This window comes from Lepidochelys kempii, chromosome 2, assembly GCF_965140285.1.
Source record: "Lepidochelys kempii isolate rLepKem1 chromosome 2, rLepKem1.hap1, whole genome shotgun sequence".
NCBI lineage: Eukaryota > Metazoa > Chordata > Testudines > Cheloniidae > Lepidochelys > Lepidochelys kempii.
The window spans coordinates 56,814,288-56,886,376 of NC_136381.1; the positions used below are offsets into that span (position 1 = coordinate 56,814,288).

At 43.0% G+C, this 72,089-nt stretch overlaps 1 long non-coding RNA gene across 1 annotated transcript; it reads right to left on the reverse strand.

Annotated features, from left to right (window-relative positions):
- Positions 1–1,292: 1,292 nt before the first annotated feature.
- On the reverse strand, positions 1,293–51,094 carry LOC140906601 (uncharacterized). Its single transcript, XR_012157163.2, has 3 exons — positions 50,913–51,094; positions 5,656–5,795; positions 1,293–1,989 (listed from the first exon to the last, which is right to left on the reverse strand). It is a non-coding gene; the product is annotated as an uncharacterized LOC140906601 (long non-coding RNA).
- Between the last annotated feature and the right edge of the window lie 20,995 nt (positions 51,095–72,089).

A 72,089-nucleotide genomic window follows, 5' to 3' on the forward strand; every position in this document is an offset into this window, starting at 1 on the left:
AGCTGTATTTTACATGAAAGGCTATTTATAATTGGTTGTTATACTGTACACTACATTTCGGACAGCACATGAAGCCTGCCAATGTACTTAATAATGTCACTTTGTCTATTTAAAGTTTCTTGCTGTGAAAAAAAATGAACTCTTTATGTAGGAGTTTCTCTATTTATAAAAGTCTTGAACCCAAAAAATGTACAGTTTCCACAACTGTATTTGCTCTAATAAAAAGTTGGTTATTAAGAGTTGCAGGTGGGTTTTTCTGTTCATGCGAACAGTATACTGCAGATATTTTTCCTGGAAAAATGTCTTCTATCATCTGCCAAGAGAATGGGCAGAAGCCTGGCTCCTTGGAAGTCCAAGGGAATTTGGCCCTTGTTTTCAATAGAGTCAGGATTTTACCCAAGGAATGTATCACTTCAAAGTGAAAGAAAGTTAAAACTGGTGGATAGCTTCCTGCTATAGGTGTTCTTCCTTTCTCTTCACAAATAGGATTTTTATGTATTTCTACACAGACTAAACACAGCATATAAAACTCCATTAAAGCCAGCAGGGTTGTCTAATGAGTAGGTCACTACAGAGTTTTACTCCCTCTTAGTTGTTACCAATTGGTGCTGAGTTTTCAGGAGCTTCCCTTTAATAGAAATATATATTTTAGGAGCAGTTGCTCCAGTCTATGTTTTGAATTAACTCTACCTTTATAAAGCTGCAAGAATGTCTCTTGTCTACACAATAAGCCCTTCTCTAAAAAGTTTAACAATGAAAAAATAAGTTTCTGGGTATAATGAACAGAGATACATATTGTCAAACATTTTTGAAACTGATAGATCTCTAAACCACCTTTTATTCCCCTACCACTTTTTACCACACAATACTCTTCATATCTTCAAAACTGAGATTAAAGTGACATGAAGTATTTCTACAGTACTGTGAATGTGAAGTTCTAACAATTCATATGTAAATCCCCCCAGTAACAAGTGAAGGATTTAGGCAGCAACAGAGGAGAACGTGTTTGCTTGATCACATTTAAACTACAGTAGCTTTCCCTGCCTAATTCTCAAAATTCAAGACACCCTTTGAATCTGGGGATGAAGAGGAACTTTTTCTACAACTATGGGAACAGAATGACATTGTTACAGTGACATCTTTTCCAGCTATGCGCACTTTCTTATTTGTGTAATTACATTATATGAATTTATCTGATTACACAATATATTCAATGTCCACAATACAGAGATACTATCAAATGGACAGTTTTGAGTCACCAAAGATTGTCAAAGTCTCAGTTATCAGGTCTTCCTAGCACATAGACAAAGGAGCAGAGAATGATAAAGAACTCTATCTTCCCATCAGATAAAAAGAAACTAAAGAGACTTCCACTTTAGTGGTGGGACATCGAAAGAAAAAGTGGATTCAATGTGAACACTGGCCTGTGGGCTTACATTATCAAAACCATGCGCTCAGGTACATAGCATAAGCCATTTCCATAACAAGCCTAGAAATATTTATTTACACAAACATTGACATGTATGTAATGATACTACACAGTAGCTAAGAACTATAGTAAAGTAGGCTGTACAACAAATTATTCTGATAAGAGTAACAAGCCTGCAGGTATACACTCTGCTTTCAAGTCATATTAACATTCTTAGTTACTGTATATTAAGATATGGTTATGAAGGATATAAAAATGATTCTTCAGTAGCTCAGTGAGTCAGAGAAGATGGCACAGTACATTGTCCTCCTATCGAAGGTCAGCTACTAAACAAGGAGCAAATGAAAGGAGATTAACTAAGCCTTTAAGAAATAACATTTTCAAATCCTCTGGTTTAGTATTCACAGAAACAGTGAAGAGGTTGAAGAACAGAGAGTGTGAAACAGAATAAGGGATTGGTGTGCTAACCTACTGTAGTTGAAACATCTGCAGCATCTCTCTCAAATTCTGCAATGCACAAATCCTGGTGTTTTTCTGTGCAGAAAACTAGCAAGTGCCATCTGCAAACAATACAGACATATTAGTACTTTATGGGTACCTCTCGAGGAAGTGAATGGAAAGCAGGTCTATTCTCCCGAATACTAGACTTTTAATGGGGACAGCCCAAGGAACAGATGGGATTGGGGGAGGAATAAAAAACTTTACTTCTATCTGCCTTAAGGACTTCATACTGCTGCCCGTAGTACCTAAGCATCTTCAATGTAAAAATCAACAACCTAGTCCCTAGGGGAGTTCATAGAGTCTCTGCCACTTTTCCCTTTTTTTGGTTCTGACCATTTAGATTTCATTGATTTACTTTTTGTTTAGGTTCATGTGTTTCAGGCTAATGGGGGGAGGGTTGGGTGCAGGGGAAATTACTGTTGTGTTATTCTGATGGTGGAAAGGGCTTTTTGAAGAGGAAGGTGTTCCTAAAGAGGCTAATCTCCTATGAAAGCTTGCTCCGTGCTTGTTCATTTTTCTTTCCTTATGACTAATCTCTACTCTCTCAAATTGAACTGAGAGCCCAATAATTCTGTTCTCCGCACCCTCCCCCCATCATTCTCCAAGAAGTCAAATTCATCGCATGCTACTTAGCCATGCTGGGCCAAATTCACTGGTGACATGACAACATGGAACTTATGTTACTGCACTGGAAATGCATGTGTTTGTGTCCGTGGCCCAGTCTCCCATTTGGCTCATTTTCACACTCTAAGGCTGTTGCTCTGTATGACTGTATCCTAATTTTCAAACCTATACTTAATTCATTCAGTCCCCCAGTAAGGGGACTCAGCCCTCTGAGGGGTGATGGGGCACCACACCGCCTCGCTACACACACTCTGCTGGGTTGGCCAGTCGATGGCCCAGACCTTCAGACAGGGACTGTGCAAAATAGTTCTAGGTAAGCCCAGGCCCTGGGTCAGAGCAGGGCAGCAAACAAACAGTCAGAAGCTCAGGCCTGCAGGCAGGGGCTGAGCTAATAGTTCAGTAGCAAACCCCAGGCTCCTGGCTTTGAGCAACTAGGGAGAGTGGGTGGCAGGGGGTGACGCAGGCCCACCCATTCCACTGTGTCCCAGCCTGGGGCCCTAGCAGCAGCAAAAGACCCTCTGCTGCGTCAGTGTGGATCCTGGCTGCCACTCACTGACATGGGTTCTGGCAGTGCTGCAGCCAGACTAGGGTCAGCTGCCCCCAGGCTACTTCCTGACTCCCCCTCGTAGGGTACCTGGGTCAGGGTGGTGTCCTCAGAGGGCTCCAGCACCATGGATTCCTCCAGGTAGCTGGCGAGGGGTAGGCTTGGCATCTCCTCCATGCACCGGTCAGCATTGGCCGGTCCAGCCAGTCCTGGGGTGGGCCGTGGATTGCCGGGGTCACCCAGGCTGGAGCCAGGCCACAGGCGTCTGGCCTCTCCGGCGGCTGCGGACCAAGTGAGCTCTGGGATTGGGCTTTTATACTCCCTGTCCTGCGTCTTGACCTCTGGGGGACGGGCGCAGGATCCACTGGCTCCGCCCACTTTGGTGTCTGGGGAGGTTCCTCCCTCTGCGGGGTGGTGGGGAACCACACCGCCTTGCTACACTCCCATATATGATTAGTGATTTGAATAGCTACTGTAGTCTTTCTTTTGTGATAGTATACATGACTGAAACCTCTGTGTATAGAGGCTGCAAAAGGCAGATAACTATTCCCAGTGAAACCCTGTCACCTTTATGAAAAATCTGATATTTGAATTGTGAGATCCACTACAAATGTCCTTGATAAGATCATGAGGAAGAATGGACAGATTGCTACAGCTAACTCCAACAGGGAAGACTAAAGAGTCCTCTGGGGATTCTTGATTTACGTTGGTTTGTGTGCTGTGATTATTATTTTTGGACTTGAGAAATGAACACATGAGCTCCTGGGAAAAAAGTACCCTGTACTGCACATTCATTCTTGCTCATTAGAGTGGGCTTCCACAACTCTATCCTTCCTCCATCCCTTGCACCCGATTTACCAGACTACACTAGGAAAGGTAGAGAACCATATCGTGTTTACATTTTACATTTGTAGCTTGTGAGTTTAATATAAATTAAAAAGGAGCAACAAATAGAGGAAAAACAATTTACTGTTTTTAAGCTGCCTCTGGGAGACTGGCCTCTGATTTTGTTGTAATTTAAATCAAAGTTGGGGAAGGGGCGATGATGCTCTTTTTATGCAGAAGATAATTAGAGCTGAATTCCAGATTTATAAAATACACTGCATGGTATTTCCATGACCTGGTCTCCCCTCTGATACAAACCAGTAAATTCAGGAGAAGATATGTCCCCTTTTCTAATCATAGAATATCAGGGTTGGAAGGGACCTCAGGAGGTCATCTAGTCCAACCCCCTGCTCAAAGCAGGACCAATCCCCAACTAAATCATGTGCAAGCTGTATTAGTTTCACTGAAAAACACCATGTAAAGGGTATTTAAAACTGCAAAAATATAACTCGCTTTCACTGAGATTTCCTTTATCAACCTCTTCATGACCCTAAATTAGATAAATTATATAGGGGCCTAAGCCACGAAAGGCAGATTGGGAACAAGGTTTTCAAAACTAGGTGCCTCAGTCCTCAATTAGGCCCCTAAGTAGCCTGAGGTAATAGGTCCCACTGAAGCAATTTTGAAAATCAGAATCCTAACTTCAGACACCTGTTCTTGAAAATTTTTGCCCTGAATTTCAAACACTCCAAAGTTTGCAGGTGTTTGGCTCTGGATGCAGGGAGGGGGGTTAGTTTCAGCCATAATAGCAATAGGGTCCAAGTGCAAAGTTTTGACCCAGAGCTAGATTTAGATTCTAATTCAAAACATACACAGAACAAACCCTTCAGAGGATCTGGAGTCCTGAGACCATACACAGCAAACTATTTTTATTAAATTCAGTTCAGTAATCAAATTTGTTTGCAATAATCCTGGGATAATTACACCACTGTGCTCTGTAGTTGGGGCCCTTTATTTAACTTTGCTGCTATGGTATATTTGGGGGGCATTTTCCAGAGGATTAGAATAACTCTGAAAGTATCTGGTATTTTATTTACTATACCTAGCTCTTATAGAACATTTTATCCCAGAGCTCTCAGAGCACTTTACAAAGGGAGATCAGGATCATTGTCCCCATTTTACAGATTCTAAAACACAGGAAGGTGAAGTGACTTTTCCAAGTCCCCAATGTCTTACCAGTCACCAATGGTAGAGTCCCAATCCAGACCTCTATCCACTAGGAAAAGATGCTTATATAGTCACATTTAGCTGAGAAATTGTGTACCACACAACAGCCTGCATAAATTGTGTTGTGTACCACACAACAGCCTGCATAAATAGTGGTCAGTGCCTTCCGTTTTACTTGTGACCACAGTAACTGATTCTGCTTAGACTAGTGTTTGTGAAGCCTTGACAGTGCAGGGTCTACTGCTGTAGGAAGAGCAACATGAGATGAGTAGCAATACCATTTCACAGGGGCGAGACTTCAGTGCTCCTAGCGATTTAAGTCCTGTAAAAAGCAACACAATTGCTTTGATTTACATTTACAGTAGATGGTTTCAGTGCTTTGCTATCGTACTGAAGGGACAAATTCGCAACACCATTTCCACAGGCCTCCTCCGCATGCCCCCAGTTGTCTATGAGATCAAATATGGTGGTTATACATCTGAAGGGAGCAAAGCAGTTGGCTCACCACTAGCTCCTTCTTATGGCCATGCACGAAGTAGCAGCTCTCCTCCCGACGGTGGCTCTGGGCCTGTGGTGGTCTGTTTCTTCCTGTGACTTGGCTCTCCGGCCAGGTCACTTTAAAGTCTGTCCCCTTCCAGAGTTGGCCTTGAACAAAAAATAAGGGGAATTAATGCAAATAAACTGAGTTCACTGGAAACAGAGAATGATTCTAAGTGCATCAGCAGCTGGCCCTCCCTTTCGTCAGGGAGGGACTGTCGGGCACCGGTCAGCGGAGGAGCTTCTATCTTCATCCAGCCCCTCTCTTCAGGAGATGATCACTGAAGATCTATTCTTTTCTGTAGGCTGCAATCAACTAAGCTGGGGCTCTCCCTCTTACGCTCATCCCTCCAATCCTGACACCTGAGCCCACATTAGATAATTAACCCCATGTTGTCTAGTGGGGGGGAGTTGTATACCCCATCACACACCCTCCCCATTGAGATGGCAGCCAGAGAACTGGGCCAGCAGACTGTGCCCCCCCACACACACTTCCTAGGGATGGCAGGGGAAAAAAAATCACCATATGTTGAATTTGGGAGGTGTAGAGCTGGAGAGACAGATATCAGCGCATAAGCTGGGGGTTCATTTTTTTCGTGTCGTTTAACCACCTCAAGGGGGCATGATCAGTGACAAGGTTGAATGGATTTTTCTAAGAGGTGATATCAGAGAGAGAGAGAGAGTCCACAGTCCATTTCACAGCCAACCCTTCCTTTTCCAACACTGACTATGCCCCCCACACCCAGGAACCATTCACAGCTCAGGAAGAGTGCTAGATGGCATTGCCCCTAGTCCCACTTCTGAGGCATTGGTTTGCAAAATGACGTCTTTTGAGAAGTCAGACGTGAACAGGACAGGTTCTTTGCATAGGGAGGTCTTTCAATGTCTGAAAGGCCTTTTTGCAGGCATCAGACCAGTGAACTTTCTTGGGGCTAGCCTTAACTAGGCTCTTGGGGGGTAGGGAGGGCACTATCCCCAAAAACGCTGGCATGAATCCACAGCATTAAACCACAAGCCCCAGAAACCTTTTGATGTGTTTCTTCTTGGTTGGGGTAGGTCATATTTTGAGGGGATGGGCTTGGTTCACGAGGGACTGGACCTGGCCTTTCCCAAAGGATATCCCAGGTACGTGGTCTCTTCTCTTCCAGCCTTACACTTTGTAGGGTTTGCAGCTAGCCCAGTGTCTTATAGGGACCAAACTATGGCAATGACTTCTGCTAGGTGTTCCTCCCAACTTTGGCTGTAGATGCCTATATCTAAATCTGCTGCTATAGATGAGCCATGTGGTTGAAGACTAGATCTATGAGCTGTTGGAACATTGCTGGGTTACCACAGAGGTCAAAGTCATAGTCCTACAACGATACAGGCCAAAGGACAGGCAAAGGCTGTTTTCTCTGGTGATTCCAGTGTGAGTGGGATCTGCCAGTATACCTTGGTTAGAGCTAACACTGTGATATACTGGGCCGCACCCAGACAGTCTAATAATTCATCCACTTGGGGCAGGGGTACAAATATAATTGGACTTTTCCAGCCACCGCAGGATTCTTCAGTGACCCCTCATTCCAACATGACCTGGATTCTTTTGCTTCACAGCATCCCACATTTTCGATGGGAGCAGCCAGGGGTTTTCCGCAACAAGTTGCCCCAGCTCTTTGGGTATGGTGTTGCATGAGAGGTGTCCATCTGGACTGGAAGACAAATGTTGTTGGGAAGGCTTTCACTAGGCTTCTCACTTGGGCCCTCTGCTCCAGATGGCGGTTTCCCCTGATCTGTATATGATCTGGGTCCAGAGAAGGGAATACTTGGAGCCCCAACTTGGCTCAAGGAGATAAGGAGTAAAACATACACTCTCACACTCCTTCCATGGCGTCAGTTTAATATGGTAAATCTGAGCAACTTCCTCTCAGAAGGCTGCCGGATCTCATAGTTAACTGGCCCAACTTAGGGGACTACTTCAAATGGCTATGTAACAAATAGCTTGGACTCTAGAAGTACCACCCAATCACCTGACTTAAATATGCACATACGTGCTCCTTTGTTATAGGCTTGCTCCTGGGCCTGTTGGCCACTGAAGAGGTATCCTTTGGTGCAGGTCCCTAGGGTTTTAAGCCCCTCACAGAGCTTTGGTACATATTATACAACTGTCTCTGTCCTCGGAATTTTTTTTCTTCCCACTTCTCACAGACCATGTCAAGAATCCCTGGGGTTGTCTCCCATATAAAAGTTCAAAAAGAAATAATCCATTTGATATGGGGGTCTCAAATGGGGTCAGGACCCCTCAGGTTATTACATGGGGGGTCACGAGCAGTCAGCCTCCACCCCTAACCCCGCTTTGCCTCCAGCATTTATAATAGTGTTAAATATATTTAAAAGTATTTATAATTTATAAGGGGGGGGTCACACTCAGAGACTTGCTATGTGGGTCACCAGAAAAAAGTTTGAGCGCCACTGCACTAAATGATTGGGGAACCTCTCAAAAAGCAAATAAAAGCAAAGGGATGAGCTGATATCAGTGACAGGGTTCCTTAGCATTTATCCTTTTCAGGATCTGGTTGAATGATTGAACTAGACCATCCATTTACGGATGACAGACAGATGTATGTAGAGTTGTCATTTTTAGCAAATCACACACCTCTTTCAACAGCCAAGATGTAAAGTCGGTGCCTTGATCCATGAGGCTCTCCTGAGGTACCCAGACTCTGGCAAAGATTTCTAGCAGCTCTTTGCGTTGGTGGGAACACAGTGGGATTGCCTCAGGATATCAGGTGATGTAATCAACTATAAAAAAGGTGCAGCTGAGTATAAAAACATTAAAGGGTCCAACAAGTTTCATCCCTGTCCTTTCAAATGGGATGCCTACTACAGGAAGTGGGACTAGAGCAGTGGTGGGAAATCTGCGGCCTGTCAGGGTAATCCACTAGTGGGCCGCCAGACCAGTTGTTTACATTTGCACAGCCACCCACAGCTCCCAATGGCTGCAGTTCACCGTTCAGGGGCAATGGGAGCTGTGGGAAGCGGATTACCCTGATGGACCGCGTGCAGCCTGCAGGTTCCCCACCACTGGACTAGAGGGAATTATTTCACCCCTTTATGTCCTATGAGTTTGCATTTGGGACAGGAGCTGCAGAAGTCTTTAAGTTTTGATTAATCTGAGGCCAAGAAAAAATCAGTCCAGAATCCGGGTCAGGGTCTTCTCATCGGAGAGTTGGCCCGCAGAGGGGATAGAAAGAGCCAATCACATGTTCTCACACCTCTGAGGCCAGTGAACACGGAGTTCCAACCAAACAGATTCATTAGTTGGTCTTTCTCCAGTCGCTCCATGCGAAGCTCAAATCGGGTGTACTGCTCTGCTCACTCTGGGACTCCCAGAAGGTAGCAGGTCTTAGGCTCAAGATGTCATCCTCCCTCTGATCCTTGATGAAGTTGGTGCCTCTAGTTAGGATGCCCTCTCCTCTGGGGGAAAAAGGGGGCAAACAGTTTCATTGTTAGGTGGCCCTTCTGGGAGAGCTTCCTCTCAGCCAGACCCCCATCCTTCTCCATGGTCCAGCTCCTCACCTACACCTGTGTGTCCAACATCCCAGGGTTTTGAGACTCCCTTCTCCCAGGATCACCTCATTTAACCCCTCTGGGCCTGTCTGAAGTCCTCTCAGTACCTCTGAGAAATGCTCCTAATCCCACCCCAAGATAATGAAGTAGGTTAGTGTTGAGGCCAGCCCACCTACAAGGGAATTCCTATATCCCCAACAGTCAATTGCATGCATCCACTGGGATAGGATTTAACATCTCCATGAATATACTGTAGAAAGAGTCCCAAACCTAGAAGCACATTCAATATAGAGGCACTTGCGAGGCTAGTGGCCTGCGCACCCCCATGAAAAACAAACCCCACTGCTGTCCAAGTAGGCCTTGAACCCGAGCCTGATGTTCAAGGTGGCCCTTCCTTATGTGACTCATCTGCTTCCAACCCCTACCTTCCTGTGGAGGAGACTGCAGGGACGATTCTCCAGGCTGGGTCCTAAGATGCCAGAGTTTCCCACCAGAGGCCAGTCTAGGACCCTGCAATCTGCTGGGCCTTTTAGAGGCTGGCATTTCCAAAACCATGCCATAAGACCACCAATTCCTCTGAATAGGTTCTCCCTTAAGTCAAGGGGCCCCTTGGCCTCAAGCAGTCACTCATGTGATGCAGCCAAAGCCATGTCAATAGCCAGACAGGAGTTCGAGTAAATACAGCCGTATATTCTACTTAGGTGTATGAGTGCCCTGCACACCAGAGCTGGAGAATTTTGCCTAGCAGTAGGGCAGTGCTCATGCCTCGTGGCCATAGCCCCTCCCCTGGCTATATAAGAGAAATCTTCAGTAAGCTTAAACACAAAAAAGAAGCTTATAAGAAGTGAAAACTTGGACAGATGACTAGGGAGGAGTATAAAAAAAACTGCTCGAACATGCAGGGATGTAATCAGGAAGGCCAAAGCACAATTGGAGTTGCAGCTAGCAAGGGATGTGAAGGGTAACAAGAAGGGTTTCTATGGGTATGTTAGCAACAAGAAGGTGGTCTGGGAAAGTGTGGGACCCTTACTGTATGGGGGAAGCAACCTAGTGACAGATGATGTGGAAAAAGCTGAAGTATTCAATGCTTTTTTTGCCTTGGTCTTCAAAGACAAGGTCAGCCCCCAGACTGCTGCAATGGGCAGCGCAGTATGGGGAGGAGGTGAGCAACCCTCAGTGGTGAAAGAACAGGTTAAAGACTATTTAGAAAAGCTGGACATGCACAAGTCCATAGGGCTGGATGAGATGCACCCGAGGGTGCTGAGGGAGTTGGTTGTTGTGATTGCAGAACCATTGGCCATTATCTTTGAAAACTCATAGTGATCAGGGGAGATCCCGGATGATTGAAAAAAGGCAAATATAGTGCCCATCTTTAAAAAAAGGGAATAAGGAGAATCTGGGGAACTACAGACCAGTCAGCCTCACTTCAGTCTGGAAAAATCATGGTGCAGGTACTCAAGGAATCCATTTTGAAGCACTTGGAGGAGAGGAAGGTGATCAGGAACAGTCAACATGGATTCACCAAGGGCAGGTCATGTCTGACCAACCTGATTGCCTTCTGTGGTGAGATAACTGGCTCTGTGGATATGGGGAAAGTGGTGGACGTGATATATCTTGACTTTAGCAAAGCTTCTCCCACAGTATTCTTGCCAACAAGTTAAAGAAGTATGGTTTGGATGAATGGACTATAAAGTGGATAGAAGGCTGGCTAGATTGTCAGGCTCAGCGGGTAGTGATCAACGGCTCAATGTCTAGTTGGCAGCTGGTATCATGCAGAGTGCCCCAGGGATTGGTCCTGGGGCCAATTTTGTTTAACATCTTCATTAATGATCTGGATGATGGGATGGATTGCACCCTAAGCAAGCTCGCTGATGACACTAAGCTGGTGGGAGAGGTAGATACGCTGGAGGGTAGGGATAGGGTCAAGAGTGACCTAGACAAATTGGAGGATTGGGCCAAAAGAAATCTGGTTAGGTTCAACGAGGACAAATGCAGAGTCCTGCACTTAGGACAGAAGAATCCCATGCACCGCTACAGGCTGGGGACCGACTGGCTAAGCAGCAGTTCTGCAGAAAAGGACCTGGGGATTACAGTGGACGAGAAGCTGGATAGGAGTCAACAGTTTGCCCTTGTTGCCAAGAAGGCTAGTGGCATATTGGGCTGCATTTAGAATCATAGAATATCAAGGTTGGAAGGGACCTCAGGAGGTCATCTAGTCCAACCAACCCCCTGCTCAAAGCAGGACCAATCCCCAATTGGTAGAAGCATTGCCAGCAGATCAAGGGAAGTGATTATTTCCCTCTATTCAGCATGCGTGAGGCCACATCTGGAGTACTGCATCCGGTTTTGGGCCTCCCACTACAGAAAGGATGTGGACAAATTGGAGAGAGTCCAGGGGAGAGCAACAAAAATTATTAGGGGACTGAGACATATGATTTAGGAGGAGAGGCTGAGGGAACAAGGTTTATTTAGTCTGCGGAAGAGAAGAGTAAAGGAGGATTTGATAGCAGCCTCCAACTACCTGAAGCGGGGTTCCAAAGAGGATGGAGCTAGGCTGTTTTCAGTGGTGGCTGATGACATAACAAGAAGCAATGGTCTCAAGTGCAGTCAGGAAGGTCTAGGCTTGATATTAGGAAAAACTATTTCCATGGAGGGTGGTGAAGCACTGGAATGGGTTACCTAGGGAGATGGTGGAATCTCCATCCTTAAGAGGTTTTTAAGGCCCGACTTGACAAAGCCCTGGCTAGGATGATTTAGTTGGGGTTGGTCCTGCTTTGAGCTGGGGCTAGATGAGCTCCTGAGGTCCCTTCCAACCTAATCTTCTATGAGTCTATGATTCTATAAGGCAGTGCAATCCCGACCCGCCTCAGTTCCTTCTTACAGCCCTTGGCTGGAGTCAGAGCTCTGTGTGGTTTTAACCTCAACCTCTCACTATTTTAGTGTTTTTTCTAGTTGCATATAGTTAGTAGTACCCTTAGTGTTAGTTACATCAGTGTTAGTTGTATTTAGTTAAATATTCCCATGCCCCTTCCAGCTCCACCAGTCCAGGAAAGGGAGCCTTGGCACAGTTAACAGCCCCTTCTTCATCCCAGGACGATGTAGCAGTGCCTGGCTATTCCTCTGCTCTAAAGCCAGAGGATTTTAAGGCCTACCAGGACCTTTTGTGGTACATGGCTGCTTCCCTGGGCATTCAGGCGTAATTCATGCAGGAGAAAACCCATACGTTAGTGGATATCCTTCAGCCATCTGCTCCTGGGAGAGTAGACCTCCCTATCAGCGATGCACTCCTAGAGCCTGAAAAGGCCCTCTGGAGCATGCCAGCTTTGGTATTGCCTACTGCAAAGCACACAGAGAAATGCTACTTTGTCCCAATGCAGGGATTTGAGGGTTTGTACTTCTATCTGTCCCCAAACTCCCCAGTCATAGCCACAACAAACGATAGGGCCCAGAGAGCATATTTAAGTCCACTCCTTAGGGCAAAGACTCCGACAGGATGGATTTAATGGGCAGGAAGATTTATACCTCCTCATCCCTGCAAATGTGGATTGAAAACCAGCAGGCATCATTGTCTAAGTATGACTTTGTAAATTGGACGGCCATGTCTAAGTTTGCAGACCAGCTGCCTGAAACCTCCAGAGAGGAATTTCAGGCATTTGTCAACGAAGGCTGTGTAGTGGCCAAGACATTGTTGCAGTCTGTGCTGGATGCTGCAGACACTTCTGCCACAGTATGGTTTCTGCCGTGACCATGAGAAGGTGTGACGAAGTGGGAATGTTCTTAAGAAAGGCATGGGGGAAACTGAGGCACCCACACAGTATTTGGAGAAAACCTTAAGTATCTAGGTAGTGGGATGGGGTGTGTGATTGTTGCAGAGCCCTAGAGGGCCAGTGTGATGCTGTCTACACAGAAAATAGCCAACACCCTGTCTCCTGGCAACTGATGGCCTGGGCCCCTCCTCCTCTGCAAGGTGCCAAATGAAGGTGTTGGAGGACAAAGATCAGGTGGCCTCCTGGCCCTGGAAAGAGACAAAGGAGAGGAGGGGCTGGAGAGTTTCAGTTTTTGAGCTGGCTGGGGAAATGGAGGGAGGCTCAGATGGGCTCTGGCCTCCCTAAGCTCCCTGTCCCCCAGATGGACCTGACCGAGGGATCCTGTTGTCTGTACCTACAAGCTCTGATTTGGACTGTGTTCCTGTCATCTAATAAACCTTCTGTTCTACTGGCTGGCTGAGAGTCACGGTGAATTGCAGGAAGTGGGGGGTGCAGGGCCCTGTCTCCCCCAAACTTCGTGACAGAAGGGCGTCCTGGCTGCAGAATTTGGGCATTGCTCGAGATGTGCTGCAGGCCATAGAGAAGTGGTTCTCAAACTTTTTTTTCGCAGACCACTTGAAAATTACGGAGGGTCTTGGCAGACAACTTAATGATCTTTCCAAATGTTGTTTGTTCCGTTAGCTAACTATTGCAAAACACTTTGGATAAAAGCGCTATATAAAAAAAGTAATAATAATAAATGTTTTTTGTTCTACAAATAAAAGCACACAACTCATATTTTAATATCAGTAGTCTTACATTTCTAATGTGATGGATGTGCCCTCTCTCTCCCCGGCCACAGCAGCCACCTAGCTGGGGCTGGGAAGGAGTGGGAGAGTCTCTCCCTCACCACAGCAGCCACAGAGCTGAGGTTCAGAGGAAGGGCGGTCTCTCCTCAGCAGCTACAGCCCTGGAGCTGGGGAAAGTCACGTCTTTCTCTGGCCGCCGCAGCCCTACACATCCCAAATTCCCTCCTCCCTCTCTTCTTACCCCACTGCCCTCCCACCTACCCCTTAATTCCCCCCAAGGCCATCACCTCACCTTACATGTGTGTCTGCTCCAGGGTCCAGGCACCTAATTAGTGCAGCCACGCCTGCACGACTCCACTAAGTAGGTGGGTGGCCCTTCATTCTCTCATGTGCAGCCACCCAGGCGTGCACCTTAGAGGGAACTATCCGCAGACCACCTGAATGGAGCTCCTGGACCACTGGTGGTCCACAGGTCACAATTTTCCCTTTGACAGCAGGGGGTTGTTTTCAGACAAGACCCTGCACTCTTTTAAGGACTCTTGGGCCACTCAATATTCCTTGGGGGTGTATACACTAGCAATGTAGAGGCACCACTTTGGTGGCCAGCAGCAGCAAAATACTATCCACAATGCACCTTTGGGAAGCCTTTTCCTCCCTCGAGACAGCAGGATTACCCCAGAAAGGGGCATAGTTCCCTGAGAAGGCAGTTGGGTCTAGGGTTCAGCCAGTCATCACACCCATCCCCATCGCCCCTCACGTGTCCATTTTGACTTCTTGGTCCAGAGCATTAGTCCCGTTGTCACTTCCTTTACCTGACCTCTGTTCAGGGACTGGTTGGCTTGCTCATGCAATGTCTGGCACTCTGTTACAACTGACAGCTGCGTCCTAAGCACCATCAGGTTGGGCTATGCTATCCAATTCCTCTCCATCCCTCCCCAGGGAGGACCCCTCTCACAAGATACTGCTTCTTGAGCTGGTCTACTCTTTACTGGCCTTGGGAACAGTGAAGGAAGTTCTTCTAGAACACCGGGGTCAGGGCTTCTATTCCCAGTGCTTCCTGGTTCCCAAATCCAAGAGAGGAGTAATACTTATTCTTGACTTCTGCAACCTCAACAAATATATCAGATACATGAGGTTCCATATGGTCACCCCATCAACTAGCCTTGCCATGTTGTCTCAGAATGACTGCTCTGGATCTTCAGGACGCTTAATTCCATGAGGACATTCTCCCAAAGCACAGAAGATTTCTCCTGTTCATTGTGGCAAACTGCCATTTTTAGTATGTGGTCCTTCCCTTCAGTCTGTCTTTTGCCCCCAGGTTTTTACCAAATGTGTGATCATGCTGATGGCATACTTCCGGAGCTGGGGAATCCACGTCTTCCCATTTCTGGGCAAATGGCTACTTAGATGCAGGTCCAGGGAAAAAGTCCTCTCTCATGTACACATTACACTGCATTTACTCAACTCTGGGTCTCATCCTAAACACTGGAAAGTCAATGCTGGTCCCCACCCAGAAAAATTGAGTTCATTGTGGTCCTAATAGACTCTACAAATTCAAGATGTTTTCTGCTTACTGACCATTTCCAGACAATTTGCTGCCTTTGTCTCAGTCTGCAGTTTCAACCTTCCTCCATTGATTCTGGATTCCTTGCAGCGGTGGATGGTTGAGGGGAAGTATGTCAAGGCATTCCCTTTGCCCAGTCCTTAACCAGAACTGGTGTCATTGACACCTCCCTGATACATTGGGGAGTGCATCTGGGGTTGCTGAAGGTTCAGGGCCTGTGGTCAGAGCAGGCAGCTTCACTGCATATCAATGGTCTGGAGCTTGGGCCCATCTATAATGCCTGTCTCACTTTCATAGATTGCATCAAGTGTTCACATACTTACCAACAATACCACTGTGATGTATTACGTGAACAAGCAAGGGTGCTCTGCCAAGAGGTGATTAGGTTGTGGCAGTTCTGCATTAACAAGAGTATCACTTCTATAAGCTAATCACTTGCCTGGGGCCCAGAATCATCTCACGGACCATTTCAGCAATATTTTTTTCTCTGAAGCCCAGTGCTCTGAGAGTCATCTTTGCAGAGTGGGGCATCCCAACAATCAAACTGTTCTCTACAAGGAACAGGAAATGCCATTTGTTCTGCTCTCAAGGGGGGCTCCCTGACCAACGCCTTCCACCTCAGCTTGCAGTCAACTCTCCTGTACACTTTTCCTCTGACCTCTATCATTGCACAGGTCATCCTCATGCTGAAAGTGGATTGGGACAACCTCATTCTCATTGCCCTGGCATGGCCAAGGCACTGCTAGTTTTCTAACTTTCTTGCACTGTCAGTTCAGACCCCATATCCCTTCCCCCATTATGACTTTCTCATACAGAATCATGGTCGCACTTTACATCCTGCACTCAGCTCCCTGCATCTTATGGCATGGCTGCTCTATGGTTGAATTAGGAGGAAGAGCAATGTTTGGCAGCTGTTCAACAGGTCCTACTCAGTAGTAGAAAACCCTCTACCGGGATGGCCTATTCGGCAAAGTGGAAGCCTTTTTCAACGTGGTCATTGGCCCACGGAGTTCAGCCAACACTGGCTAGTATCCAAGACATCTTCAGTTGTCCGGTCTTATGCTTAGTTCATTGAGGATGCATCTAGTGGCAATCACAATCTTTTAACCATCCATTCATGGAAGATCAATGTTTTCCAATGGTATGGTGGCGAGATTCTTGAAAGGAATCCTTTGTCTTATTTTCTTATGTCTCCATCTTCCAGTGTGGGAACCAATTCCCTTGTGGGACCTTAACACAGTCTTAGCAGCTCTCATGGGACCTCCATTCAAGTCTTTGACATCCTGGCCTTTTCCTCTCCTATGTCAAAAAACTGCATTTCACAACAGCTGCAAGGAGAGCGAGAGAGTTGCAAGCTTTGATTGCAAGTGCTGCCCCTCTACGGCACTGCTAGGCAAAATTCTCCGGCTCCAGTGCCCTGGGCGCACACACAGCTAAGTGGAATACACCTCTGCATCACATCTCAAAGACCCACAGTTACAGAATTGGCTAGGTTCTTTGGTGTTTGAGCGCCCACTCCCTACCTCCAGCTGGGAGTATATGGGCAAAAGGCTCCACCACAATGAGCTCAGCCACCTTGACAAGTGTCCAACTTTAACCACCGCTAGCATAGGTCTCTTAAATTTCTTGGCCACCATGTGGGGCCTAGCCCCATTAGGTAAGGAGCCAACAAGGTGGCCCACTGGTAAGGTGGCCACTGGATTGCCATAGTCACTTACTCAAAGATTACCAGGAAAGACTCTGGGTCGCCTTCAGGGCCCATCTTTGTGAATTTCACTGGCATGGCACTGGGCCCAGGCCTACAGCTCCTGGAGGGGAACCCCAGGGAGTCCCTGTGGCTGCACTGGGGCCATTACCTGTTGGACCAGCATTTGTTGCTGTTCCTGCTGTTGTTCCCTAAAGTCCGAGACCATGTGTTGATGCTGGGCAGCCATTTGAGATTTGGTCAGCCATTTGAGAAGACCGTCTAGGTCCATATTGCCACCATCCTATCAACCCACATCCCTAGGTCTAGGGTGTTTGACCATCTAGGTCCGTCACTCCTCCCCCATCCTCTTCAGACATAGGAAGGATGACCATAGTCTCTGCCAGTTATAAAGCGGTTGTCTAGCCACTAGCGCATCTTGTGGCCATCTGTGGAATAGCAGCTCACTCTCTGGTCGAAAATCACTCCAGGCTTACAGAGGTCTGCCTCTTCCTGTGACTTGGCCCTCCAGCCAGCTGATTTTAAAGTCTCTCCCTTTCTGGGGTAATCAACAAACAAAAAACAAGGAGAATTAACATAAATATACTGAGTTCACAGGTGATAGAGGAGAATGGTTCCCTCAAGGTGAGTCAGCATTTGGCCCTCCCTGTCTTCAGACAGGGGCCATAGGGCAGAGGTCAGCTGGGGGAACTCCTACCTTCAGTCAGGCCTCTCCAGGAGTAAAGTGCAACTCTCCCTTCTGGTCATCCATCAACTGAGCTGGGACTCTCTCTCCAATCCTGACATTTCTCCCAGATGTGACAGGGCAGAGCCACCTAAGCCCACATTAGCTCATTAACCCCAAGGTCTAGTGTGGTGTTTGTATACCCCATCACAAGGGACATTGTTAGCAGGGGGAGAAGAGAAGTATTTGGAGGGAGAAAGAACAAAGGGAGAGGAATGAAGGAGATTTGGGGTGAGAAAGAAAAAAGTGAGGGATGTGGGGAAGGGAGAACGGTGATTTGAGGAGCTAAAAATATGGAGGAGGGAGGAGAATCTGGGATATGGAAGGGTAGGTAAAAGACTGGGGAAATGAGGGAGAGGAGAAGCATTTGAGGAGGAGGAGGAGGTAAGATATCAGAGTGATGGGTGCCTGTATATAAATATAAATAGATTGAAAAGACTGTAGGATTGGAAGGGAAAAGAGAAGAGAGACTTAGGACCTGGGAAAGAAAGAAAGTTTAGGAGGATTTGAGGGCAAGGCAGAAGTCAGGGGAGAAAAAGTTTGCTCGACAGAGGAATGAGTTTGGGGGAACTGAGGGGGAATGAAGGAGGGGGGCATGTTGAGGGAGAAGACGAAACACAACTGTTTGAGATTAAGAGGATTTGGGTGAAAAGAAGAATGACAACTGAAGAGGGAATAAAGTGTAGAGAACAGAATGATGAGAAGTGGGTCCTGAAAACACTGCTTCGAGGAGCCCCGCAGGAACACAGCCAGGGAGCTCAGATATGGCCAGGAAAACAGGAGGAGACCAAATCAAGATGAGCAGCACCAAAGTAAGTGCTGGGGCCTCACAGGGAAGGCGGGGGATAGAATGACCTTGTGTCCGTCTCCTCCAATTTGTGTGCCAAGAGCTACGTAAGTGAAAAAAATATGATTTCAAATGGTGCTAAACCACTTCAGCAGGATAAATGACTGAAAAACTTAATACATGTGTTTCATTTTTAAATGTACATGAAAACATCCAGCTCTGGAGCTTGGCAGAGGATGAACACACACCGAACAGGGAGCGTCTTTAGAGCCAGCTCATTGTTCTGCAAGTTTGTCTTAAACCTACCAAACTCCCAGGGCAAAATGTAATAGAACTGGGACTATTTGGGGATTATTAAGTAGCCTACACACACTGTGTAATCGCACTCAAATGTTTGAATTTGTGACTTGCGCACATAGATGCTGATCTCTGATCTCTTGTCCTAGGGTGAATTCCAACCCCTTTGAAGTCAATGGGAAACATTCCATTAGCTTCTGTACGGTCTGAGGTCACTCCTAATTATTCAAAAACAAAAAAATCCACTTTGCTGTACTTGGAACTGAAGTATTAATAAACCAGCTATTGCTATGACATGCCATTGTTCTGCTAACCAGAGTGACACACACACCAGGGTGCACATAAGCTGTCTTTTGGCCTTTATTTGTACAGTGCCTAGCACAATGGGATCCTGGCCCAGAGCTGGGGCTCCTACATGCTATAGTAAAACACATAAGATTTCTGACCACACGCTGAATCTGCTATTCGAGACTAGAATATTTCTAAACATAATTCCACCTGGAAGGGATCACTGTGTATTGGAACTTTATAGTGTTCCGCTCAAAACAAAACCTCTTAATGATTGCTAGATAAAGGAGAAAGAATATCTAGGGCTGTAACTCCAGCTAGAAGAACGGAGGTTGTTACTACAGCAAAGTGGAGTCTGGCTTAACTAAAAACATTTGTGCCCTTCCAAAACTACATGTACTTTACAGCTGTTGATTAACATTAGTGTTCTTATGCTGAAAATGTTAGAGCCCATGGGCCAACTCCTGGTAGTTTTGCATTTTTCCATGTTGTTTCCCCCTTATCTGGGGTGACGGAGAACAGATAAGTGTAATTCACATGTCACGCTGAGGGTCCCTGAGGGGAAATACAGCTTCATGGTACATCCCAGCTTCATGTCACGCTGAGGGTCCCTGAGGGGAAATACAGCTTCATGGTACATCCCAGATCACCATGGTACCACTGCCAACCCTCCTGCCCATACACATATGCCTATACAAAAGTGGGGGAGTAGCCAAGGAATGACTTTTCATGCAGGACAGTCCCCTTATAAAACGGTAAGAGATGCTGGAAATTGCTGTGGAAATTAATGCTGAGGCATTTTTTCCAAGGAACTTGTACGGGGCCAGAAGAGGTGGGGGGAAGAGATGAAGAATATCCTTCACATTCTTGCCCCTGACTGGCATTCATCTTCCAGCCCACCTCCACAAAGTTCTGTCTCGGAATCCACAATAGCATGGGGATGATGCCATGGAGGTAACAAAGCTCCTTTTTCCATGCAGCAGTGTGAGATCTGTGTGCATAGGGTCCCCCACCAGGGACAGAACTGGGGAGAGCCATTCAGGGCCCATTATATTACTAAGTTTTTACAGTTAGTAAGCTAGGCGTTGCTTACTTTTCTGTGTTCGGTCAGCATGTTGTTAAAAGCTACCCCATGAATTGAGTGCCACTGAAAACAGTCAATAATGCAAACACAGTGGTAATAGCTTATATTGACTGGTTGCATAAAACAGCTCTGAGGAAAAAAGATTTTAACCAACAGGGTTTTCCCTGCTATTAATAAGTTGTGATAAAACACATGAGAAGAAGAAAATAAAAACCAACCAGATAAGCATGCAGCCCTAAATTAAAGAACTTAAAACACAAAACTATAGATTTCCTCCTTTGTGAACAACTCCTGAGATTGCAAAAATGTTCTTTGCATTTATGGCTATTCCCTTTTGTACTAAATGTTACATACACATTGTTGTGAGTCACACAGATTATGTAACAGGTGAAAAAGCATTCTAGCATCTGCTTGCTACAAAAAGTATTGCTAACAGATTCTCTTTTTATCTATTTCTCCTTTTCTAATATCCTAGTTATTTTCACTATTTACTCGGGTGAAGATGACTCATAGCTGGAGAGCAGACTGTAATGTTTGAAAGGAATCTAATGGCCAGATCTGTTGGCGATCAGACTTTGTCATCTTCCAGCTATGACAAAAGAGGATTTATAAACAATCTTTTCCAGATCATATTTTAAAAATATGAAGTGTCATATTGCTGAAAGTTCTATTTCATTTTTTAGATCTATTTAATGTTGATAAATGCAAAGTGATGCACATTGGAAAGCATAATCCCAACTATACATATAAAATGATGGGGTCTAAATTAGCTGTTACCACTCAGGAAAGAGATCTCGGAGTCATTATGGATAGTTCTCTGAAAACATCCACTCAATGTGCAGCAGCAGTCAAAAAAGCAAACAGAATGCTGGGAATAATTAAGAAAGGGACAGATAATAGGACAGAAAATATCATGTTGCCTCTATATAAATCCATGGTACACCCACATCTTGAATACTGTGTGCAGATGTGGTCACCCCATCTCAAAAAAGATATATTGGAATTGGAAAAGGTTCAGAAAAGGGCAACAAAAATTATTAGGTTGTGTAGGCTTCCATATGAGGAGAGATTAATAAGACTGGGACTTTTCACCTTGGAAAAGAGTCGGCTAAGGGGAGATATGACTGAGGTCTATAAAACCATGACTGGTGTAGAGAAAGCAGATAAGGAAGTGTTGTTTACTACTTCTCATAACACAAGAATTAGGGGTCACCAAATGAAATGAATAGGCAGCAGGTTTAAAACAAATAAAGGGAAGTATTTCTTCACACAGTGCACAGTCAACCTGTGGAACTCTTTGCCGGAGGATGTTGTGAAGGCCAAGACCATAACAGGGTTCAAAAAAGAACTAGATAAATTCATGGAGGATAGATCCATCAATGGCTATTAGCCAGGATGGGCAGGAATGCTGTCCCTAACCTCTGTTTGCCAGAAGCTGGGAATGAACGACAGGGGATGGATCACTTGATGATTACCTGTTCTGTTCATTCCTGCTGGGGCACCTGGCACTGGCCACTGTCGGAAGACAGGATACTGGGCTAGATGGACCTTTGGTCTGACCCAGTAGGGCCATTCATATGTTCTTATTTCAGGAGCACTAGTCCAGGCTCTGTATAGTTGCACAAATATTAAAATATACAAGAGTAAATATCCACGTGTGCATGCACGTGTGGGTGTGGGTGTGTGTATATATGTATGTGTGTGTGTGTGTGTGTGTGTGTGTGGGGCAAATTACCGGCACTACTTTGATGGGTCTCGCGCTCTCTCTTCTTGGGGAGGGTTCAGGGCACCATTTCTTACCGCTGAACTGGAGTATTAACTGCCCCACTAGTGTCCTAGAGGAGGGGAGTGGAGAGGGAGGGACCCGGGCCCACCCTCTACTCCAGGTCCCAGCCCAGGGGCCCTAGGGATAGCAGTAAACCACTTGAACTAGCAGTTCCTTCCCCTGGGCTACTTTCCTCTCCTGCCCTTCAGTTTGTGGGGCTTCCTGCCCTCCCTCTGCACAAATCAGGTGTCCCTTTACCTAGGGTCTTGGTCTTCTTAGCCCACCACAGCACTTCTCCAAACTCTCCTCTGCTTCAACTCCTTCCCTTGTCTGATTGAATCGGGGGAGGAGGGTTTATCAGGTGACCAGCTTTAGGTGCTCTAATTGGCTTCAGGTGCTTTAATTAATCTTTTGCAAACTTTCTTCCCTCTACAGGGAATAAGGCTCCCTTCTGACACTCTCCTGCTGCCCTCTGGCCATACTGTATCACATATCCTTTCCTCCTGCCCCCGCTCAACACCATGGGACTACTTGGGATAAGAGGCAGTGCTGTCGTGATAGGCGATCAGCATTGCCATGTTGGCTTCCAGCCCTATGCTGTACCCGGAAATGGAAGGGCTGCAGGGATAAGAACCACCTAGTCACTCTTGCATTCTTCTCCTTGTTTCTGTGCATCCACTGGAGTGGGGCGTGGTCTGTCACGCCGCCCCAGTAGGTAGTAGTGGAGAGTCTCCATAGCCCATTTTACCGCCAGACATTCTTTTTCAATGACGACGTACTTTTGTTCCTTGGGGAGGAGTTTCCGGCTGAGGTACAAGATTGGGTGTTCCTCCTCCCCTACCATCTGCGAAAGGACAGCTCCTAGCCCTACCTCCAAGGCATCTGTTTGTAGGATGAATTCCTTCTCTAAGTCTGGGGCTATGAGTACTGGATGGCAGCAAAGGGCTGTCCTTAAATCTGCAAATGCTCCTTCTGCCACATCAGTCCACTTTACTATCTCAGGGCCTCAAGCCTTTATCAAATCAGTCAATGGCCCTGCTCTTGTGGCAAAATGAGGGATGAATCTCCGATAGTATCCTACTATCCCTAGAAATGCTCTGACCTGCTTTTTGTGGACTGGTCAAGGCCAACTTTGTATTGCCTCTACTTTGTTGCATTGGGGTTTCACCAAACCTCTCCCTACTACATACCCGAGGTATCTGGCCTCAGGTAGTCCTATCACACATTTGAGAGGGTTGGCAGTGAGGCCAGCCTTCTGCAGGGCGTCTAATACAGCTTCTACTTTTCTGAGGTGCGTTTCCCTGTCAGGGCTATGGATGACTATGTCGTCTAGATAGGCATGGGGTCACAGCATGGGGTCACAGCAATTTGTCCATAAGTCGTTGGAATGTTGCACGGGCCCCATGGAGTCCGAAAGGAAGGACAGTGTTTTGGAACAGGCCATCGGCTGTAGAGAAGGCACTCTGTTCCTTGGCATTCTCAGCCAGGGGAATTTGCCAATATCCTTTGGTCAGGTCCAGAGTGGTTAGGTGTTGGGCCTTGCCTAACTGATCAACTAGCTCGTCAATGCATGGGTATCTGATAGGCATTGAATTGGGATACATCATTCAACTTCCAGAAGTCGTTGCAAAACCTCAGGGTGCCATCAGGCTTGGGGACTAGGACGATAGGGCTGGACCACTGGCTGTGGGATTCTTCAATAACCCCAAGTTCCAGCATCTTCTTCACTTCTGTCCTAATTTCTTCCCTTTTAGCTTCCGATATTTGGTATGGTCTTATCGTCACCATTACTCCGGGACCAGTAGCAATATGATGTTGGACCACTGTTGTAAGGCCCAGCTGTGTACAGAACACGTCCTGGTTCCATTGGATCATACTAATGACCTCTGTTCGTTGTTCTGGAGTTAACTCAGAAGATATTTTCACCTGCCCCTGTGGGTCGTCAGTCTGGGGTGGAGCTCTCCGAATGATCAGGCATGTCTCTCGGTCACGCCAGGACTTCAGTAAGTTGATGTGGTAGATTTGCTCTGGCCTTCGGCGGTCTAGTTGTCTGACCTTATAGTCCACCTCCTCAATGGCTTCCACTATCTCATATGGTCCATGCCAGCTGGCTAGGAGTTTGCTTTCTGCTGTTGGTACTAGCACCATTATCCGTTCCCCCGGCTGAAATCTCCGTACTTTCGCCTGACGGTTGTAATATGTCTGCGAGGCCTCTTGTGCTTTTTCCAAATGTTCTCGTACTATAGGGGTTACTCAAGTTATTCGCTCTCTCATCTGTGTCACATGCTCAATGACATGCTTTCCTGGATTGGGTTATTCTTCCCAATCTTCCTTGGCAATATCTAATATTCCGCGTGGGTGGCGTCCGTATAGTAGTTCAAAGGGAGAGAAACCAGTGGATGCCTGGGGGATTTCCCCATATAGCAAACATTAGATACGGTAGAAGGGTATCCCAGTCTTTTCCATCCTGTGCTACCACCTCCAGATCATACTTTTAAGGGTACGGTTAAACCGCTCGACCAGTCCATCTGTTTGTGGATGGTAGACTGAGGTCTGTATGGCCTGGATGCAGAGTAGGGTACATAAGTCTTTCATTAATTTTGACATAAACAGGGTTCCTTGGTCTGTCAGGATCTCCTTAGGGATGCCCACTCTGGCAAAAACCTGGAGTAGTTCTTTTGCTATTGCCTTGGATGTGGGGTTTCTTAAAGGAATGACTTCTGGATACTATGTGGAATAGTCAAGGATGACTAGTACGTTTCAGTAGCCCCGTGCCAATCTTTCCAGCGGGCCCACTTATGTCCATTGCTATCCTCTCAAAAGGGACTTCAATAATAGGTAAAGGTACTAATGGGGCCCGCAAGTGAGGTCGGGGGCTATGCAACTGGCATTCAGGGCAGGAGGCACAATAGCGCTGGACCGCTGCACATATTCTTGGCCAATAAACCTTCTTAGGACTCCATCCAGTGTCTTGTCTACTCCTAGATGTCCCCCAAATAGATGACTATGAGCTAACTCTAGTACTGCCCTTGTGTGTTTCTGTGGAACTAAGAGTTGCTCTACTTCTTCCCCTCGTATTTGCGCTATCCTGTACAACAGATCACGTTTGAGCACAGAATATGGCCTTGGGCCTTTGGTCTTTCCTTCCACGGGTACCCCATTTACTTCCATTACCTCACATTCGCATATAGCGGGTCATTGGTTTGGTCCTGCTCGAAATTCTCACGTGTGGTACCAATCTGACCTAATTCCAGGGGGCCTGTTTCTACTTCGCCCCCTGGATTGCTCCTACTTGAGCTAGGAACTGCCTCCGAGTCCTCACTGGCCTGAATTATCTCCTGGTCTCCTGAACGGGTTCGCCTACCAACAAGGGAGGTTTTCTGGTGCTCTGCTAGAATCCTGGTCCCTAATCTTTTATCTGCCCTCCTTTCCCACCTAGACTTTCAGGGTTTTCCGGGGGATGAGAATAACTCTGGGGCAAATTCGGCAAATATTGGGGTGAGGCTATCTGTAGGTGCCTCCATCTCAGCCTAGGGGTTGCTACCCTCCCCTGGCTCTATTGGGGTGGGAGTAAGCTCTCAAACCCGGGGAAGTCCCTACCAATTAAGACAGGGTAGGGGAGGCTGGGGACCACCCCTGCGGTCACCCTGGTAGTATTCCCCTGGATCTCAATCCGTACCAGGATTGTGGGGTAGAAATTTATAGTGCCATGAACGCACGTTACCCCTGTGTTTTTGGCCCAGGTTAGTTGGTCTTGCACCACCAACTTCCCCAAAACCAGCGTGACAGCAATCCCAGAATCTACTAATGCTATGGTTTTGATTCCATTCATTTTTACTGATCTTGTATACCCATGTGAGGTCATTGCAACCCTTACCAGGCCGATTAGGCCACATTGCTCCCCATGATCCCCCAGATTACATTGCATAGGCTCTTCCCTGTTGGGGCATTGGGCTGCTATATGCCCCAATTCCCCACACTCATAACACCACCCCCTTATTCTGGTTGCTGCCTTCTGCCTGGGGCTATTTGGCCGGTCCCCCCAGCCCTCTCGTCCCAAACCTCCAGGTCCCTTCTTGGCCTTGGGCCATTCCTCAGTGTCTTTCCTCCCAGTTATGGTTCTCCTGGAGTTCTCAACAATCCGGGGCCTTGGATTTGGGACTGGCTTCCTGGTTTGCCATGTCTCACCCCCTGGGGTCTGGAACAGTTTGCGGGCTGCCAGCTGTCTTTCCACGAGGGAGACCAACTCATCATAGGTGAAAGGGTCATTCTGGCCAACCCAAGCCCGGAGGCCTGGTGGTAGCCCCCTCATATACCGGTCCAGTACCAGGAGCTCCATCATCTTCTCAAAGCTGAGGGCCTCAGGGCGCAGCCATTTCCGGGTCAGGTGGATCAGGTCAAACAATTGCGATCGGAGTGTCTTGTCCTACATATACTGCCACTCATGGAACCTCTAGGGTCGCAATGCCTTCATTACTCCGGATCTGGCCAGGATCTCTGCCTTCAGCTGGGGGTAATCTGCTGCAGTTTCCACGGCCATATCGTAGTAGCCCTTCTGGGCCTCCCCACACAGGAACGGGGTGAGGATACCAGGCCACTGATCTTGGGGCCAGGCCTCCCACAGGGCTGCTCTTTCAAAAGCCAGGAGGTATACGTCCACATCATCCTCCCGTGTCATTTTCTGTAGGCAGTGGATGGCCCATATGGTCCGGGTCCCGTCTCAGTTCAGCTCCGTAAGGGCCTTCATCTTGTTCATCAGCTCTTGCAGCAGGGTTCGGTCCTGGGCAGCCTGACTCATCAACAGACTATTAGTCTCCTGCTGCATCCGAGTTGCCTCCTGTTGGGCGGTTGCTTGGACCTGGGTAGCCTCCTGCTGGGATGCGGTGGCTTGTATTAGGGCCTTGACCACGTCATCCATCTTAGGGACGGGAGGGTTTTGGCTAACCCTGGTTTAAGTCCCCAGCGCGTAGATCCCACTTCTCACACCACGTGTGGCAAATTGCTGCCACAACTTTGATGGGTCTCGTGCTCTCTCTTCTTGGGGAGGGTTCAGGGCACTGTTTCTCACCCCTGAACTGGGGTATTAACTGCCCCACTAGTGTACTAGAGGAGGGGAGTAGAGCAGGAGGGACCCGGGCCCGCCCTCTACTCCAGGTCCCAGCCCAGGGGCCCTAGGGATAGCAGTAAACCGCTTGAACTAGCGTTTCTTTCCTCCGGGCTACTTCCCTCTCCTGCCCTTCAGTTTGTGGGGCTTCCTGCCCTCCCTTTGCACAAACCAGGTGTCCCTTTACCTAGGGTCTTGGTCTTCTTAGCCCACCACAGCACTTTTCCAAACTCTCCTCTGCTTCCCTCCAAACTGCTCTCTGCTCCAACACCAATCCGCTCTGCTTCAACTCCTTCCCTTGTCTGATTGAAGCAGGGGGGTTTTATCAGGTGACTGGCTTCAGATGCTTTAATTCATCTATAACAAACTTTCTTCCCTCTACAAGGAATAAGGCTCCCTTCTAACACTCTCCTGCTGCCGTCTGACCATGCTGTATCACAATATATAAAAATGTGGCCACAAGCAGTACTCTTTCTAAGCATGTCATGCCATCAGATAACAACTTCCCACATGGGACCATTCATCTCTCAACCCATCTCCTCCTGAAAGGCTGAGAGAAGAGATGAGCCTTGCAATAGGCACGAAGGATAAGCAACCCTAGAACCAAGGGGAAGGAATGAGCTGCAGAGTCAAGAAATCCTTCCAGAAAACAGCATTCAACCAGTCCCCTCAGATTTATCTGAGCTGAGCTTTAATCAATTAGTCCTCAACCAAGGCCTAGTCTCAGAGTCAGGATAAGTCACTCATCTGCACTAACTAGGTTAAGTGATTAGAGATGGAGACAGGTGTAAAAGCATATTTAATAGGTATACATAATCTTGCCTCGCATAGGGGGATGGACTAGATGACCTCTTGAGGTGCCTTCCAGTCCTACATGTGATTTTATAGGTTTCAGAGTAGCAGCTGTGTTAGTCTGTATTCGCAAAAAGAAAAGGAGTACTTGTGGCACCTTAGAGACTAACAAATTTATCTGAGCATAAGCTTTCATGAGCTACAGCTCACTTCATCGGATGTATTCAGTGGAAAATACAGTGGGGAGATTTATATACATAGAGAACATGAAACAATGGGTGTTACCATACACACTGTAAGGAGAGTGATCACTTAAGATGAGCTATTACCAGCAGGAGAGCCGGGGAGAAAACCTTTTGTAGTTATAATTAAGGTGGGCCATTTCCAGCAGTTGACAAGAACGTCTGGGGAACAGTGGGGGGTGGAGGGGGGGAATAAACATGGGGAAATAGTTTTACTTTGTGTAATGACCCATCCACTCCCAGTCTTTATTCAAGCCTAAGTTAATTGTATCCAGTTTGCAAATTAATTCCAATTCAGCAGTCTCTCGTGGGAGTCTGTTTTTGAGGTTTTTTTGTTGAAGAACTGCCACCTTTAGGTCCATAATCGAGAGACCAGAGAGATTGAAGTGTTCTCCAACTGGTTTTTGAATGTTCTAATTCTTGACGTCTGATTTGTGTCCATTTATTCTTTTACATAGAGACTGTCCAGTTTGACAAATGTACATGGCAGAGGGGCATTGCTGGCACATGATGGCATATATCACATTGGTAGATGTGCAGGTGAACAAACCTCCGATAGTGTGGCTGATGTGATTAGGCCCTATGATGGGGTCTCCTGAATAGATATGTGGACACAGTTGGCAACGGGTTTTGTTGCAAGGATAGGTTCCTTGGTTAGTGGTTCTGTTGTGTGGCGTATGGTTGCTGGTGAGTATTTGCTTCAGGTTGGAGGGCTGTCTGTAAGCAAGGAGTGGCCTGTCTCCCAAGATCTGTGAGAGTGATGGGTCATCCTTCAGGATAGGTTGTAGATCCTTGATGATGCGTTGGAGAGGTTTTAGTTGGGGGCTGAAGGTGATGGCTAGTGGCGTTCTGTTTTTTTCTTTGTTGGGCCTGTTCTGTAGTAGTGACTTCTGGGTACTCTTCTGTCTCTGTCAATCTGTTTCTTCACTTCAGCAGGTGGGTATTGTAATTGTAAGAATGCTTGATAGAGATCTTGTAGGTGTTTGTCTCTGTCTGAGGGGTTGGAGCAAATGCGGTTGTATCATAGAGCTTGGCTGTAGACAATGGATCATGTGGTGTGGTCTGGATGAAAGCTGGAGGCATGTAGATAAGTATAGTGGTCAGTAGGTTTCTGGTTTAGGGTGGTGTTTATGTGACCATCGCTTATTAGCACCATAGTGTCCAGGAAGTGGATCTCTTGTGTGGACTGGTCCAGGCTGAGGTTGATGGTGGGATGGAAATTGTTGAAATTGTGGTGGAATTCCTCAAGGGCTTCTTTTCCATGGGTCCAGATGATGAAGATGTCATCAATATAGCACAAGTAGAGTAGGGGCATTAGGGGACGAGAGCTGAGGAAGCGTTGTTCTAAGTCAGCCATAAAAATGTTGGTGTATTGTGGGGCCATGCGGGGACCCATAGCAGTGCTGCTGATTTGAAGGTATACATTGTCCCCAAATGTGCAATAGTTGTGGGTGAGGACAAAGTCACAAAGTTCAGCCACCAGGTTTGCCGTGACATTATCGGGGATACTGTTCCTGACGGCTTGTAGTCCATCTTTGTGTGGAATGTTGGTGTAGAAGACTTCTACATCCATAGTGGCCAGGATGGTGTTTTCAGGAAGATCACCGATGGATTGTCGTTTCCTCAGGAAGTCAGTGGTGTCTCGAAGATAGCTGGTAGTGTAGGGCCTGAGGAGGGAGTCTATATAGCCAGACAATCCTGCTGTCAGGGTGCCAATGCCTGAGATAATGGGGAGTCCAGGATTTCCAGGTTTATGGACCTTGGGTAGCAGATAGAATACTCCAGGTCGGGGTTCCAGGGGTATATCTGTGCGGGTTCGTTCTTGTGCTTTTTCAGGGAGTTTCTTGAGTAAATGCCCATGTTTATTCCCCTCCCCACAGTTCCTCAGACATTCTTGTCAACTGCTGGAAATGGCCCACCTTGATTATCACTACAAAAGGTTCCCCCCGCACCCCGCTCTCCTGCTGGTAATAGCTCACCTTAAGTGATCACTCTCCTTACAGTGTGTATGGTAACACCCATTGTTTCATGTTCTCTATGTATATAAATCTCCCCACTGTATTTTCCACTGAATGCATCCGATGAAGTGAGCTGTAGCTCACGAAAGCTTATGCTCAAATAAATTTGTTAGTCTCTAAGGTGCCACAAGTACTCCTTTTCTTTTTGTGATTTTATACTACAGGCATCATGATCCATACAGGCAAGGTGACCAGATAAAACCATGTGCTACCTTGCATGAGAGTGACTTTGAGGCAGACAAATAATTGCCTAGTACTACTTTTTTGGGGCCTCTCAAGCAGCAAGAGCACTTAAAAAAATTCTACTTACCCCTGCTAGGGACAATGGGTGGATCTTACAAACTAACAGCATTGAAGGCAACTAAGGGATCACAGAGGATGAGCATGTGCACGTCTTCATCCGTTAGCAGGAGATCAGGCACTCACATCATACAGTGATGATAGATGGGTAGGTAGGTAGATTAATAAGATAGATACATAAGCATAATATACAGACAACCACCATTTTTATGTATCAGTCATGTTTGCCTTACAGCTATTTGCTCCTCATTGGTCTTGGAGCGGCTTTAATAATTATGCAAACTGAAAATCTGGAGTGACCCATATAAATGAAAATGGACTGGCTGTGGTTTCCATATTATGGATTGTAATTGCATGTACAAATATGTGAACAAAAACACTTTGTAATAATTAGGGAAAATAGCTTTCAGTGTCCCTCATAAGCAGTACCTGATTGATTCACTCAGTTATAAAAAGGAGTTCAGCCCTATCTCCTCATCCCAAATGACAGCCATAGTTACTGAAAGAAAAGCAAATGTAGAATAAATGTATTTTAAGCCATAGACAGTTGCATTGTTTGAATTTATTTTTAATAGCAAGCAATCAAAGTTTTTAGGTTTCATATATGGAACCAAAGAAATTCAAATACTGTTTGTACATGAAGTAATATTCTAAACATTGAAGATACACTTTCAACTCAAAAACTGGCTGGAGAAGTTATATATGGGTAACCTACTGAAAAACATTATAGCTTGTATATCATATATACAGCTGTCTTCTCTACGGGACATGACAGAATAGTCGATTGAGATCCTGAACCGATGGACCAATCTTTGATTGCTTGCTATTAAAAATAAATTCAAACAATGCGACTTTCTATGGCTTAAAATACATTTATTCTACATTTGCTTTTCTTTCAGTAACTATGGCTGTCATTTGGGATGAACAGATTGGGCTGAACTCCTTTTTATAACTGAGTGAATCTGAAATAAAGCAACAGACAATGCACCTGTGTACTTCTCTGCATCCTACTAACTTAAAGCATAAGTCAGGAGTGAGAGCATCCACCAGTTATGCAATGGTTTCTAAGTTACAACTAATTCCAAAATTTACTGGCAATCAAAGCAAAAATTATACAACTGGGGGTGAAAATTATACAACTGGGGTGCAGAACTTCAGCTGTCTTTTTCTGCAACACTGCTTCAAAATCTTCAGTTTATGTAGCCACAGCCTCCTACTATACACAGAAAGAAGCCACAGCGCATATGTGATGTCTGGAATGGATTTCATGACCTTTACCTCAAAAGCACAAATCTCTAACCCTCTGCCTAGTGAGCTAGAAGAGCAACTCCCATTAGGTCAGCCAGTAACAAACATGGAGGTCTGCTGCATTCTAAAGTCACTCCAGAGAGCAGGTTTGAAACATTAATGTGTTTCCCATATTGCCCTCTGCATTGGCGTACTCTAGACACGACACATTCCCAATCCATTGCAGCTGTGTGTGCTTTCACTCTCCTTAAAAGCTAGGTGACTACAGCATACCACTAATATTTTGCATACTGTACCAGGAGCCAGTTGTTGTGTCTAGGCACCTAAAAGATATTTTCAATATTCCAAATATGCTTCTATCAAAGCTCTGTTGACACGCTGTGTTACATTAATGGGAAAGTAAAAAACATCAAGGATATCATCAAAGAGTTACCACCTGCAAGACAAAAACAGAATCACACTGTAGTTCTGTCCTTAGTTTGCACGCATGGCAGCAGAACAAGGCTGGAGGCCAAATTCTGACATTGTACCTATCAACTATCCCTGTGTTAGGAGGGAATGTCCTGAGGAACTGACTAGCCAGTGACATTTGGAAAATGAATGACTTGTGCTTGCCAGGTGCTTGGGAAGAGTATTTGTTATGAAGTACTTGGCATGTAATATATGCTTTCATGCTGTGTTATTATTTCCTGTTCTTCTAGTCCTCCTTCTTGTGCAAAGGGACAAACTCAAGTCTGACCCCAAGTACATTAAGTAGTCAGTCAGTCTAGGTTGCATATGCATGTACATGTACATGTTCTTTCCTGTGCCATTTTGGATTGAACAAATGCTTTACTACGGTAGGATCCTATATAGTATATGATCTATAATTTCATAACAGTCATGGAGACATGAAGTTTGTTCAGATAACCAGAAGCTCATGTAAGTGGGAGTCAATGCCAGGGGAGACAAGAAACAGGAAATCACTTGCAGTTTTAAGATAAATGGATTTAAATAAATTTGCATTCTACTGTCTATATCCCCATGTGAAGCATCTTGATATTATGTCCTGACTGTGACCAATGTTTGTATCATCCCACCCCATTCCACCACCATTCTATGAACTAACTAGTTCCTAAGAAGCATAATAAATACCTACTTATTACATAACGTTTTGATCATTTTTGAGAAATGGAATAGCTTGGACTTAATTGATGTAGTGATGTCGCTTCCATGCAGCAGTTCAAATAGAAGATTTTTTTATTGTATAAATGATTGCTGTGATACTAACTAAGCAGCTTCTAGTCTCCAAATGGGGATTTACATCAAATAAAGATGGTTCTGAACTCCCCTCCCCTTTTGCATCCCTGGGGACTGAGATTATTCAGAACCATCCCAGATCTATATTTCATGGCTCACCATTTACTATAGTAGGTCAATCAAAAATCTCTGATCTTAACATCCCAAACTGTGGAGATACTTGAAATACATGATCAGTTTTAGGCATGTTACTCTGAAAGATTCATATAAACTGAAATCCTCAGTAGTCCATGTACTTTAAAAACACAGTGTTTACTGAAAAGGGGGTTTCCTTATGGAGTAACCATCTACAGTATATCATCCTCGTGATGTATACATAGCATAGAACCCATTTGTATATTCTTTTGTTGTATTGGGCAAATCACCTTTTTATTGTTCAGAATAATTACTCTTATTCAATAGCACGTATAAATCATAGAAAATACAGTTATTGTCAAAGTACATCATTTATATTGTCAGACAGTAACTGTTACTAGTGAATACATGACAAGGAAAAAGGTCTAACTCTGGCAAAATTTTGTAGGGTGAGTTTGGACAAGCAACGAATATGAGCTCAGAATCACCAATTGTCTGTTTCCCTAGAAAATGGATATAAAACTTACTTGCCTCATGGGGGTCTTATGAAATTTAATAAAAAATATAAGCAAATTAGTTCACTTAATTCAGTCACATTTGGATTTTAGGTCCTCAGAATAGAGAAATGTAGAATATAATATTATTAGTGTACATTTTCAAGCAATTCTACAACTATTCTTCCTTTTTGAAGCTGAAGGATAAAGTTTATTTAGTACTTCAGATGTACTGGCACTGCTCAAAAGAAAAGCAGCAGAAGGAATAGGTAGGAAATATTCAAACCACTCAGTCTGAGAGACTTCAAAGGACTTACAGTGGACGAGAAGCTGGATATGAGTCAACAGTGTGCCCTTGTTGCCAAGAAGGCCAATGGCATTTTGGAATGTATAAGTAGGGGCATTGCCAGCAGATCAAGGGACGTGATCGTTCCCCTCTATTCGACACTGGTGAGGCCTCATCTGGAGTACGGTGTCCAGTTTTGGGCCCCACACTACAAGAAGGATGTGGAAAAATTGGAAAGAGTCCAGCGGAGGGCAACAAAAATGATTAGGGGACTGGAACACATTAATTTTGAGGAGAGGCTGAGGGAACTGGGGATGTTTAGTCTGCAGAAGAGAAGAATGAGGGGGGACCTGATAGCTGTTTTCAACTACCTGAAAGAGGGTTCCAAAGAGGATGGCTCTAGCCTGTTCTCAGTGGTAGCTGATGACAGAACAAGGAGTAATGGTCTCAAGTTGCAGTGGGGGAGATTTAGGTTGGATATTAGGAAAAACTTTCACTAGGAGGGTGGTGAAACACTGGAATGCGTTACCTAGGGAGGTGGTGGAATCTCCTTCCTTAGAAGTTTTTAAGGTCAGGCTTGACAAATCCCTGGCTGGGATGATTTAGTTGGTGTTGGTCCTGCTTTGAGCAGGGGGTTGGACTAGATGACCTCCTGAGGTCCCTTCCAACCCTGATATTCTATGATTTCCATCCTGCTCATTAGTGATTTGAAAGATACAAATGATATCCCCAGCCTTTCCTTCATCTCTCTCTCCAGTAAATCTCGGTGATATTTTCTGAAACATACAGGTTGTTTAAGGACACTGAAATGCTACACATTATTTCTCCTTGACTTCACAGGCACTATTCTTGTCAGTATCATGAGACTCCAAATTGAATACCCATCCATCTGATAAAGTTCACATTGACCAAACTTTAGGTGGCTTAGACCATCCCATTGATAAACTTACAGGCTTCAACTGAAAGAGCAGGAAACTTCAATTTCTAATAAAAAAACCTCAGAATGGTTGGAGCATAAACAAACACTTGCAAATTTATAAAGATAATTATTTATTACATTAATTCAATCACAGTATTAAGGATATAATTAATGCCCCATCAACAGTGTCACAATGATGAATGAATAAATAAGTAATACTGGGTGATTTGCCCCTTAATGGGAGATGACTCCAAAGCCACCTGTGACAAGCTTAACTCACCTACCCAGGTAAGGAGGATGAAGGTTGTGTGACTGGTTGGTTAAGTGCAGGATGGATAACAGATTTTTAAAGATATTAAAAATTGGATTTAAATTAAGTACAGATTTTCTTTTTAAAAATAAAACTAATTAAATGTGAAATCGACAACCTACATTAAGCCCTAAACTTTCCACAATTTATTAAAATCATTTAAATTAAGCACAAAAATATTAAGCAGTACATGTCTGACGCTCAGTATTAAAGAAAATCAAACCATTGAACTGGTGGAAGTCACTGATTAGGTACCTGCAACTAGAGTTTGTTGAAAGTGCTGAACCAGCTCTTGACAGCAGTAGCCTTTTCTGCAGTATAGAGAGAATATTTTCTTCATTTCAGTTTATTCAACTCATTCAGCTAAATGATTATTTCATTTGAAGTTAAGAAACCAATTGAAAGCTGGAAAAGTAGGAAAGCTTGTTTCTTCCAACCTATGAACAAAAACTAGGTTTGAAATGTTTCAGAGTAACAGCCGTGTTAGTCTGTATTTGCAAAAAGAAAAGGAGTACTTGTGGCACCTTAGAGACTAACCAATTTATTTGAGCAATTTCTCAGATAAATTGGTTAGTCTCTAAGGTGCCACAAGTACTCCTTTTCTTTTAGGTTTGAAATGTGGCCTTCCATACTGGCTTATGCAAGGCTGGTGCTGAGACCTTTTCCCTCAATGCATAGGAGGTACACAAACACCCATGTGTGGTCACTGAGACAGCAGCCCTCCTGCCACCATCATGAAGCCTCTATGCAGTATTTAAAGATTTGGGGATAGATTCACAAAGGAATCTATTGCCACACTTAAACACTCAGCGCCTTGAAAAGTCACTGGGATCCACAAAACCTAAGTTAGGCAACTAGGCTCCCTATAGACAATAATTGGGGAGAGATAGGTGCCTCAGAATGGGATTCACAAAAACCAGCACATGAGTTGGCTCCTATCCTAAGTTAGGCAATGGGAAATGCCAAGCCCCTCTCTTGGGGATAGGTATTGGCAACAAAAGGGAAGCCCCTCCCTCTGCTCGGGATTCTCAGCCGCAAAAGGATCTCTTGGGGTTCAGCCATTTTAGCATAAAGGTCGACCACCTCCTCATAATTTTTAGCCCAGTGGCTAGAGTACTCCCCTGGGATGTTGGAGACCTTGGGTTCAAGTCCCCCATCCACCTGACAATCTGCACCTTTGGATATTTTAAATTGGGAGGTGGAGAGGGCTCCCTAAATTTCTCCTGTTCCACTTTGGATTAAATAATGAAAGAATCGGAGAGAGAGAGAGAGGGAGAGAGATACACACACCTGCTGGTGAGAGCACTCACGCGGTAGATGGGAGACCCAGGATCCAGTCCCTGCTCCAATATCCACAGTGGACAGCTTCTAACAGGAGACACCGTGGGAGCCCCACACCAGAATATTCCATAGCCAGTGGTTAGGGCACTCACCTGAGAGGTGGTACTTCCCAGTTTAAATCTCTTCTCTCCATCAGGCAGATGGGGGACCTGAATTAGGGGGCTCCCACATCTCAGCTGAGTACCTTAAGCACTGGACTAAAAGTTATGAAGGAGGTCCTCCGCTTCCCAGTTGTTTTGGGTAAGCTCATCTATAGTGACCCAGTCCAGTAGGTGAGATCTGAACAGGTTTACTGGCTAAGGTCCCACAGATGAGGTGGGCAGAGGAATACCCAATTTTCCCAGGTCATGAATAGCTCTGGGGCTTAGGCACACAGACCCCTGGAATGGGGCTACAGTGCATATGCTCAAGGTAGAAACATAAGTGCTTAAGGAACTTTCACTGCAAAAACATAGGCATGAAGCAAATTTAGGTGCCTACAGGTTTGTGAATCCCAGTGTGGCCCAATTCTGGGATTTAGGTGCCTAAAGTGGATATTCAGCAGCTAAGTCCTTTTGTGGATCTAGCCCTTTGTGCCTAGGTGATTTTTGCCCCTTGTGAGTAAATCATAGGATGAATTTGCATCACCCTACGGATAGCTATACATACAATCAGTGTAATCACTGTAATTTCAAATGAATCAGTGAAACAAAGAGGAGTTACATATACAAACTGCACATAGCGAGCATTAGAAATGCAAATATACCATCACTAGAAGAGTAAAATAGACTAACAAAGAACATACAAGACGAATTGCGATAGAACACATAATTCTAACAACAAAGCTAAGAAGTTTTATGTCACCTACTTGGCCAACATAAAACTGACAAACAAAAGCAACAATTATATAGTATCAAAACATTGGCTTATAATTGTAGTAATCACTGCACCTGCACAAACAAACACCAAGATTAGAAAAAGTGTTCCCCCAAAAGGCAGCTTGTTGCAGGGTTCTACTCCTTGCTCGGGTGCCCTCTTGTGGCTGTGTCTGGCCAGGGCTGGATTTAGGTTTTTGTTGTTAGTGACAAAAGGGAAAATAGAATGTTTGAAGTAACATGTTTCGGGTACTCTAGATGTGGATTTATTTTTCCACTAACCTCCTAGAATGTTCTGGACCTTTGTAGAATCTTGTGGAACCTTCCAGACTTTCTGAGAACTACATTTTCCTCGAACTTCCTAGAATGTTGTCAGCCATGCCCTCATGGCTATATAAGAGACAGTCAAGAACAAACTGAAGTGAGAGCCCAGCTATGATATTGTGAGCCTTGCTTTGTTGTGTAACTGTGAAAGTGTACTTGCCTTTTAAGACTTGAAGAGTGTAAGTAGCAACTAATAAACAACTTATTTAATGTCACTGAATGATAATTTCCTCGGTTTGGTAGAGCTTGCTGGGCAATACAATGATGACATGCTTGAGCACCTACATCAAGTAGTTTGTAAAGAAGCTATGGACCATTACTGCAGCAAAACAATTCAAAACGAATTGATTGACCTTATGCCAAGGAAGGTGCTTGATAACGTATTGAGGCTGCTTGGCAAAGTGAAGTATTATGCCGTAATAATTGACTGCACTCCCGTCAGTCACAGTGACAGTATATCATTTACAGTAAGATTTGTTGACGAAGAGGATGGCAGTATCCAGGTAAAGGAACACTTTATCGGTTTCCAACCTGTGAATGACTCTACTGGGAAAGGTCAAATAGAACTATGTATGAACGTTTTGAATGAGAATAAAATAAAGCTTCAGCACTGTCACAACCAAGGCTACAACAATGGCGTGAACATGAAGGGAAGAAACAGTGGCATCCAGGCAAGAATCCTTGTGCTGAATCCAAGAGCTTTCGTCATGCCTTGTGGCTGCTATTTCCTCAGCCTGGTTCTGTCAGACACAGCATCATCTTCTTTAGATTCAGTATCTCTCTTTGTAGTACAGCAAAGGATATACATCCTGTTTTCAGCATCAACTATCAGGTGGAACATCTGGACAATGTTACAAATCTGACCATAAAGCCACTAAGTGACACTCGCTGGGCGAGTCGCATTGACAGTGTAAGGCCAGTGAGGTACCAAGTGACTGAGGATTACAATGCCCTGATGGAACTGGTGCAGTTGAGTAAAGTCGAGGCTGGAATCCAACACGACGCTCAAAGCCTGGCAAACCAGATCACTGATTTCAAATTTCTGGTCTCAACTGTGGTTTGGCACTATACCCTGTGCAAGTAAATGTTGTAAGCAAGGCATTACAAACTCAGTCGATGGACATTGCGACTGCTACTGCTTGATTTCGTTGTGGCCTACAGAGACAACAGATTTGAAGATGCCATCACTGCTGCCAAAGAAATGGCAGAAAACTTAGGAGTTGAGCCTGTCTTCAAGGAAACTTGTGTTCATCAGAAGAAGAAACAGTTTGGTTCTGAGGGCAGAGATGACGAGATGGGAATCTCGGAGGAAAAATTCAAGAGGGAGTGGTTTTGCTCGCTCATTGACACTGTTCGTGCATCCATCAAAGAAGAGTTTGGACAAATGAAGCACCATGAAAAGACCTGAGGTTTTTTGTATGACCTTAATAAGCTGCCAGCGGATAGGAAAACATTCTTGAACAATTGTACAGACCTTCACCAGACGCTGACACATGGGGAATGGTTCGGACATCAATCATAAAGACCTCTATATCAAATTGGACAACATCCATCACATTTTACCACCTGGGAAGCACTCTCCACTCCAACTTCTCCAATTTATTCCTGATGCAGAGCTGAAGGACACTTTTCCTAATGTGTGGATAGCTTGGAAGATTCTGATCAAGCTGCCAATCATAGTCGGGAGCAGTGAGCACAGCTTTTCAGAGTTCAGGCTCATTAAAACATATATTTGATCAACAATGGCCAATGAGAGACTGACATCACTTTCTATTTTATCGTTTGAAAATGCCATTGGCCAGTCTTTGGATCTCTCTGACGCTGTGCTTCAGCTTATGAGGGCAAAGACGAGAGAAGTGACATTCTGAATTAAAGGACGAGAGTTAACATTCTAAGGCTGTCACCTACTGTAACGCTATTTAATACTAGTCCACCCAATGTTGATACACAGTTCAATATCTTGATGTTAGTACATTTCAGTTATTCTTAAAATTAAAAAGTTTCTATAAGCTTAGAGGAAATGAATTTTTTATTTGCTTACATATGATGTGGCCTGAATAAATACAGATTTACAGATCTTTGCATGCAAATTTATCATCCTATATGACAGAGATAAATCATGCATGCAAATCATGCATCAAAGTCACGAAATGGGCTACAAATGCAATGAAAAATAAGTTATTTAAAAGTTTAACAAAGACAGGGGCAAAGATGCTCCTCATCTGGGGTGCCATTTGGTCTGTGGCTAGTCCTGTGTCTGGGAGTTAGCTCTACCCCCTCTGATGCCACCTTCCTTCACTCATTTGTACTGCAGCCCTTCTTAAGCTCTAAAAGTCACAGTGCTTCCTCTTTTGTGGCCTGGTCCTTCAGCCAGGTCTCTATATAATTTTCCCCTTCTGGGGTAACAAAGTCTCACTGGAGCAGCTGTCCGAGTGCCATTCCAGGCAGTCTTCTCATTCCAGACTGTACCACTTTCTCAGGGGCTGGTAGGGGAACCCAGGCCTGCCTGCCTGCTGCTCCAGATTCCAGTCCAAGGACCCCCCAATCAACAGCCAAGATCTGCACTGTCTCAACCCTCACTGCCATTTCCCTGGGCTTCCTCCTCTGCAGACTTTCTTCTCCATCACCTCTCTGGATAAACTCTTCCCCCAGGGTCAGGATCCCAGGGCTTTTGCTTTCCCTGCAGTCTTCCTCCTTCTCTCCTCGCTGGGCCCAGAAAGTGACTACAGACTTCCACACTGCAGTCCCCTTCTGCTGTCACTTCCTGCTTTACACAACCCCCTACTTATTCCTGCACAGATGGGCTCCATTTTCAATTAGTGCTTGTCACTCAAGACTAAATCTCCTCCCTGGTGCAGCCTACAAAGTTAGTTAGCCCTGTGCTGAGTCACCTTAACCCCTTCATGGGTGGTGTGGGGAGAATACCCTATCACATAGCTCAACAAGAGAATGAAAAACAAACCAAAGTTTTCATCATAGAAAATATCTTCACACCCCAACTGATTACAAGCATAATTAATACAGCAGTCAAGAGACATCCACATTGAGTGAATCGCCTAAGCAATCCACTGACATACACACTGCAAGAAATGGTCAAACTAGGAATGGTCTGAGGAAAAGGTACTGGAATAGAAAGAGGAGGAATTAAATACTAGTGTTCCCATGTTATCTGGAGCACATTTTCCTCCAACTTTGAGTGTCCTTGCATTTTTTTTTAATGTCGTATTAGACCCCTGTTCAGACAGGTACTTAACTCGGACTTCAGTAGATCTACTCACACGCTTAAAGTTATACACATACTTAAGTACGTTGCTGAATCTCAGCCTTATTAATTCTCCATTGTATATTTTCCAATATTGTGCAACAACTTGTTTCATTTTGTTTAGAGCTGCCTGCCAGCAGCTTAGACAGCTGGAACATTCCCTTGCTCTTTGTCCCCTTGCTCTTGTATTATGTCAGAGGGTAAACTGGTGTGCCCAATTTACCTTTCCCTCCATTCATTATTTGGATACCTCTGACACATTCCCCTCTTACTCCTCTGCTCTCTATGCAAAACTGTCTTAGTCCTTTTAGTCTCTTCATGTGATTTTCCATGCCTCTAATCATTTCCATTCTCTAACTCCCTCTACTTCTCCAATATCCATTTTTGAGATGGGGGCTCCGCTTCTGAACTCCATTTCTTTATATAATACCTTTGTAATATTTTCACTATTCCTCTTCTTCATCTCATTCCTTATGCATTCTATTGTTTTCTTTACTTTTTTGACCACTGCTGAACATTGCATAGGAGCACTTCTATTTTTTTCTCCGATTGTGCATTACCTCACACTTTCAATATTGAAGTTCACCTCACATTGGGCTACCCATTTACTTAGCTTTGTTAGGGTCCTCTGTGAGTTCCCCAGACTTTAGTCTTGAGTAACCATATAATTGTACTATCTGCAAGTTTTGTCACCTTGCTGGTTCAACCCTTTATCATATCACTAGTGAATCTATTAGTCAACACGGGTCCAAGTATAAAACATTGGGGCACCCAGTTCTTAACCTTTTGTCATGATGAGAACTGATAATTTATTCCTAATCTTTGTTTGGCTCTTAGCCAGTTTCTGATGTGTGAAGACTGTGAGAACTTTGTCAAAGGCTTTTTGAAAGTGAAAATAAATTATGCTTTCTGATTCTTACTCATCTGTTTATAAGCATCCCCAATATAGATGAATGATTTGCAGAACCTAAGTTAAGTAAAATGCATAGGGACCTAAGTGGAGACTTCCCCCAACAGATGATGTTCCAGTTAAAACTTTGCAGCTGGTTACATTTGATAATAAGGTTCTAGAATGTAGAAGTACAGCCATTGGTCTACTTGTTCCTGTTCCTCCCACAGAAACCAACAAGGGATTCTAAGGAGTTTCTACTACCAAGGGAAAATTGCAGCAATTGGTATTGTTATGTATGGGGGACATCAAGTGAGCTTGTTCTGAAAGGGGGGAAACAATGCTCATTACTGGGGATCCAGAAAGATTTGGTTCATGTAACTGAGCTCAGAAAAGTTAGTTGGAATTGGGAGTTGCAGCAAAGGCAAGGAGGGTTGTAGGTGTGTGTTGGGAAAAAGTTATTGACTGAGTGGGACCCTCACTGATGCATAGTCTTCTAAAGCTGCATACCTAGAGTTCTATGGTTTTTCATTGTCCATGTACAATCAGTATTGCTCTCAGCCTGCAGCTTTAGCCATCATATAATAATTCTTGGCACTTCTCGAGCACCAATCCCCTCAACTTGCTTTACAACTTGTAATTCATTAAGCTTCACATCACTCTTGAAAAGTACAATGTTATCTCCCTTTCTAAGCTGTATCTCAGTTTCACCAAAGTGGTCATATGACTTTCATAAAGTTCATTGGCAAAGCTGTGAACAGAACTGAGAACTATTAATCATTGGCTCCTGGCCCAGTGCTTTAACCACTATGCTCCCTCCCAATTGGGAATAGCTAAAAGTCAACCTCATGGTTTTTAAGATACACTTCACTTCTGCTCAGACTGTCTCATAACCTCACTGTCCAATCATGCTGGGGAAAAGATAGAAAGCAATAGATGTGGTTTAATTAGGCTGCAACTTTATTCACTTAAAATATCTGGGTGTGCTCAGCAGGTCATCATCCTTTCTTTAATCATTTTCACATAATCCCCAAACTGGTCTCAGCGATCCTGTCTCTGGGACTTCACAACTTTCCCCTCGTAGTAGGACAGTGAAGGGTGCCGTAAAAGGAGGGCAACTGGCTCCCTGCTGTACTAGACTCAGGGTCTCCATGTCCCCCCAACTCAGCTCCTTTAAGGGATGCTTTCCTCTAAATCTTTCTCCAGTCCATTTTATCCAAATACCCTTCCCTAACAAGTACCTGCACCACCACAGGTTTTATGTAATCCATTTTGACATTATAACCTAACTACCCTATCTACCTCACTGGGTCACAAACCTCCTGTGGGGAAGGGGAAAAAGCCCACCCCTGCCAACTGTGAGGGGGAAATTATTTTTCAGTCCCAACGACAAAGGGGTCACTAGCATGATGCCCAGTATGGATCATGAAGGAACTTTTTCAGATTTCATGGGTGTGAAGGCGAGAGGGCTGCATGGGACTCCACTCCAACCAACCTGATCCATCCACTTGCAGCAACTATCCACTCCCTCTGCGCAAACTTCCTTTTCCTCTAGTTGCATAGTAATGCCCTTAAAGGGCAAAAGCCCCTTTTCTTCTGGCCAGCTGGACAAGGATGCAGCACATACTGTTGTGTTGAAAACCTCTGAGTTAACAAAAACACACCACTGACTTTTGATCCCTGTCTTGTTAGTATATGGGAACCATGAGCTTTTGAACTGTGCTCCGTGGACATGCATACTCATTTCAACACAGCCAGTGCTCTCCTATTTTCCGTAGTATTTTAAACCTGTGCCTGACATCAAAATTTTTACTATTTATAGCTTTGCATGCAACATAATATTTACTTCAACCTCCAATATGGATACTTACTGTAAATGTCAGGGGATTATTTACTATGGTAAACTAATTAGTTATGTAAATGGCTCTCTTTTCAGGGCAAGGGGACTGTTAATGCTTGTTGGATTACTTGGGCATTACGATCCTTTGAAGTTCTTTAACATTTTTGAGTATTTACTTTGGGACTGTACAACTTTGAGGCAAATGATACAGCTAATATCCCACAGCAAAGACACACAGAGAATCACTTTGTTTAACCCAGGTATTAACAGTACTTTGTCTCAAATGAATGCATCAATTTTGCTGAATTACAAGGAAATTCCAGGAAAAGAATGTAAGATGGGAGCCCCAGATGAATTTATTTTGATCAGGGTTATTATAGTAACTAATATATTAATAATGATGGGACACCTAAAATAAAGTTTGACCAGCTGTTACCAACCACCATTAAAATGTATGCCAATTTTTATCCTTGAGTTGCCATAAAGGGTATTTTTTAAAAGTGGGAGGGTGAACACAGAGGAGTATAAATTTCCCCTCGTTTTGTGTTTAACTCCCATTTATAATAAGAACTATGTTTTGAAATATAGTTACCTAAATTTCACTTGCAAAATATGCATTTATGTGCAGGCAGGTAACTGTGGAAAATGGATAACTGCCAGCACGAAAGCATCCTTTTGCTTGTGTAATGAGTCAGTGGCTACACACACACACACAGACATCCTATTGGGTAAGAAAAAAGAGCATAGAACTTCCAAAACACAGAATCTATTTTAGGTGCAGTGAAATCTGGATCTCTCTCATCTTCAGGTCACCAGCAAATAGGTAATGTATTGCTCACACAGGCTTGAGCAGATCTAACATGCTATGTACTAGAGGACGGTGGCGCACGCACAGTTAGCCAGCAGCTGGCACATGCAACAGGTGCAAATTGAAGTTTTACACATGGTAATATTGGACTAGATTCTGCCACTCTTACTCCCATGGAGACCCATTCTTAGTAGTCATATAAGCTAAACAGTAACAGAGTCTTAGTTCTCTGGTATGGAACAGTCTTGATACTTTTATTTGGTACCATACAAATCACTCTGTTGGCACTTAGTAAGCAAATAATATTTAGTTACTTGTGGACAAAGGTTAGCGGTCTATTTGAAAATACTTCTATGCTCCTTTTTCCTTTCAGATTTAATATTAATTTTTCCCCCATTATCACATGTACATTGCACTGATCTGTCAGTTCTCTCCCTCCTGCCTTCAAAATTAAAAAGCTATCCTGGGCCAACCCTTGAAATACAAATTCTCAAGACCAGAAACAACATTTTTTATCAAATTGTAAAAAGACGACAAAAGGCAAATTACAGAACAGCAACAAGGCAAAAACAACCAAGTGAAGGTGGGCCAAAATCTGCTCTTGGTTACACAGGTGAAAATCCAGAGTAACTCAACTGACTTAAATGGTCTTACTCACAATTTACACTAGTGTAATTGAGAACAAAGTGTTGTCCAGTAAGCAGGTCTTTGAGCTAGGATACCCTCCAAATTCTCCCGGATATATTTTCAAAGGTATCGAGAGTCAGCATGGTCAAAGGGCCCCAGATTGGGGCTGAACAGACTTGGTTTTATACCCACTTTTACCACTGGCCTGATGTGTGACCTTGGTCACCCCAACTCTCTGTTCTTCTCCCACCCCATCTATTTAGACTATAAAGCTCTTTGGGGCATGTATGACGTTTGGGGCTTCACCTAGGTCAGTAAGGGGTTCAGTCAATGGCTGCCTTGTAACCCTGGATGTCTCGTGGCTATACAGCTTTGGTTCAAAGCTCTGACTCCAACAGCCTGCCAGCAGCCCACAAGCTTCACCCTGGCTTTGCCCAACTTGGTTACTCCTTGAAGACTGACCTTAGTACCCTGCCAGCCCCAAATTCACCCTAAAATCATCCTGCTGCAAGGACTAGGTCCTCTCACTGGACCCTCACAGAAAGGGTGTTAGTGTCACTGCCTCTAGACACTCAGTGTAACATGTCAACCTGTCAGCTTCCTAGAAGCACACACTATTGAACTCACTCAGCACTGATGATTTATAATGAAAGCAAAACAAGTGTATTAGCAAAAGAGCATGGCTTAGGGGATACCAGGTAAAAGAGAAATATAGAGATGGTTACAAGCAAATAAAAGTGAAAAGATGCATCTAAAAGTCTAAAACTTAATCTAGCAAGGCCGAGTCTTTGTTCAAGATGGTTTCTCTCAGCCACAGTCTCCTTTCTAGCCTTTACTGGCCAGCACCCATCACAGAGACCAAAACACTTGGTTTCTTTGTCTCCTTAAGATGAAGGGTCACTTAAGGGTTCACTCCTGCTCTTTCTATAGTTCAGTGAACTTTTGAAATGTATTCATCTGGAGAGTTCCCCCGGATAGCGTTCATTAGTGCATGCTGAGTAAAGGAGCCATGAGAATTAGAGGATAAGGCTCCATTCTGGCTCCTCCCCCGCCGGTGGTTGCTACTATACAAAGTATCTCTTCCTGCTGAAACATCGGATACAAATGAATTGCCCATTGAATTTGGCCACATGGTCTGAGGTGTCTGCCTCTTTCCTTTGTCTGGAGAAATTCCTTTAATCAACTCCCCTGACATGCCTAGTTTAAAACACCTTTTAGTCATGGACTTTAAAAGCATAATATCAGTGAGTATCCAAAATTTCACATAAAACATTGTTATATATATTTTACAATGAAATTGTTGACCAGTATGTTATTAGTTTTCAAATGATACCTCACAAGACATATTTTGTACAAAAGAAAACATAGCATTAGTGTGTAGGGTATAAATATAGGGGTGTCTAGGGTCACAACAGGGTCTGATTGATTCTTTGTCTGAACATGACCCACACAATGCAGTTCAGCTGGGGCCTCTAGGTACTACTGCAAAACAAACAAGACTCAGAATCCTGGCACAGTTGAAGATTTCAGCCAGAAAACTAACTCTCCACACCTCTGAAGGACCAATGTAAAGTATATTTTCTCTTTTGTAAAGGACTAAACGGAAGTAAGAATTGCTCATCTGTTGGGTATCAGCCATCAAGAAGGTACATTTTCTTAACATGACTAGAAAAGAGAACTAAATTTAAGCTAAGAACTAACGTACGTCAAGCAAACCAGACTGGCAGTTCCTGGCTGAGAAAAGGATCCAGTAGCAAAGATGTCAGAAAACTCTTCTGAAATCTGCAATGCTACAAAGCTATGCCAGGGAAAGAAAGCAACGCTTAAGTCTAGAAAACACATCTCAGGAAGCTTTCTCCAAGTAGCATCATGGGAACAAGTCTAGTAATCTGCAAGGGAGAGAAATTAAGGAAACAGATATAATCATAAAACAATGACAGAGGAGCAGTTTGGAGTTTGTAAACTTGGCAAACATGCTTTGCTGTTTTCAAACCCTTTCATAAACTATTTCTTTTAGCATGAATACAGTAGTAAATATCTGAACTCCTTGGTATTAAAGAAATCTCACACTTGTTTACTGAGAGAGATCTCACCTGTTGGCTGTGGTAATAAACCTGCTGCCTCAGTTTCTCTTGTTAGTATATTAATTAGAGCTGGTGGAAAATTTTCTGACAGAACATTTTTCCCATCAGAATATCTTGATTCATCAAAATCAAGTGTTCTGCAGGAACTTTCAACTGAAACCAAGTTCCCTGCCAACTGACATGCCTATTTGTCTCCTTCCTTAGCAGCCCTCCTGACAGGCTGCAGCAGAGCCAGGACACACAGGGTTTCCAGGCTCCTGGGAAGCAGATTTCATTTCAGAAGCACTAAAATTATCCTCCTGTTTATTTAGCTCTTCAGCTAAACTCAAACTCCACCTACTGTAGCCAAGCATAAGTCAAGGCCAAGCTTTCCCCAGTCTTGCCTTGGGTGCAGGCAAGTTGCTGGGAGTCTGCATTCAGCTCCCATTTTGGGCATGGAGGGGAGATTCCACCTTGTGCCCCTAAAATTTGAACAGATGTCCACTTTGGACTTTACAGCCCCATTGTCCTTTTACCTCAGATCACTGTCATAATCTTATTTCAAGCCCCTCTCCTACTCTGGGCTCCTAACACAAAATCTTAACAATCAACAAAAGTTACACTACTAGTAAATGTTAAAAGCTTCTTTCCCCAGGTCCATAAGCCCACTAACTGTCTCTAGATCTGTGGAGTTATTTATCCTGTTTCAAGTGACTGACTGATTCCTGCAGGGAACTGCTTATATAGCCTACTCCACCCTTATCAGCATGCTGTGCTGCAGAGACCCAGGAACTGCAACTCCTAGCCTGGGCTATAACTAGGGCCCTACCAAATTCACAGCCATGAAAAATGCATCACGGACTTGAAATCTGTTTTCCACCACAAAATCTGGTCTTTTATGTACTTCTGCCCTATACTATACTGATTTCACAGGGGTCAGGGACACTAGCATTTCTCAAACTGGGGGTCCCAACCCAAAAGAGGGCTGTGGCGGGATTGCAAGGTTATTGTAGGGGGGTTGTGGTATTGCCCCCTTATTTCTGTGCTGCTTTCAAAGCTGGGTGTCTGGAAAGCAGCGGCTGCTGGCAGGTGCTCAGCTCTGAAGGCAGCACCACCAGCAGAAGCAAGAGTGGCAATGAGCAGCTAGAGAGTGGCGGCTGCTGGCTGAGGGGCCAAGGGTCCAGTTCTGAAGGCATCAGCACAGAAGTAAGGGTGGGAATACCATACCATGCCACCCGTACTTGTGCTGCTGCTGGTGATGGCGCTGCCTTCAGAGCTGGGCTCTTGGCCAGCAGCTGCCACTCTCCGGCTGCCCAGCTCTGAAAGCATCACTGCCACCAGAAGCAGCACAGAAGTAAGGGTGGCAATACCACAACCCCCCTACAATAATTTTGCAATGCCCCCACTACCCCGTTTCGGGTCAGGACCCTTACAGTTACAATACCATGAAATTTCAGATTTAAATATCTGAAATCATGAAAATTATTATTTTAAAATCCTATAACTGTGAAATTGACCAAAATGGACCATGAATTTGGTAGGGCCCTAGCCATAACCAAGAAACAAGCAGGCTAGATTTGGAGTTTGTAAAAGGCCCTTATACTACTGTATTATTGTAATAGCAATTCAACATAAATATGTATTATGTGTGCCTGAATTGTTGCACAAGGAAATTGTTAATTACTAAGAGCATATTTGATTTTGTTGTTTGATCTGTCCATTTTTAGGACAATTTGATATATGTAGTATCCTGATATGATTAACAGTAGAATAAACAGAGCAACTGAGACTTCACAAGTCTCTGTACAGTTACCTGAATTGACAACTGAAGGCAAAAAAAAGTCACATTCGCTTGTATTTAATGGGAGTGATTAGTCAAGACTTTTAGAAGTAATAATGCAGGGAATCAGAAGAGATTTTATTATCACAAGTTATGCTTAGATAAGTGATTTTATAAAAATAGTAGCTTTTTACTCAACGATATACTCGTTATGTATATTCAGCCATTTCTGCTTTCTTTAGCAACAGTGAGTTTTTACTATTTTTACTCATGTTAGAGCCAATACAGCTGTGGCAGAAAAAGAAAAAAAGACAGACAGACACACATAGATTCTACTCTGTTGCATACCCTCAAACAGAAATGTTATCTATAATTGAAAGTTATCTGTGAATCAGCTTGACTTTCAGATCCCAGGGTGAGATTGCAAGACTCAAGGTTATAAACACAAGGATTTGGGTTGTTTTGATTAAAATAAATAAAATAAATAAGAACATTGTATGGCTCCTGAATTTTATTTGTTTTAGAGACAAGAAATGCAGAACTGGGCAATGCCATTTTTAAAGAATAAATCACACTTTTAAATAGAATCTGTAGGCAATGAGGATCTCTCCTAAAGAGGAAAAATGGAAACATAATACAAAGAATACAAGCACTGAGCTACAATCAATGGGCATTGTAAGTAGTCAGCACCTACCACTCGAGATCAGACCCCTAATTGGGATAATTGTTTGGCTCAGAGTTTTAGATCCACTCTTCATGATTTTGTCAGTCATTAATTGGTGGTTCTTCCTGAAACCAAAAAGTGCATCAGTGCACAGTAAGATTCTGGCCACTTGTTCAGGCCTTTTTGTCTTTGTGGTAGGCTGCTACTACAACAGTAACTTTGATTTGATGACCAAGTGTATGCATAAAAATCCCAGGAAGCCTGGAAAGGTTAAAATTGCAATATGAGTTAAAATCACTATTACAATCAATGTAAAATCAACATTAACATATTAATATATCTGCTGACCATAAGCTGCCCTCAGATCCTAGTTTATATGGAAAACTGTCTATACAAAAATGGTGGTGGCTTTGTCGTCATGTGGGCCAAAGTCTCATTTCAAGGTAAGACCACGGACTTCAGAGAAATTGCCTCAGTGTCGCTGAGATGAGAAACTGGATCATCAGCTGTTATCACGGTCCCTTCTTTCTAGAATCCTGGTATGAAGGAATCAAAAGTCTCCTAACATGTCCCCAACTATCTATGGTAAGTCCTATGTTAGGTATTTACAAAATAGACTGTAAGAACTCCAAAAACTCACAAGCCCCTAAAAAGACCAATAGCTTTTAAGGGCTAGGATAATTGTTCAAAGGCCAAATATTCTATTACAGGTCATGTTTTAAAAACATTTCCTGAACAGGTAATGCATATTTCGAAAAGTCCCTAACCCAGCAATAATAATTCCAAAAGGCTGCATAGTAAGTCCCATTTTCTGCTGTCCGTCGTGTTATATGGATCTGAAATATCAGCATAATTTCATAAGAAATGCATAAACAACCTCGCATATAAATTAAGCAGAGCTGATCTCCCCAGTCAGAAAATAAGTATACCTCTCACTCTGAGTTGCTAGTAGGGGAGATGAGGGAAGAGATAAAATTGATCGAAATGAGTCATATTTAGCAGATTACACTAGAAAAAATAAGGATTACAAAGAATAGCTATATAACAACTATTGGGCAACATAGCTTTGCTCCTCTTCAAGACTTATTACAATTTGTGTCTAATCCATGTGCTCAAAATGATTCATCAGATGGAAGCAAAGTATATTTAAATAATTCATAAATGTAAGAAGTCTCATCATTCTGATGGTGACAGTTTCATCATATATATGCTAATATTCATCCATAGCAGTCTTCAGTGCTCTCTTCTTGACCAGATCTAGTTATATGATCCGAATGTAATTTGGAGTGAAGTGCTCTTTCAGTCTTTGCTCAAAAAACACCTGACACACTATACATTACAGCTATTCAATAAGAAAGGATTTGAAGTTACCTGTGATGAACACATTGGATATACAGATCAAAGCAGAAAAAATGCCAGGTGTACAGATGACCAGCTCTTCATGAGCTCTTCTTTTCATTCTAATTTCCCTTGGAACAGTGGAGCAGCAGCACCTGCTGATTTGCATGTGTTTCATCATGCCCATTCTAGCGCATCCCAAAATGGGATTAACCTTGAAGGACTGTGGATTTTGTAGTTTTCACTCTGCCATAGAGTAGACTCTGTGGTGTACTAAGGACTGTATTGGAATTGCAAGGAATCAGTTCAACAGTGTGGGGATGGAGGGAGATGGGGGGCAATTGCCTGTTTTTGCTTGCACGCTAGGGGACTCCGGAGTGAAGTATGTGATCAGAGGAGCCTGGAAAGAACCAGACTAAACCAAGGTGGGGTGAGTTGTGCCTCTGTGCCTTATGGAGCAGCCTACTTTGTCTCTCCCTGTTTTGAGTTACTATGTATTAGTCTGGATTCTAAAAATAAAAATAGTGTTGCAATGCAACCTTCAGCAAGAGTATCTAACTTATCTGTGCTTACTCCATGAACAGAACAGAATTATAAATAAAAAATTTCAATCCAAGTTTTCTTTTTTCACTCATATCCTTCCTACAGACTCAAAATGAAAGTTCCTTCCAGAACACCCTGCCATGGATGCTCATCTGAGCACCGAGCATCCACTTGAAAATTTCAAAATCATGCTGTCAAACCCAAGTGATGCTGTCATTCCATAGCATTCTGTAGTGATCTGCATAACTGTCAGATCACTTTCAAAGCGATTACTTTAAATTCATGCTTCCCAAAAATCAGTGTTCAATTAATTCACATACTTTAAAAACGGTGTATATTCATACAGACACCAAACCAACATGAAATCAAAGATTAGATGCATCCTTATTAAGGAGACCTCTAATAAAACAGGTTGAGTGGACATTGCTTGGGAGGATATATTTTTCCCCATGGATTGCATTATGCCTACTTTTACTGTAAATCTCTCAGAGAATACTCACATTGTATGTTGTGACACCGAGTACACTTTTGACATATCAGCTACCTTTGAAAGAACTGATAATATGCAGCTTCAGAGTCTCTTTTGGGATTGTCCTTTGAAAAGTTAACTCTCTCTCTGAAGAACTGAACAAAGGTATGTTTTAAATGTTATTAATCCTTAATAAGTACTCGTACAAAATAAAATTCAAATGCTCAATATTTAAAACATTTGTATCTGATTCAAAATGAAAAATAGGACAAAAACAGATAAAGGTTCAGCCCTTGCATCCAGGATCAGTTCTAACTGAAATCTGACCAACTGTGGTCAATAAAGATCCTATGACACTGTTCAAAAGAGTAAGTGTGGTAATTCCACTGTTTTAGCCAAATTCCTCTGTGGGTAATATTAATTATATTCCCACTGCAGTTTCACATCAATATGGTATTCTCTACTTCCTGGCATAAACTGTTCTGTAGGCTGTTGAAAGCTTTCAAACTGTTGCTGCGTTTCATTCTAAAGGTGGGCGTACTTAAATGGTATGAAGAAAGGATAGACAGAAAATGAGAAATTCCAACAATGGATTGCCCAAGATGAATTGTTCTTCATATTTCCAACTGACGATATGGGATTCACATTCTACTGTAGCTTTCTTTATAATTGACCTGTATCAAAATACATGGCCCCAAATGTTCTGGGGGCCAAGGTGCATAAATAGTTAAACAAATAAAGAAAGTGGAATCAAAACCTCAGTATTGTAAATCTGGTGCTTTGATGTTCAAAATAGCACCAGAGAAACTGATCTAATATCAGCATTGCTAACTGGCCTCAGGAAAGTAGCTTCTAGTGCGCTTTCTGTTGGCAGACTTATGTTCTGTGTTTACACTGAATCTTTTTTCCTAAATCTCTCTTTGGTAGTATTATTTGTTTAAATAATAGGGCATTAATATACCTCTCTCTGATAACTTACAGCAGCCCATCTCCCCAAATAAGGCAGCTCATGTGGACCATTCATTTTTACATTTCATTCTGAGCTGCATGTCTTTAGCTAGAAATTTAACATGAAACCTGTACAAAGATCTCTCTTATTAAAACAGCCTGTTTTAAGAGACTACCCAAAAATGGCCCAAGAGTTTCATCCATTTTTATTAGAAGACCACATCTATTAAGCAACCCATTTTTCAGAGCACCCTCAGTGGTCACTGAGAGAAATTTTCATCATGTAATGAAACTGGAAACCAGAGTGGGTTGCTTTTTAAAAACACTACTGTATTATAACACTGATCAGACATGTAGCTCCTCTTCATGGTACAGTGCCAAATGCTCAGTTGGCGTAAGTCAGTGTGACTCTACTGACTTCCTTGGAGCTAGTCAGATTTACATCAGCTGAGGATCTGGCTGTAGTGTTATTTGTCCTCGTGGCTGGATTTTACTAAAACTAGACAAGCCATTTACAACGCACACTTTGCTTCTCTACAAAAGAAAAAAGACACTAAACTTTCTAAACTACTACATGCTACAAGGGGCCACAGCAATGGTTCCCTCACCCCACCTAGCAATATTGTTAACCTATCCAACTATACTCTCAGCCCAGCAGAAGCAGCTGTTCTATCTCGGGGCCTCTCCTTCTGCCCCTCCACCCCCACGAACATGATACAGTTCTGTGGTGACCTAGAATCCTATTTTCGACGTCTCCGTCTCAAGGAATATTTCCAAAATACCTCTGAACAACATACTAATCCACAGAGGTCTCCCTGCCAACACTACAGAAAGAGGGATTCTAGATGGACTCCTCCTGAAGGTCGAAACAGCAGACTGGACTTCTACATAGAGTGCTTCCGCCGACGTGCACGGGCTGAAATTGTGGAAAAGCAGCATCACTTGCCCCATAACCTCAGCCATGCAGAACGCAATGCCATCCACAGCCTCAGAAACAACTCTGACATCATAATCAAAAAGGCTGACAAAGGAGGTGCTGTTATCATCATGAATAGGTCGGAATATGAACAAGAGGCTGCTCGGCAGCTCTCCAACACGAGTTTCTACAAGCCATTACCCTATGATCCCACTGAGAGTTACCAAAAGCAACTACAGCATTTGCTCAAGAAACTTCCTGAAAAAGCACAAGATCAAATCCGCACAGACACACCCCTGGAACCCCGACCTGGGATATTCTATCTACTACCCAAGATCCATAAACCTGGAAATCCTGGGCGCCCCATCATCTCAGGCATTGGCACCCTGACAGCAGGATTGTCTGGCTATGTAGACTCCCTCCTCAGGCCCTACGCTACCAGCACTCCCAGCTACCCTCGAGACACCACTGACTTCCTGAGGAAACTTCAATCCATCGGTGATCTTCCTGATAACACCATCCTGGCTACTATGGATGTAGAAGCCCTCTACACCAACATTCCACACAAAGATGGACTACAAGCCGTCAAGAACACTATCCCCGATAATGTCACGGCTAACCTGGTGGCTGAACTTTGTGACTTTGTCCTTACCCATAACTATTTCACATTTGGGGACAATGTATACCTTCAGATCAGCGGCACTGCTATGGGTACCCGCATGGCCCCACAGTATGCCAACATTTTTATGGCTGATTTAGAACAACGCTTCCTCAGCTCTCGTCCCCTAAAGCCCCTACTCTACTTGCGCTATATTGATGACATCTTCATCATCTGGACCCATGGAAAAGAAGCCCTTGAGGAATTCCACCATGATTTCAACAATTTCCATCCCACCACCAACCTCAGCCTGGTCCAGTCCACACAAGAGATCCACTTCCTGGACACTACAGTGCTAATAAACAATGGCCACATAAACACCACCCTATACCGTAAACCTACTGACCGCTATTCCTACCTGCATGCCTCCAGCTTTCACCCTGACCACACCACACGATCCATCGTCTACAGCCAAGCTCTGCAATACAACCGCATTTGCTCCAACCCCTCAGACAGAGACAAACACCTACAAGATCTCTGTCAAGCTTTCTTACAACTACAATACCCACCTGCAGAAGTAAAGAAACAGATTGATAGAGCCAGAAGAGTTCCCAGAAGTTACCTACTACAGGACAGGCCTAACAAAGAAAATAACAGAACGCCACTAGCCGTCACCTTCAGCCCCCAACTAAAACCCCTCCAACGCATTATTAAGGATCTACAACCTATCCTAAAGGATGACCCAACACTCTCACAAGTCTTGGGAGACAGGCCAGTCCTTGCCTACAGACAGCCCCGCAACCTGAAGCAAATACTCACCAACAACCACATACCACACAACAGAACCACTAACCCAGGAACTTATCCTTGCAACAAAGCCCGTTGCCAATTGTGCCCACATATCTATTCAGGGGACACCATCACAGGGCCTAATAACATCAGCCACACTATCAGAGGCTCGTTCACCTGCACATCCACCAATGTGATCTATGCCATCATGTGCCAGCAATGCCCCTCTGCCATGTACATTGGTCAAACTGGACAGTCTCTACGTAAAAGAATAAATGGACACAAATCAGATGTCAAGAATTATAACATTCATAAACCAGTCGGAGAACACTTCAATCTCTCTGGTCACGCAATCACAGACATGAAGGTCGCTATCTTAAAACAAAAAAACTTCAAATCCAGACTCCAGCGAGAAACTGCTGAATTGGAATTCATTTGCAAATTGGATACTATTAATTTAGGCTTAAATAGAGACTGGGAGTGGCTAAGTCATTATGCAAGGTAGCCTGTTTCCTCTTGTTTTTTCCTACCCCCCCCCCGATGTTCTGGTTTAACTTGGATTTAAACCTGGAGAATGGTCAGTTTAGATGAGCTATTACCAGCAGGAGAGTGAGTTTGTGTGTGTATGGGGGTGGGGGGGATGTGAGAAAACCTTGATCTATGCAGGAAATAGCCCGACTTGATTATGTAAAGAGTTGTCACTTTGGATGGGCTAGCACCAACAGGAGAGTAAATTTGTGTGGGGGGGTGGAGGGTGAGAAAACCTGGATTTGTGCTGGAAATGGCCCACCTGTTGATCACTTTAGATAAGCTATTACCAGCAGGACAGTGGGGTGGGAGGAGGTATTGTTTCATGATTTCTGTGTGTATATAAAGTCTGCTGCAGTTTCCACGGTAAACATCTGATGAAGTGAGCTGTAGCTCACGAAAGCTCATGCTCAAATAAATTGGTTAGTCTCTAAGGTGCCACAAGTACTCCTTTTCTTTTTGCGAATACAGACTAACACGGCTGTTCCTCTGAAACAGCTCCAAATATAGTGTTCTCCCAAGGACAGACATAGAAGCAAATTCGGTTTAATTATACTAGGAAAAAGCATTCTGGTGTCAAGATGATTTCTAGCTACACAATGTCAATTTTCTACAGAGATATTTAGATATTTACAGTTCTTTGATAAGAGTGACCTTATCAAAGAACTGTGATTAAGATTTATGATGGCCAGTTCAAGCAGCAAAAGTTCAATTTTGTAATTACTTTTAAAATCCAAAAAGTGTTTCTCCTACTTCCTTCTTTCTGGTTTCCAAATCATGACTGAAGGTCTGCTCAATATGAAAGAGATCAAGTACCAGTGATGCTCAGTTGACGGCCTTCCAGAAAGCAATGAGATAGACATTTCAGTAGGAACCTAAGCACGCGCTCAAGCTAATTCCAAGAGCAGGACCATCATGATAGTAATACAATGTGCATCTTCTAGCACATTTGGACCTGGAACCCAAGAAACTGCCCAGGTGGAGAGTAGGTATAATTGGGACAACAGTAACTGAACATTTTTTCCAAGTTTGTACCCTCACTGCATATCCTTTATCTATATGTGTTGTAGCTTTCCAATTTAGAGTGTAAGCTCTGCAGAGCAGAACCCTTGTCGTCCTATTTAGGGTACTTAGGGCACCTATCACTGTAATACCCGAGCAAAAAAATACAGTGATTATGGTTTGCACAGAATGGACCACAATGAACTCTGCCTGTTGCCTCTTATCTGAGCATTTGAGAGTATTTTCAAACTTTGTATTAATAGCAGCCATCCCAATCCTATTCATTATTTGTGAAATTCACACAGCAGCATATGCGCCTTGAAATGGCTACAACTCAGTGTGACCACTGGGCTTGTTCTGCGCACAAGTGGGAGGCTGGGGAGAATGTGCTCACATCACAGTAAGTGTGTCCAGCTCTTACAGACAAGTGTGACAGGTCTCTGCCTCAATGGGCTTCTAATTAGGAATACACACGGGGAGCCTTGCAATATTTCATGTTTTTCCTTAAAGCCCCAGCTCCTACAGTCCCATGATTATGTTAAGAATCAAAGAGCGTCTAGCCATTATGGTTGCAGAGAAATCCTTGAACACATGACATATCAAGGCTCAAAAGAACAAATAAGAACTCAACTGTTGGTAATTTTTTTTGTAAATCATGATTTTTGGGGAAGGACTCATGATTTTTGAATGCTTGGGAATGGCAATTCTATCTTCCAAATCTAGACTCAGACCAGTAGTGTGTACATCTGAGAGAAAACCATGATCAGTCCATTAAAAAGCACATATCACGCAATTTTTTTAAAATGGTAACATTTCACCAGCACAGCTCTCATATAGACAATGGGGATTGCAACCCAGAGCTAAATTTGATTATCAGTGGGCAAAATGCTGAAGCCCTTACTCACTTTTAGTCAATTCTTTACTTAGACAAAACTCCCACTGGTCTGAGTTTTTAGTTCTGAAGCATAATTTCCACTGACATCAGCAGAAGCTTCCCAAGTAAAGTCTGAGAAAAGGCTTCAAGTTTTGGTCCAATAGTCAAATATTGTTTCAAGATTGTCAAAAATTCAGAGCAAAGTTTAGTTTCTCTTTTAACATACAAAAAGATACTCAAATTCCATTTTTTTTTTTTTTTAAAAAGCACATTTTCTCCAGACGTTAAATACAGATTTACTTCAATCTGGAAATGGCCAAAGTTAACCAATCTTTGTTCCTAACTTTCTTCCAGATCCAAAAACTTATCCCATTTATGTTACTAGAAACACTTAAGGACAAACAAAATAAAATTACACTTGAGTCATATGATTTGAATAACTCCTGGGAAATTGAAGATACAATTGACTTAAAGTTGACTAGCATGCCATGAGATAAAAAAATTGGAGTTATGCTACCCAATAAGAGTAACACCTACATAATGAGAACGAGCCTGCCTTCCTGAGTAGAGTCTGACTCTGGCAATGGGACTGATTCAAACACACAGTCTGTTGCTTTCTCTGGAGGAAATCTCAAGTGGGAGGTGAGAAAATTGGGTAGTATTTTATAAAGAATAAAGCCCCGATCTGCTCTGCCCCTGAAACATTCCCAGCCCAAGTCTTCATTTTTAAAACTCCTGGGGCTTGACAAAGGGATGCTGCATCACACCCTCTCTCACAGTTCACAAGCAGATAGCATTACACAGCATGCCAGCATACCAGGGCACAATATCTCTGCATGCCCAGACTCTCTAAAGATTTATGCCTCTTTTTTTAATTTTCAAGCACCATACAGTATCTTTGCTCCCTTTAAGTAGAGAGCAAAAAAGTAATTTATTAAAGGGGCACACCTTAGAATAACCAAATCAAAACTGGGCCTTCCCTATAAATCATATCTTTAAAGTTTAATCCTGGAAAAACTATTAGCCATGTTTCTGCCCAAGTAATGAAAAACCAATATCCCATTGCTTATCTACCCAGACCATATCTAGGTATTGACTTATTTGCTATAGCCGGTGCACATATGAAAGTCACGTGGCCCCTTGGATCTGTCTGCCTACTCTCTTCTTTTTTGTGCATTGGTAAAGTATCAAAACTTACAAGAATCTTACTATAGAAGAGCAGATTTTTGTCAATGTTGATACTCTTCCCGCTCACAAAAACAGAAGAGGCAAGCAGAACAGAAGGCCAGAGTGAGGCAGGCCTGCAAAGCAATAGTGCTATTCTTCTGGTTAATTATTAACTTAAATATGTATGCTCACATTGGGAATTTTGAACAGGTGGGGTGCAGGGATATGACAATCCTCCCTATCTTTATGGAGAGATGAGAAAGGTACTTTGAAATTTTTCATTTGTAACATGGGATCACACTATGAAAGAGGCTGAGAACCCCTGCAGAAGAGGTTAAATGTTAGACCTTCCAGCCTTGAAAACTGTTCCTCTATTTCTCAGCACTTTACAGATATCAAGCATGAGCTCACAACTGCATAGAGAATGCTGTGGCTTTTTATGAGGTACTTGAAGTCATTGGTTGTTCAAATGAAGCGATAAGAGCTGTTGGAGGTCATTTACGTAGCTCAAACTAGCGTGCAACTGGGAGGAAGGTGACTGAGAAAAGGGGTGTAGCTTTATATTCACCTTTAGGAATTTATGCTATGCTCACCACCATATTACCTGAGCGCCTTAAACATCTCATATTCCACATCCAGCTGAATCTGCAAAACATCCTTATGTCTCTTTACACTCACTATTTCAACTGAGCTTATAAAAATATCATCATCATGTGTGAAACTGCAGTTCACTACGTACTTGGGGCTTGATCCAGCTCCTATTAAAGTCAGCAGAAATCCTTCCATTAGTTACAATGAGAGTTGAATTGAATGAAATATATTCTTTGAAAATTGAGCCCTAAATTTATGCATCCTGCAAGTTTCCTCAGGCCAGGCTCTACATGGCCCAAAAGAATACACTTAAGTAATGAATCAAAAGGATTCCCCACCCCGTTAGCTGAACTAGTAGAAACTCATACTTTGTTTCAGCTGGTGGATATTCCTTACACCCAAGACATGCTACAGTCTAGAGGACATTAGTTTTGGCTAGTTATAGAAGAGAATAGGTGGAAAGTCTGATGAAGCTTCTGGGAGAGAGAAACAAATGTTGTTCCCGGTGGGAAAAAAAAACAAAACACAAAATCGATGTGGCTGACAATTGAACTCCCAAGTAGCATCTAGAGGCACCAACAGAGATGGGTCCCATTGTGCTAGTCACTGTACAAACACATTGTGAGAGACAGTCTTCCCACACCAAAGAGCTTACAGTTTAAATAGACAAGACAGACAAAGGTTAGGATCCCCTCCTACCAAAGGCACAGGGAAGAGAAGTGAAGTGACTTGCCCAAGTTCACACAGCAGGTCAGTGAAAGAATTGCTTCAAGTCTCTTAAGACCCAGCTCAGTGCCCTCTCTACTCCTATTTCTTCTTCTGTGCATAGGCTTTGATTCTTGTTTCCAGGTAAAGCACAAGACGCCTAGAGACATCTCTCGTGTAGCCATTCCTACACTGCTTCGTGTTCACTTGGTAGGAGACCTTATATCTAGCCTGTTCATTGGCAACCTGCATACAAGCCACAACACAGATCATCAAACAACAAATATGTTAAAATAGTTACTGGGCGGGGGAGGGAAAGAGAAAAGAGATTAAAATTAAGAGTGTAGTTTGGCTGATCTGAGACCGAGCCAATTTTCTAAGTTGCTCTTTGTAGCATATGGGAAATATAAGGTGAAATGTAAGATGCAAAGAACAATTTTAAATCTATGCTATGAGAAATACGATTAATTCCAGTTGACACAGCATAAATTAGTGTCCTTCCCTGAGCTGTGAAGGCAACAAAACCCAACCCCTAATTGCTATGTGCTGTTGCTGCTACAAGAAATACCATGTGTTTTTTCAAAAAAAATAATTGATAGTTTTGTCATTCACGTAACATAAATTGTTCAATTAAGTTGTCTCTTGGCCTCTCAGCTGAACTGTGATATGCTTGACTTCCTCCCCTCTCACCGTGGGGCTCACCCTTAGAATTGTTTCACCATCAGCTACCTCAGCATATTTCTATGGCCTGGAGATAGAATGCGCTTTCCAGTTTGCTTATTCCAGGGGAATTGGATTCCTTCATATGACTCACAGGATTGGAAATTGAGGAAATGAATATAAATTAGGATTCTAACAAACATGTCTGTATCTGAAAAAAGGAAGCCACTGCCCTTTATGCTTCAAGTTTAGGAGAAAAATAGTTTCCTGAAGGTCTAAATCTGTACATTCAAGAAAAGCAGGCTTGATTTACCCAAAGAACTCAACTCAGTGCTTTCAAAACTTTATCCATGATAATCAGCATTTCACTCATCCTTGAGTGTTAAAACAGTTGTCCATGGAGAACTCTCCAACCCAGGAGTTATAATTTTGCAAAATTGTGTCTTTTACACATATATAACTACAGTGTGATTGCTAACCTGCCCTGCACAACAAGCAAGATGAGAATGCAGCATGACATGCCAGGACCAGGGCTGCTATTCTGCTCCTTGAACTGGTAGAGAGCCCTGTTATATGAGCAAGTCCATTACATTCCATCCACCCCCACACACAAGTCAACCAGAGCTAATTCTGAGCTCCCAAACAAGCAGCTTTCAGACAGATGAGCATCTGTGACCAATAAGGGTTCAAATCAACTCAGTCACCCATATTTGGTGCTCCTTAATTTGCATGAATATGACACCATGATCACAAGCCTCATAGCATGAATGGTACATTCAGTCTCCAGAGTCTTTATTTCAAAAGGCAGTTTTCCACTCCGTAAGGTAAAATGGCCCAATCCTATAAGGTGCTGAGCACCCAGAATTTTATGACAAAGAAGATGATGAATGTTATGATCATGTAATGAGCCAATTTTATTTAGAATATATGAAACAGGATTAAACAGAGGACTGGAGGTTAAATCATCAGCTGATTTAAATCAGTATAGCTCCATTAAAGTCAATGGAGTGATGTTGACTTACATCAGCTGAGGAGCCAATCTTCAACTGGTGTAAGTCAGAATAGCTCCAGTGAAGTCCAGCAACTGACAAGCTGGCCAGCAGAGCCTTGTCCAAAATTTGCTGCCACTCAGCAAAGAGGGAGTTTTGGGTACTCAGCACGTCACTACCCAGCACTGCGTGTTACTTGGGCCAGTCTATTTCCAAAGTGCTAGTGTGCTCTGGAACGTGGAAATGATAATACAAGAGAGACAAGGTGGGTGAGGTAATATCTTTTATTGGACCAACTTTTACTGGTGAAAGAGAGAAGCTTTTGAGCCACGCAGAGCTCTTCCTCAAGTGTCACCATTAAATGCCAAGTGGAACAGATAACTACTTATGCTAATCTGTTCCACTTTTCATTTAGCTGGGCTCAGACTACCTTTCGCCTACCTGAAGAAGAGCTCTGTGTAAGCTTAAAAGGGGTCTCTATCACCAACAAAAGTTGGCCCAATAGAAGATATTACCTCACCCACCTCTCTAATATCCTGGGACCAACACAGCTACAACTACACTGCATAATACAAGAGATGGCAGATGAGGAAAATTCACAGCAAGTGGTGTTATATAGCTTTTTTCATTTCCAAGAACTCAGTCGTGGCTCTGCCACAAGCTTAGAGTAAGAAGTAGCTTGTTCTTCTGCCCCAGAGGGAGACTGATTCTTGGAGCCACAATTTCCCTCCCAGTTTTTCTGCTGCTCTAAGAAGGGAAAAAATTATACTAGGTCTGTACCTGGTACAGTTCACATCACCCAGTGTGCTGGTACAATTATGCTGCCTAGCACACGGAGGGAGAGAGGAGCAAAGGCTCTGTCCTTTCCCTGCCTCTTTCCATCCACCTAGCCTATGGGAGAAGTTTAGTAGTAAATGAAGCCTACTCTCCCACCTGCACTGAAGCAGCAGAAGTAACCAGTGCAAAGATCTTGCCTTAAACAATACTCAGTAAGATAGATGTTAAGATCACCATTTTACAGACATGAATACTGACGAAGAGAGAGGTTAAGCAACTTCCTCAAGGCTCCAAAAAAGTCAGTGTCAGAGCAGATACTTGAATTGAAGTGTTCCTGGCTCCCAGTCCTCAGACCATGTGTAATACAAGTTAGGAATAGGAGATGATGATCTACAAATTCATTCAGATTCAAATTTTGCCCTTCAAAGACAGCTTTATCTTAACTTTCTTCAATCCTCCCAAAATGCATACAGCACAAAAACACTAAAGATGGGATAGAAACTTGAGACTCAGAGTCACTGCATAAAATGATGGTAACAGTTTAGAAACAGATGTCTATGGCTCATTAAGTTAACATCATTCTGTCATAGTGACATTTATAGGATGTTAGCATGGTAGCTCATACTGCTTTACATATTTTTCTTAGCATCTGTATAATTGATACTGTTTTACCATAATGCTTATAATTCAAACTACATGATTGTGGAGAAATGTAAATCAGAATGATCCAAAATGGGACCTAGATTTAAGTATAGCTAGTACTATATGTTAACTAAATGCCAAAGATTTTGTAAAAAGAAAATTATTGTAAAAAAATGGCTACTAGTCACAAAGATAAAAAGATAATATAGTACCCTCTACAATAGCCATCATAGCCGAATTAGCGAAGGGTTAACTCATTTTGCTTAACTTCTGACCCATTTTAATACCATCAGTTCAAAAGTTTGACTCAAACTTTAATGTTGGTAAATGGTAACATGTAATCATGACTTAAATTTACTGATATTTGCATATGTATCTCTATCCCCACACACACACTATTTTTTCCTTGTACTTCTTTCTTCAAGGATATAAAGATGAGGTGGTCTCTGTTATTAATTGTTTCTCTCTACCGATATTTATTAAGATACAGCCGCTGGAATCCTGATTACAAGGAAATGTGATGTGTCTACTGTGACAGTCTGCCTGTGTCTGTAATCTGCTGGGCAGGCAAGATGTTGGAAATTACAACAGTATTACCATGTGTATATAAAAACGGCTTCATTTATAAAAGGTTAAAAGTTTTTTTAAAAAACAAGAATTACAAAAATATAGAAAATTCCATTACCTCCTTCAGCAGTGCCAGATCAGGACTCTACTTGATACTAGATCTAGACCTCTGGCTCTTCCCCCTCACACCCAGTAAAGAGTTCTGAAAAATTTCCACTGGCTGCTAACCAAGCCCTTTTTGTAGGAGAGGTTTTTAAATAGGTCTGGTGAAAAATTCTGCCTAAACTGTATATTGATAGAAAATTAAAACTAAAGTTTTTCAAGAAGTGTCCACTTTCCACAGAAAATTGACTTTTCAGTGAAAAGCCAAAACACTTGAAAACCAAAGAATTCTTGATTTGCAACCAGAAACCAAAAATTTCAGCCAGAAATTTTTTTTTTATTTGGAAATGTCACTGTGGTGGCTCATAGGAGAATTGTAATTTAGGTGCCTTATGCCCCCATTCTCCTCTCTGGGCCAGATTCCCCAATCACATTCCGCCTTCTGGGAACCACAGAAAAGGACTTCTATGATGCAGCATGAGGGCTCAACAAGAGGCGGTTGTGACCTATCAGGGGAGATGTGTTCTGGCCAGGGAGGACAGCTGATAGCGAAGAATGAGGCACGTTGGCAGCCTTTCCAAATTAAGGTTAATTTTTAGGCATATGTGTTTTTTTGTTGTTGGGGGGGGTTTTTTGGGGGGGGGGTTGCCAAAAATTCTAAGTTTTCCATAGAAAATGTCAACAACAAAGAAAAAACATCCATTTTCCCACCATCTCTAGTTTCTACCCGAAATCACTTGCCAGAGTTGAGAGACTCCTTTTTGCTACAGCTGCTCCAGTCATTCCCATGTGATAAACACAGAATAAGGCATTATTCCCTTTCACTAAAATAAAATTCTTAAAAATCACATTTTGTAATTCCCTCAAAAGTTTCACATCCGAACAACATGACCGCTCACTTACTAAATTACATTTCCAGTGTAACTTTAAAATAAGGTCAAGGGTCATTTCTCCACTCCAGATATAAATATTCCAAACCCTGAGCATGTCTTCAAGATCACCTAAGCCACATTAGCAGCCACAACTAAATTAAAAACATACAAAAATCATACATAATTTAGATTAGTCTGTCTCATGTGCATTTAGTCTCCAGTTTATCAACTTATCCCCAAACCACTCCTTATTGTTGTTCCAATCTTTTCATAATTGCAAGATTGTCAAAACATGTCTCAAGCATCAACCCATCCCCTGAAGCAGAAGTAAATATCTGTATGATTCAGGATTCCTCACAGGATTCAGACTAAAAAATATATGCTGGACAACAAAGGAAACAAGAGAAAATAAGCTCTATAAATCTATACACTCTCACTGATTTTCAAATATTATATATAAATAGCAGCTTAATTTTCAAAGGTGTTGGAGTACCTTTATGTCCCATTGATTTCAACAAAATTTGTGGGTGCTCAGCTCTTCTGAAAATCAATTTACATAGCTTTGTGAGGGGTTTTTGAGGAAGGTTGGAAGTATGTTCCTGGAGGTATAAAAGCGTCTGTTTTGCTACTGCTTTGGCTGGCTGAATTAATTCATTGTTTGTGTATGACTCTCTTGCTGCTGGGTAGTCATTTTGATTGCAAGTCTAATTAAATGTCTCAAAACTAGATTTTTTGGTATGGGCATCTTATTTTTATCTCTATCCAAATAAATATATTGAGATACTCAATACAGATTTAAGAGCCTAATTGAGCACCATGGCATAACATTTTGGCCTGAATTCCTAGCCTGTTTTCTTCACAGTTGCTTATTTACTTGAACAAAGATAGCTGTAGCAACAGTACAGTTACCCACAAATAATTCCCCTTCCAGAGCACCAGCAACGTGCAACTCAGAGTTCAAGTTCCAGATTCAAATGTACATCTCTAGCACTGCTATCCATATACTGCTCCCAGTTGCTGTTTAGACCCCGCCATCTACAAACCACACCTCTGCCTCCATACAACATATTTTTGTCTTTGGTGCAAGGCCAAGTGATCCTGGATGTTGCCTTCCTTTCCTTGTACAGTTGATCTTCAATACAGAAAGAAAAGCCATTTGAAGCAAGGGATTTTCCTTCTTCCACAAGGACTCATTATCTATAGCACTGAGCTCTTGGTTATTAAGACGGTCTTCTATTATGATCTTTTTGTATAACCTCTCCTTTCTAGTGTCACCTTCATATATGTATTGCTACTTCTGTTACAGCAACGTAGCTCTAGTCTAAACCATAAGCAGTTAAACATGAGATCTCACAGGGACATTCAGTTTCCCCATCCCACTGAAAGCCTCTTCATAAAAACGTTATTTTATTGACTGTCCCCATTAATAAATATTTTTTCTAATCTGCATTAGGAGTGGCCACTTTGGGCTTAAACCTTTTCCTAATCTCCCCAATCTTATACACACATTTTCCAATAAAAGAATGTTTAGGCTAATAAAAACTGAGCCTCACATTGCTGTCAAAATATTTCACTGTCAGAGGACTTCTGAGGTCATACTGGCCCTCTAGGAACATTGTAGATTTCCTGGCTGCTTTGCAGCAACCACCTCATCATTCATAGTAAAGATTTAGTATTGCTGTTTGCAATCTAAACTGAAAGCCTGATCATTTCTGTAGACATAAAACTTGGCTATATTGTCATTTTTTTTAAGCAACTCTTCCCACACACCCCAAAGACTGTGTAATCACAGTTATCATGAAAGCTTATGCTCAAATAAATTGGTTAGTCTCTAAGGTGTCACAAGTCCTCCTTTTCTTTTTGCGAATACAGACTAACACGGCTGCTACTCTGAAACCTGTTTGTTCTACATACTCATTCCTCTAATCTTTGACATGGATCTCAGGACAATGCTCAAAACAAGTCAGAACAAAGGCATTGAAATTGACGGCAGAATCTAATGTAAGGGTCATTAATTCATAAGGAGGAAATAAATTTACTATTGGGTTGTTTGACACATTATTGGCTTCTTGTGAAGCACATCATCAGGGAAGACAAAAATATAATGTTATAATGAAAATCAAAGACAAAGCAAAGGTAGAGATGGAACTCACATATGGAGAATGGAAAGATAGGTCAATAGTATCTTCATTTCCAATTGCTTGATACGTGCCACAATTAAAAAGATATAGTAAAGCCACAAAATACAGGAGTTTACTTTTTATTTTAGCCTCCTTTTTAAATACTAGGATCACGGAATTTACTGCATGTCTTTTAACAGTAACTCCAGTGCAGTTCTTTGGCTTTATTGAGGATTTAGTTAATTACTTTAAAAAAAAAAACACATTCAACAAAAGAAGAAAAAAGTTATTGTTTTCAGCCTTCAATTACGTGTTTTAAATACATGAGCAGTGTCAGAGGATTTTTCCACACACATTAATGCCAGCACACATTTCCTCTCCAGTACGGGAATATTAACAGACCTTCATGATCCATGTTGCCTTCCACATGCTCACTTGAAACAACAGGACTCTAAGTGCCTCTGGGCTTTCGACATCACATTGCAAGGACTATCAGTTTGCATTAGTCACAACAAACTTCCTATGAATATGTGGCTTCCAGGGTCCTTTACTTGACAACAGTTGCTGGGCTAAGAGATAACTGTTTCCCCTCTCATCTCTATTTGCTGCCAGCAAATGAAATGACGAATGATGGCCGGAACCAGATTCAGTAGGTTTTTTTAGTAAACTTGACTTTATGTATCTTCTAGAGCTTTCCCAATGTAGCTCCAACCCCCAATTCCTGGACATAATTATTTAATTCTGAAATACAGGAATTAAAGGGTCATTGTGAAAAGAGAAATTTGTTAAATATTACTCCAATCTAGAAAAACTTTGGTTTTAGTTTTGTTTGTACATTTTTTTTAAAAACAGCTTTTTACTGATGAGGAATAAAACTGTAATTACAAATAGAACAAGAATAGCCTGTTGTTTATATCTAAATACAGTGACAAAGGGTACCAGCTACATATCACAAAAAAATCACAATCAAGGTCTCTTTTTTCTAAAAACTTTTAGCAGAAAATATATGTATCTTCTCTTTCAGTACTCTTTTTTAAAAAGCTTCAAATAACTACCTTAATAAAATTACGCCAGAACTGACCATTTAGAATGTTTTCTGTATCCAAGGGACATTTTTTGAGGCTATCTCCATAGTACATTTTAATATAGTGGGAGTTCTCGCCCAGGATTGTGTTTGTACTTTAAGTATGTAATCTATTATTTTCATGAATATAAATCCCTTCATCCAGGCTCACAAAGGGTATGTCCACACTAATGTTTAGTCATGGTTTAACAGGTGTCAGTTAACACATTAACTAATATAACTGTCAATTCCTGTGTAGACCAGATAAACACGATTAGGAACAAATGTTGGTAAATATAAAGTAGGGTTAACCACGGCTAGGAACAAATGTGTTTCATCTATATACTAGAATTTACTGTTATGTTAGTTAAGTGCTAAAGCGCCAATAAAAATTCAAATGTAGACATACCCAAAATGTGTGATATTGACTTATAAGACTCACGAGAGACAGATGCGCGCACACACGATATGGGATTTGTTTCTTTACCATGTAACAGGTCAAATCTTATACAGAGAAGGGAAAATGATGTAACCTCTTCTGAGCCACAGGAGATGCATCTGATTATCCCATGACTGCAACACCTCTGTCAACCCCCAAGAGCATATATATTTATTTGCACTCCAAAAGAAAATGTTTTAAAATCAGCGTACGGAATAGTCTCAAAAGATTCAAAAGTGCATTTTGCTGTGAATTCAAAGGGACCATGGACAGCTAATTGTATGGCAACAGGGGAAGTGCATAACATAATGGCAAGGAACCCACAAAAGCACAGTGCAGGATGGGAAACTGAGGCACCTAATCAAGCTGGCATTATTCTAAGCCCCTCCTTTCCAGTCCCCCCTATAGACAATGAGATTAGTGACAACAGCACTATGTAGTATCTAGAGCTGCTAAAACAGCTATGAGATCATCCAAAAGCACACAGTGACGCCAGTTCTATGTATGATGATGCTGACTCAGTTGTCATTAGCTTTGGGACAATTAGTCATGTTATTTGTGCTGTGGTCTGATGGAAGCATGTTTTATCAGGAGGCTGCTTCCTATCTGCACTACCATTTCTAGCCAGCTACAAGTCTACATGTAGTTATACTTGCGCCAGGCATGCATTGCTCAAAGGGGCTGCAAGGACAGGAGTATGCCTGTTAGCCACCTCTCACCAGCGTGGTCTCCCAAGCATGATAGCCACATGATTAATGTGTTTTTACTCCCCTCTGTGCCACACAGTGGAGGTAAGAACAAGGGCCTAAATTAATCTGATGCATTTTGCCCTGTTTGCTATTTCTGTCATTTCACATTGTGTTTGTTGTATTCCCTTTGTTTCTATATGCAATACAAGTAAATTATATGAAGTAGGGCACTGCATTAACACCTCTAATGGAATGACAGCACCTTTTATTCTGATCAAGCAGGAAGCATAACTACGGAAGATTTAATTGGATCCCCAAAGAAAGGTCATTCAAGCCTCCCTATTCTTCAAGAACAGCTACAGAGGGGGTCATTAAAAGGACTTTTTTATGTTATTTATAAAAATGGGAGATGGTGCGCAGCACAACTGTAAGAAACACAGATAATGTGCTGAGACCACTGCCCATCATGCTGACCAGTATTGTTTCATTTTTATCTTGTACGGCCCTGTCAATCTGTCTGTCATCTCCTGTCATACTTGGACTGTAAGCTCTTTGGGGAAGGAACAGTCTTGTTCCATATTTGTATAGCGCCTAGCACAATGGGGTCCTCATCCATGACTGGAGCTCCTAGACTCTATTATTTGAATTTCCACAATAATGAGCTTTCACAGTAGGTCATTAAATCTCATGTTACTCGTCTTATTTTATGTAAAAATAGCTTCTACATATACGTAAATAAGGTCGGGGGATTTCTCTGGAGGAAAAACCACAAAACAAACAGTCACCCAACTATCTAAGGAAAAAATAGCAATGCTAAGAGTCTCACAACCTGACCACAGAGAAAAGGCATACTAGTCAGTTCACCCCAAAGGAGCTCCATGGCATTGCAGAAGTCTTCACAGCAGAGATGGCACTTGAGTTTCTTTGAGAAGTCAAACCCTTGAAAAAGCAATATTGGCTAATGCAGTGGTTGTGGTATCTTACTGAAGAGCAGACTGGTGTCAAGAGAAACTCTGTTACGAACAGTGACTATGTACAGAAATGAGGCAACAAAACTTCCTGCTATTTCGTGCAGCTGCAGCCTGCTTCTGCCCTATTCTGGGCTGCTTTGTTTCTGCCCCAACAAGAAGTGTGTCCCAAGAAGCCAAAGGTGGCATCTCTACTCTTCCTGGAGGACATACTCTAGCACAGAGGTGACCATCATGGCAGAGAGGGCATGACTTCCAGATCTTCCATCAGCTCAGAGGTGTTAGATGGCTCCAGGAGCAAGCCTATATTCTGAATAACATCCATTTCCAATAGGTTCAGAAAGCTCCACTGTGGATGATAACTTCTGTTAAGAGAGTATGGATATTAAAAAGAAAAGGTGGGTGAGATGATATCTGAAGAAGATATCCGTGTAGCTTGAAAACCTGTCTCTTTCACCAACTGAAGTTAGGCCAATAAAAGATATTATCTCATCCCCTTGCCTCTCTGAAAAACCAAGGGCAATCAGTGATTTTTAATCCCCTTCTAGGAAATCAAACAATTCATGAGCAATCCTCCTAAAAATATGAATATGGTTCTCTTTTCCAACATCTTTCTCAGAAATGTTACCAACAATTCTCTCCTAAAAATCGGGGGACAAACACACTTCCTCAGGTCAAGCTGCAGCAATTGATTGGCAAAATCCCTGGGCCAGATAGATTCATTTCAGATTTTTATACAGCAAATTATTCATGCCTTTCTCATTGAGCTCTCAAACATATTCTCCCATTCTCCATCCATAGACCAACTCCAAATTTATCCTCTGGAAGCTAGGTCTAACCTGCTGCTCTTGAAAATGGGTAAAAGCTCACCTGCAACACTCTCAGACCTATTTATTTAATCAAGATCCCATGGTTCTACAATCAGGTTCATCTGCAGTTCTTGCCAAGAGTTTACACTGAGAGGACGCACTAAACTTGATTAAATTACAACTAGAAACCAAAATTTTCACTGACCTAAGCAATGAGCTTGAATTAGTTAACACAAAGTGTCATGAACACAGGTGGATGGGGAGAAATCATGGAAGTAATGTTGCTGTAGAGATCAGACTCTTAAAATTGACTTAGTTTAGACTAGATGTTTTCCTCTCAGTGCAGGTGCATAATTCTGAGAGTTCCTCTACAAACGCACATGCATCAAGAGGCCAGTGACTCATTATGAGACCTTGGACAAGTCACTTAACCTAAAGTTATCTATCAGGTTAATAATTTAAATCCAGTTATTTTCACATTTTGATTCTTTGCTATAATTACACAGAGGCTTCTGATATTTTTCTTGCAGTTTCAGCAATTTTGTGCAACTATATGGACAGTGTTTTCTGATGTATCCATTACTTTGATGTAACTGTATTTTACATAGCATATGAAGTTATGAGATCTCTCTCTTAGATCCTATCCCCCATTACCTTACAATCTTAGTTATTTATCATCACCATATCTTTGTGCTATTCCCATTTTACTGGCATATGGAAAGACTAAATGACTTGCCCATCACACAGGAAGTTTGTGGTGGAGCAAGGATTAGAAACAAGATCTTCCAAGTCCTAGGCAAATGCTCTGACCACTGGACCATCTTCTTTCTCTGAGAGGGTACAAGAATGGCATTAACATCCTTCAAAAACAGCCTAACCTGATTATAGGTACACCAGTGCAAACCTCCAGTATAAACACACTCCAGGGACAGAAAGTAGGGTTTACTCGCATATGACTTACTCTAGTTTCAAACATCACATACTCTTGCTAATGTAATATTTGGATTCCTTAAGAATGTTTGCAAATGCAACAAAGTGAAAGGTTACACAGGTGATCTGTGCCTCAGACTGTAACTGATGACATGAGCGTGCCAGGTTTCTCCACACTGTGGCAACATTTGTATGGTTTCTTATTCAACTAACGTAGCACTGAACTGGTTTAAAATAAACTGAACTGAGTGTGAGTGAACATGGCTGTGGGTGTCTATGTGAGCATACGTGTCCATGAACATCCAGTATTGCCAACTTTCATGATTTTATGGTATTGATTTCACAAGACAGGTAAAAACATGACAAAAGGCTGCCAATTCACAAGTTTTCCCTTTTTCAAAACGGTCACCATCTCTTATTACTGTCCACAGGGCTACAGCCAGCAAGAGGGAT